This window comes from Euprymna scolopes, chromosome 46 (assembly GCF_053919585.1).
Source record: "Euprymna scolopes isolate OS-2025 chromosome 46, ASM5391958v1, whole genome shotgun sequence".
Classification (NCBI taxonomy): Eukaryota; Metazoa; Mollusca; class Cephalopoda; order Sepiida; family Sepiolidae; genus Euprymna; species Euprymna scolopes.
In genome coordinates this window covers 156,595,486-156,667,574 of record NC_136527.1, presented here as the reverse complement: position 1 = coordinate 156,667,574, position 72,089 = coordinate 156,595,486, and positions in this window count along the sequence as shown.

The following is a 72,089-nucleotide window of genomic DNA, read 5'->3' as shown; positions in this document are numbered from 1 at the left end:
AAAGCCGTTGCTCGTAACAAAAGCCGTTTAATTATCAAATGTCTTTTCTTTTAACTGTATTGAACATATAATTGGGCCTCACATAAGTGAGGGGAGCCGATACGCAAACAAGCTGTAGAGAGGAAGGCCCCGAAATGGTGCGTATTCTCTCCTAATGACCCAATATTATCTATAAGACGAAATACCCACAAACATGATTAAAAGATATGTTATGAAATACCCCCCAAAAGCACCATCCTATAAAACATAGACGAGGAAAGTCCTAGAAAGACGCTGTATATCTCTCTTAACATTAACTTTATCCGAAAAGAAAACAGTAAATTTTTGTATGTATTTTTCAATTGCATTTTTATAAATATTTCTCGGTTGAATAACTTCGATGGTCTGCAAATAAAATTATTTTATCACTGTATAAATCTGTTTATTTATAAAAGATTGAACTTTTAAGGATGAATAATAAATTTTTTCACGCTGTTCGATTTCTAAGTGTTCATCTAAATCAATAATAGAAATTTCTCGTTTGTATAAGAATATTGATAAGATTTTCACTGTAAAATCAGTAAATATACATTTTTATGTTGATATCAGTTTACGATTGTAGCAGTCTATGATTAGACATACTTGTACTATTTGTCATAGGAAGTTGATCATTGACAGCAGTGACTTCTTAGTCGTGATCCTATTACATAACGAATCTCTTAGAACACGTTTTTTTATGATAATCTTAAAACTGATTGAACTTTGAACTGATGTTAAATTGCATGTTTTATTCTTATTAAAAGAAAATTTCAAACATCAGTCACATATTAGTTTGAGATTTCAGACAACCAAATACTTCTGTCTAATCTATGTATAGGTACAATCACCAAAAAAAAATTAATCTAAAAATTAAAAAAGACATGTATATGGCATATTAACAAAAAATGACAAATAAAAAAAAAAATTAAAAAAAATTTCATTCAAATTTCCATAGAAAAATAAGTGTAAAAATAATTAATGTTTTGAAACTTTCGACGATAATGAATTATGTCAAAATACCAAATAAAATAAAATGCACTTTTTTTTAACTAAAATGTTTTGAAACTTCCGACGATAATGAATTATAATGTCAAGATATTAAATAAAATAAAATGTACCTTTTTAATAAAAAAATACATAAATATTTAAAAGCTATTGAAGTTTACACGCATCTTAAAGCACACTTTAACACACATGTTAATTTTCACAAAATATATGGATGACACGAATTGTAATAATTTCGTTTAATTAATTTAAATTTTCTGTATCATAAAATGGTATGCTTATTTGAATAGAATGATTTAGTTCGCCTCTGCTAACTAGCATCCTTTCCAAATATATATTTGGATAGGAGGAAACGCTATTGGTCCACAATGATCATCGGTTATGCAAGGTAAGTATTGCTGGTCCCACAACTGCTTTCTATCATAAAAGGCCTGCTTATTTAAATAGAATACTTTTCACAAAAATATGGATGACACAAATTGTAATAATTTCGTTTAATTGCAATTTGATATATCATAAAAGGACTGCTTATTTAAATAGAATAATTTTCACAAAAAATATGGATGACACGAATTGTAATAATTTCGTTTAATTGCAATTTGATGTATCATAAAAGGTTATGCTTATTTAAATAGAATAATTTTCACAAAAAATATGGATGACACGAATTGTAATAATTTCGTTTAATTGCAGTTTGATGTATCATAAAAGATTATGCTTATTTAAACACAATAGTTTTAACAGTACACAATGAAAAACCTTTCTCTGTAAAAAGTTTAGATTAAACTTGATAGTCGTTTTCATATAATAATGCACTAAATTTATTGATATTTTTAATAATACAAAAATACCAACCATGAAGGCGAAAAGGAGTTTCGAGTTAAAATTTAAAAAAAAACAAAATAAAACAAGCAAATAGCTTTTCTTTGCTTTTCTGAGAAAAGAACAAGAATCGTGTTATATGCAGTATTTAAAACAAAAAGAAAAAAAGAAAGAGAAAATTGTATAAAATAATTTTTATTTACTTTCCTTCGTACGAGGGCAGTAAAACACTAGCGTTCTAAATGTGGGGAAAACTATTAGGTTGACAAGAAAGCTTCTGCGGTTTTAAACTTTTAAACTGAGATGAGCATATCTCGGCTAAAGTAAAACAAATATTGATTGAAATAAAACCCATTAGAATCAACACTTTTGCCAACGTTAAACAAGTGTATGGTAGGCCACACTTTTTCTAGGTCGAATTCAATGCCATTTTGGCGCGTGTGTATAACCACAAAACACATTTTCTTTTAGAGACTGATTCCTCTGCTCAACTGGTTTTACGTCCCCTCATCACCTGGGCTGTTTCTAGTCGCATTCCTTGACTGTGGTTTGAGGCCATTTCAGCCACTCTGCATATGTTTACACTCTGTTTCTTGGACATCGTCAGATTCCCAACAAACACCTTTCAAGACTGTAAGAGAAACAATCACAAACTCACCGATTCTTACATACTACGGCCCCCACAAGAAAGTGACACTGGAGAATGATGCATGTGAGTATGGGTTAGGAGCAGCGCTAACACAAATTGACACACCAGTTGCGTTTGCATGTAGGTCAATAGAAGAGAAGAGGTAGTTTTGACTGACCACAAGCCCCTCGTCTCAATCAGCAAAAAGCCACGATCAACAGCACTAAAACGGCTACAGAACCTCCTGCTACGGGTACAGCAATACAATTACGTACTCCAATATAAGCCAGAGAAAGATATCTCATTAGCAGATATGCTTTCATCAGCACCAACAAGTAAGCCAGTGTTGGATGAAATAACATCAGTGAATAATCTGACAATGTAACAAAAACACATGAGATTCGCAAAAAACAGTTGAGGACTTCAACATGAGAGCACTAGCAGTCGTATTATTTATCCAATTGTTTTCTTTATGTACTTTAGTGTCCTCATAGAGTGGCCTCCAGAAGTTTTCAACATCTGCTGGAGTTGATGGGAAGCTCACCTTTATTTCTTCTCTAACGAGGCCTCTATAAACAATTCTTGGGTTTGTTGCAAAAGTCTATTTGTACTTTTTGCTTTAAAGTTGTTTTTTTGTGCAGCTAAGGCTTTTATTTCAGCCTAATTTCCTGACATCTGCGCTGGGTTTTGGAAGGAATAGTAAGTTTTAAACTTATTCACCTGGGGTTTACCAGGACAGGAATGCGGATATCTGAGTAGTTTCCTTTCAGATTTTATCTATTTTTTGTTGGAGTTGTCGTTTCCAGGCTCGGTTATATGATTTAGTCTTCATGTTTCCTCTTATAATATCATGGTGTTGGGGTAAGAGTTTTACCTGAATAAACCATGCTGCCCCTATGTTGCATGATTTATTTCAATCATTGGTGCGTTAATCGGAGTGATTCTTGGACTTTTGAAACATCTTGTAGGCTTTATTCATTTGAATTCTATCAGTCTTGGCCGATCTTCAACAGTCAGACTTCGTGCCACTCCTATCCTGGATGCCAGCTCTCCCCCTTTGTCCAACTGGTCCGCGTCCAGTGTCACATGTTACTGTGGGACATACTGTTGATATGTCTGCCCATGTTTAAATTGTGTTGGGTCTGTTGGGAGTGATTCCTGGGAGACATCTAAGACTTGTACTTGTTGGCATTGTCTCAGGGAGTTGTGTCAGGTGAGAATTTGTTGTAGTGTCTTCCTGTTCGGTTTGCCAGATCTTGGGTATAGGGACGGGATTACTGATTGGACAAATATTGTTTTAGCCATTTCCTGGACTTCTTCTTTTAGCTGGGATATTTGCTCCACAGAAAAAAATGTTCCTCAGAAAATTAGATTTCTTACATGTTATCTTTTCCTTCTCAATCTCTTTCTTGTCTGGACAGTGGTGTTTAATAAATCTTTTTCCATTGCTTACAACTTTCTGTTAGTTTTTATCTCAGCCTGATTTTCTGACATCTGCGCTGGGTTTTGGAGGGAATAGTAAGTTTTAAACTTATTCACCTATTTCACACGACAGGAATGCAGATATCTGGGCAGTTTCCTTTCGGATTTTATCTATTTCTTGTTGCAGTTTTCGTTTCCAGGCTTGGTTATATGATTTAGTCTCCATGTTTCCATTTTTACTATTTTGGTGTTGGTGTAAGAGTTTTAACTGAATAAACCTGCTCCGTATGTTGTATGATTTATTTCACTCAATGGTGCATAAATGGGAGAGATTCTTGTGAAGGCATAATGAACTTTTGAAACAAGCATCTTGTAGGCTTTATTCATTTTAATTTTTATCAGTCTTGGACGATCTTCAACAGTCAGACTTCGTGCCACTTCTATCCTGGATGCCAGCTCTCCCTCTAGGTCCAACTGGTCCGCGTCCAGTGTCACATGTTACTGTGGGACATACTGTTGGTATGTCTGCCCATGTTTAAATTCTGTTGGGTCTGTTGGGAGTGATTCCTGGGAGACATCTAAGACTTGGACTTGTTGGCATTGTCTCAGTGAGTTGTGTCAGGTGAGAATTTGTTGTAGTGCCTTCCTGTTGGGTTTGCCAGATCTTGGGTATAGGGACAGGATTACTGATTGGACAAATATTGTTTTAGCCATTTCCTGGACTTCTTCATTTAGCTGGGATATTTGCCCCACAGAAAAAATGTTCCTCAGAAAACTGGGTTTGGGCAAATTATGCAGTGTTCTATTTGGTAAAATCAATCGCTGCTTCACTAAAAACTTTCTTCTTGATTGACTCTCTAAGATCTTCTGGGAGATATTTTTGTACTTGGGATACAATTGAAAGTAAGTTCTTAGTGAAGTTTTCTCTTTTAGTAAGGTTGACGATTTAAATTGGGCGTCAAATACTTTAGCTTTTTCCTCCCCATATCTCATACGTTTAGTATAGGTGACAATAAAAAATTGTTTTCTTTTCCCCAATAGACCCCTTTACTTGGTTGTATTGTCTTTTCCTCGTAGTCTTTGTTTGGTCTAGCCGGATTACAGGACAAGAATTTGACTGATGTGATAGAGTGTCCAGCTTAGTGTTGTTATTTGTGGCAACATACCTAGGAGAAGATGCGCCGTTATTTTCCTATGACTCTGTGATTAGCTGATGGGATCTTTTTTCCTGGGCGATATCCTGCCAGTTTGTTGATTTAGTTTTATTTTTCATTTTCATTTAAATTCGAATATTTGATCACGTTTTACTTTAAAGTGCAAATGAAAAGTATTCTCATATCAGAGTCCCTGCTAAACTACTGTACAGTGAGACTGAAGACACCCAGCGTGAGTTCTCATATGTGTAACTAATAATAATTTTTGCGAACAATATCCACACACCTCACAAGAATGTGGAGTTTCCCCATTGTGAGTTCTCATATGTCTCACTAATGATGATTTTTGAGAACTAGAATATCCGCACACTTCACAAGAATGTGGCTTTTCCCTTTTTTTTTCTTCCTTTGAAGATTGTAATGCTGGGTATGGGGCAGCCAAACCAGCTGCCAACATTGCCCCGCTTTTTTATTGAAACTAACCTAGAGCTCTTTTTAGTATCCTCGCTGTTCCCTTAAGTGCAATTGTCTGAATCTCTTTTGCACTTGGTTCACCAGGAATATTAGTTAGGTAGGACTTCAGGTTCTTCTTCATAAGTCCTGTGGAACCTATGATAACTGGTATGATCGATATCCCCTTTAGCTTCCAGTTTCTTTTCATATCATACATGAGACCTTGGTATTTGGTCTTTTTCTCTCTTTCAGCTCTGTTAAAACCGCCATCATTAGGAACACTCACTTCAATCAAGGTTGCAACTCTCTCTGACTTATTCCATATAACTATGTCAGGTTTCACAGCAGCATTTTCAAGGTAGGTGGCTGTAGGGATTACATGGTCGTAATGTATGGTATATAAATCATTTCCAACTGTTTTTTTCAGTTTGATGTTCCCAGGACTTGCTGCTACACTGGATGTTTAATTTTTTACAGATGATCCAGTGGAGGTACTTGCATACTCCATGTCTCGCTGTATAGTAGCCGTCCCCTAGAAGAACTTTTCAACTTGATATCAGATGACCAACACTTTCCAATTCTGTGTGGCAGAATCTGCATTTATTGTCATTACTGATCTCTGCCATCTTCTTGAATGCATAGGTCATCAATCCCTGGTCTTGGGCAGCCATTATGACCCTTTCCTGATCGTGGTGGGGGGATCCTCTTTTGAGCCAGTCCAAAGAACCTTCTTTATCTATGTCTTCCCGAGAAAGTTAGTGTGAGTTCTAATATGTGTCACTAATGATGATTTGTGAGAATAAGAATATCAACACACTTCACAAGAATGTGGCTTTTCCCCAGTGTGAGTTCTCATATGTGTCACTAAATGTGATTTTTGAGAACTAGAATATCCACACACTTCACAAGACTATGGCTTTTCCCCGGTGTGAGTTTTCATATGTATCACTAATGATGACTTTCGTGAACAAGAATATCCACACACGTCACAAGAATATGGCTTTTCCCCAGTGTGAGTTCTCCTATGTGTCACTAATACTGATTTTTGAGAACAAGAATATCCACACACGTCACAAGAATGTGGCTTTTCACCAGTGTGAGTTTTTATATGTATCAGTAATAATGATTTTCGCAAACAAGAATATCCACACACGTCACAAGAATATGGCATTTCCCCATTGTGAGTGCTTATATGCTTCAATAAATATGATTTTTGAGAACAAGAGTATCCACACACGTCACAAGAATGTGGCTTTTCCCCGGTGTGAGTTCTCATATGTGTAACTAAGTATGATTTTTGAGAACAAGAATATCTGCACACTTGACAAGAATGTGGCTTTTCCCCAGTGTGAGTTCTCATATGAGACACTAAATGTGATTTTTGAGAACAAGAATATCCACACACTTCACAGGAATATGGCTTTTCTCCAGTGTGAGTTTTCATATGTATCACTAATAATGATTTTCGCGAACAAGAATATTCACACACGTCACAAGAATATGGCTTTTCCCCAGTGTGAGTTCTCATATGCGTCACTAATACTGATTTTTGAGAACAAGAATATCCACATACTTCACAAGAATGTGGCTTTTCCCCAGTGTGAGTGCTCATATGTCTCACTAAATCTGATTTTTGAGAACAAGAATATCCACACACTTCACAAGAATGTGGCTTTTCTCCAGTGTGAGTTCTCATATGTCTCACTAATGATGATTTGTGAGAACTAGAATATCCACACACTTCACAAGAATATAACTTTCCCCCAGTGTGAGTTCTCATATGTCTCACTAATGATAATTTGTCAGAATAAGAATGTCCACACACTTGACAAGAATGTGGCTTTTCACCAGTGTGAGTGCTCATATGTCTCACTAATGGTAATTTGTCAGAATAAGAATATCCACACACGTCACAAGAATGTGGCTTTTCCCCAGTGTGAGTTCTCATATGTCTTACTAATGCTGATTTTTGAGAACTAGAATATCCACACACTTCACAAGAATGTGGCTTTTCTCCAGTGTGAGTTCTCATATGTTTCACCAATGATGATTTGTCAGAACCAGAATATCCACACACGTCACAAGAATGTGGCTTTTCCCCAGTGTGAGTTCTCATATGTATCACTAAATTTGATTTTTGAGAACAAGAATATCCACACACCTCACAAGAATGTGGTTTTTCCCCAGTGTGAGTTTTCATATGTATCAGTAATAATGATTTTTGCAAACAAGAATATCCACACACTTCACAAGAATGTGGCTTTTCTCCAGTGTGAGTTCTCATATGTTCTACCAATGATGATTTGTGCGAACAGGAATATCAACACACTTCACAAGAATGGGGCTTTTTCCAGTGTTAGTGCTCATATGTTTCACTAATACTGATGTTTTAGAACAAGAATATCCACACACTTCACAAGAATGTGGCTTTTCCCCAATGTGAACTCTTAGATGTATCACTAACTTTTATTTTTCAATAAAAGAATATCCACACACTTCACAATGTGGCTTTTCTCCAGTGTGAGTTGTCATATGTATCACTAATTTTGATTTTTTATAACAACAATAGCCAAAAACTTGACAATAATGTGGCTTTTCTGTAATGTTTACATTTATATTAAAATTAAATTGCTCCTGGCGCAAGTTATCACAACCAAGTTATAAGCAATATGAGATTTTATCCTGACTTTTCAGTTTTAATCTTGAGTTGTTGGGGCAAGTTTTATTTTATGCTAAAGAAATTTTAATTTCTATCATTTAATTGGGTGGATAAGTGATATTTCGTAGTGTAAATATCCAGTTTTATGGAAGTTAGATTTATGCTTAAGAAATTTTAATTGTATAACTTTTCATTCGTTTGATAAGAGATATTTCGTTGTGTAAAAGTTAAAATATTCTATTTTGTAAATCAGCATAATTTTTCTGAAATGTTAAATTCGATATCTTATTATTTATAAAAACATTAAACAGAAATTTCACAAATTTAAATATGTGTTCTCATCGCTATTTGCTAAACAATCCAGAAAAAAAAAACTCTTCACACATATATGTCTAATAAAGTTGTCTGCTACCGTTTTTTTTTGTCATCCATGTGAGGAAATAATTGTGTATAGAATACTGTTTAAGAAGGATGGTCCCTTAATATTCATCAAAAACATTCAAACAGGAACGTCTGCAAATAAAAAATAAATGAAATTTTACATTTTAATATCATTGTTTATTTTAATCATGCCAACAAAACCAGAAACACAACTTTATAACATTTAAAAATCGCAGAAATAAACACTTAATTCACATATACATTGTTTAGATTTAAAATAATATTCATAGTATTTTGTAATAGATAAAGAAATTATGCAATTGATAAAGTAAAATAAACAATAATGTAGTAAGAATTTGCTACTGATAATTATAAAAATAGTAAGAATTTATAGGAACAATAAACATACAACTACTATAGTTGCTACTGGTAATTATAAAAATATATTGCTAACGATAGAAATATAAGTTTATAATACAATAAAAATGAATTTAAATACTAAGTAAATTAAAATTAATAATACAAATGAATATATAATCTAGTTACTTAGCAATGGATAATAACACGGTCTTTTAAAATAGCTTTCGTTTTAAGTCATATGTGTGGAAATATAGCCACTTATTGATAATATGTTTGATATTAAACTGGATATTTTCCTAACATTACATATTTTTAAAATAGCTTTCGTTTTAAGTCATGTGTGTGGAAAAATATAGCCGCTTATTTCTAATGTAGGAACAATAAACATACAACTACCATAGTTGATACTGATTATAATAAAAATATATTGCTGACAATAGGAATATAATACCTTTATAATGCAGGAAAGTGAATTTAAATACTCAGTAAATTAAAGTTAATAATACAAATGAATATATAATCTACTTAGCAATGGATACTAATATGGTCTTTTAAAATAGCCTTCATTTTAAGTCATATGTGTGGAAATATAGCCGCTTAGTCATAATATGTTTGATATTAAACTGAATATTTTCCTAACATGACATATTTGTTAATGCTAATAATAGCGAATTTAATAATCACATTTAAAAATAACATTTAAAAATCACAGAAATAAACACTTAATTCACATTCATATTGTTTAGATGTAAAATACTATTCATAGTATTTTTTAATAGATAAAGGGATTATGCAATTAATAAAGTAAAATAAACAATAATATAGTAAGAATTTGTAGAAACAATAAACATACAATTACCATGGTTGCTACTGATAATAATAAAAATATATTGATAACAATAGAAATATAATAAGTTTATATTACAGGAACGTGAATTAAAATACTCAGTAAATTAAAGTTAATAATACAAATCAATATATAATCTAGTTACTTAGCAATGGATACTAATATGGATATTTTCCTAACCTTACATATTTATTAATATTAATAATAGCGAATTTAATGCAAAAGAATTAGGTTCTTATTTTTTACTTTTATTTTTAGATATCAACAGTTTTTCATTCAACAATTTTTTTCCTCCAACACTTTTGAATGCATTATTATCATTCCCATATTTTATTATACAAATAATATCAGCAATTGTAATAATCGATTATCAGAATTTCATTTTTTTAATTAACGTCTGGTAATACATATTTGTATACCATATACATTATATTCTTATTATTGTATAGATTCTTAGTAGTTATTTTAAATTTTATAAAAATAATTTCTTAATTTTTTTAAATTCAAGAAATTGTTACTAGCATTCAACGAATTATTTCATCCAACTTTTTTAGCATATTTTATTTATTCGTATTTTTAAAAAAAATTTTTTAATGATTTTTATCCTAATTATTTTCACCTTCTAATAGTATAAATTATTAAAATGTATTAATGTTGAAAGCTTAGTATGAATTTAAATATGGCCTGTGAAATTCAACTATTCAACTCATGGAAGATGAACTAATATTCTCTCTTTCTTCTGCATATTAATGCTGACTCACACATTCCAATTCTGTATGGCAGAACCTGCATTCGTTGTCATTACTGATACTTGCCATTTTCTTGAATGCATTGCTCATCAATCCCTGGTCTTGAGCAGCCATTATAACCCTTTCCTGATCGTGGTGTAGGGCTCCCCTTTTGAGCTAAAAAATGCTTAATATAAATTTAAATATTACCTATAAAATTAGCCCATTCAACTCATGGTCTACGAACAACTTCTTTGTTCTGCATATTAATGTTGTATCTATAACCAGTAGATTTATTACTGTCTTTTAAACCTTTTTAATTCGTTTTAAAATTACTTTTCCTTAACTTTTTTACTTGATTTGGAATATTTATATCCTTTAAATCTTTTTGATTCGCTTTAAAATTACGTTTACTTTTTGAACCAAGAAAAAAAATGAACATTTTTTCTTTGATGAATGAAAAGTCTGATGACATTTATGGTTTATGGAATGAAACACGTGTAAGACACAGTAATTTAAACAATATGTATGTGAATTTAATATTTAATAAAGTTACATATACCCTGAAAATGTAAATCATTTTTATTGAGTTTAATAAACCGTTGCAATTTTAAGATATGTTTATTGAATATATACATTTTATACAACGTGAAAATCGTCATGTAATATTTACCATTGTTATGAGAGAAATATATCGACGTTCATCAGCAAACGTTTGCTTTTTGCTTTACTAACGCACATGCATACACTTGATATAGGAATATGTAAATTTATCAAAAGTCTCGACAATTTCTTAAAAGAGACTTATTTAATGCGTAAAACGTAAGTAATTCGGTTGGAAAAAACTACAGTAAAATCTATACATTTATTTTTTTATTAGTTATTTCTTGTTTTCCGAATATATTTCTCAAATTTAAAGCATATTAAAATTTATAGATTGTTAAGGATATCCGTTTATCGCTAATTCATTTGAACATAGAAATTGTTGTTACTACATGTGTTTAACTCATCAGCGAGTTAATATTTAATCTTTTACTATTGATTAAAACAAAATTTTTATTTAATAATTTGTTAATACACAATTAACATTGTAAGGATGTTACACAGCCTGCTTAAACCTTGCTAGAAAATTACATAAGAGTATCCTATACGTAAACAAAGCTAAGATTACCATATGTATTGTGTATTTTGCCAAATATTGCTTCGTGCAACTACCAAGACCATATTTGTCTTAGACTTCTAAAAAAGTTTCAAGTATATGCTCTGCACCAACGTACTTACTCCTGAGAGAACTATATTGTATCCTCTCAACCTACATACTCCTGATCAAAATCCAACCATTATTCTTTGTTGATGCTTGTAAGGCTTCTATTGTTTGAGACGAAAATAGTGAAAATTGGGATTGGAATGTTTTATCTTTAAATATTTGATTCATTCTTAATTCATCTGAACGTTAAAATTATTTGGAATCATAGACGTTTAACTTATAAGCGAGTTTATTTTTATATTTAAATATTAGTAAGACAAAATATTAAAATTATTATTAAAATATAACAAACATTTAACCTAATTAAATTATTTTGATTTTTAACTGAACATTTTATAACATTACAACTACCACATATAGATTAATATAGATTGATATATTCTTTGCTTGGGACAGTTATATTTTCTATTTCTTCTCGTGTATTTCTCAATGTATCAATCCTATTATTCCAAACCAATGAAAAAAATATCCGTACATTTCTAATTCAGCTTCACATATTTTTAAAACTTAAGCACATGTAAGATCAGCACATTTAATAATACATTTCTAAAAATGGTTTTACATTTAGAAAGTTAATTGTTTTATACTTAGAAAGTTTATTCTGTTTCCTATTTTTAAGGAGTTTTAAGAATTAAATATTATTACATATAATTATTGTTGAGGTTTTCTCTTTTACTGTTGAAAGGTTTAAGGGTTGTTACACCTAATGTTTGATCTGCTGCAATCAATTTTGAATGTCGGTTATATACTGTTGAGATGATATTAAGTAATAAAATTAGCAGTGGATAGGTAAGTGCCATATTTAAAGATATGCTAATTCAACGAATCATATTGTCATTAAATATCATCTTTACTGTTTGTATAGCAAACTTTACCAGGACATTAAATTGAGGTTATGTTTCACAACGCATGTTTTAATGAACTGATGAAATATTTTAACTTAGGCTTCAATTAACTGTGCTCATATCATTAGCATACTTAATGTTTTATATTTAAATATTAGTAAGACAAAATATTTAAATTATTTTTAACATATAACAAACATTTAACCTAATTATATTATTTTGATTTTTAACTAAGCATTTTATAACAATACAACTACCACATATAGATTGCTATTTTCTTTGCTTTGGACAATTATATTTTCTATTTCTTCTCGTGTATTTCTAAATATGTCAATCCTATTATTTCCAACTAATTAATAAAAAATATCTGTTCATCTCTAATTCAGCTTAACATATTTCTTAAAACTTGATCACATGTAAGATCAGCACATTTAATAATAAATCTATAAAAATGGTATTATATTTAGAAAGTTAATTATTTTTCTATTTTTAAGGAATATAGTTTTTAGAGATTTTATAATGAATTGTTATAGGCAATAAAAACAGACGGAATAGAGCTCCACAAGTCTACAGCTTTGAATAGAAAGGTATTGGAATATGATGATGTATTATAACGAGGTACCTGAACAGTGAATTAATGAGGAGTAACATGAGATCAACAAGTCAAACAAGTTAATGTCTGTTTCTGTATCTTGCCGATATTTAATGTGCATTAATTGCTGGCCGGGCTTTGTGTAGACAGAGCGGCAGACACAGCTGACTGTAGTTAATTAACCAGCTTGTTAACGACTTTAAAGTGTTTCTCCCTTTGCCGTTGAAAGTTTTGAGGATTGTTACACCTAATGTTTTATCTGCTGCAGTCAATCTTGCATGTCGGTTATATAATGCTCACATGATATTACAAAATACAATTAACAGAGGATAGCTAAGTGCCATATTAAAAGATATGCTAATTCAATGAACTCTGAGTATCCATATTGCACTATGTTAATTCAATGAATTGAGGTTATGTAAATATGAACTGCCTGTCTTTAAACTTGAATCACGAATTTTAAGCCTTTTTAAAAGTTATGTTTTACGGAATTAATAAAAAAAAATTATGTGCAAATTGCAAAAAAGTTATAAACAGATACATCATTACATATAAGGGACCAAACGTTGGTTGCAATAAAATTAGCTATTGTGCAGGTTGCCGAGGCTTTGTTTTTATTTTTCAGCTATCACTATCCATTTTGCATGTAGTTTATGATGTTCAGGCAAGATGGTATGACGTCATAACATTGGTTATGAGTTTCTAAGAGCTCTTTTACAGAATAATAAAAAAATGTGCAAATTGAAAAGAAGTTATAAATTATAAATGTTACATATAAAATACCAGACGTCGTTGATAAAATTAGCTAATGTGCAGATTGACAAAGCTTACTTCTCATTTTCAGCTGCCAATATCCATTTGGCATGTGGTTTATGATGTTCAGACCACATGGGATGACGTCATAAAATTGTAATGGTGTTAGAGTTGTTTAGAAAATAGACCAATAGTGTCTTTGATAATTTGTATTGTGTAAGGAATGTGCAACAACCCATCTGCCAAATCGATTGGCCTTAAAATGTTTATGTGTTGTATCAATACTAATTCATCTTCACATAATATTCAGACAATACATATTGTGCGGTTGTACTTCATTGTTACGTGAATATTGGATTAGATAAGCGTACCTAACATTTCTAAGCTGGCACTATCCTTTTTGTGTATGGTTTATAAAGTGCAGAATTAAGAGGTATAAAATTATTTAATTAGAACTAGAGCACAAGTTGTTCACGGGAGAGACTTTAGAGAATTTTATGATCTCCACAGAATGTTCTTACAAAGTGCTGAAACATTGGGATTTAAAATTGCGACCCCATTTTTAAGAGTGTGTAACAGTTGCTATATTTTAAAAATTGTTTCTCCACAATAATTAATATATTTTTTCAAGTTTAAAGAAAAGTTTTAAATTATTATATTTTTAGAAGTTGTTTTCACACAATAATTAATATATTTTTTCAAGTTTAAAGAAAAGTTTTAAATTATTATATTTTTAGAAGTTGTTTTCACACAATGATTAATATATTTTTCAAGTTTAAAGAAAAGTTTTAAATTATTATATTTTTAGAAGTTGTTTTTACACAATAATTGATATATTTTTTCAAGTTTAAGAAAAGTTTTTAATTATCATATTTTTAGGAGTCAGTGAAAATGTTATGTTTGACTTATGTTTGTTTTCTAAAAGAATCATTATTTATCAAGGCCCAGATGCCACTTGAGGATAAGGGTTACTAAGTATACAGTGGTCAATGTGACACTGTTGTAGTAAGTGTTAGTGGAAATTTGGTAAATATGATTACTTAAGGGAACGCATCAAGAATTTGTTTACGTTGGACTTGATAATGACCATATTATAGTCAGCCAGAAAGCAGGTAAATGGAAGCAGGTTTCACAGCTGGGCAGTTCTGAGAAAGAAACTTTGTTCATGGAATCTGTGTTTTGGTTTAGGCACAGATAAAAAGTTGGGGAAATTATTGATAGTGTTTTTACTGAAAGTTTAGCAAGGGGACTATAGATTAGAGCTCAGACGAGCAATTTCCATGAAAATAACGATTAAACAGAGACAAGCTCATAACGTTTCTTCAATGAGAAAATGGTTGCGGGGAAGAGAAAATGGCATCCCCCTCTAGGCTACAAAGTCTATTTTGAACTCCGTCATTTCTAGCAGCTTTTGCCCAGTTGTGGCAACAGTACTCTATCCTTGGACTACCTGGCTCTTATATACGTAGAGAATTACATCAGGAGTGAGATAACTACTGAATCGATAGAAGGATCCCACAATTTTTCCAGCGACCTTGGCAACATATTTGATGTGTGTGTTCCATTACAGATCAGGAGTAAAGGTCAAGCCTATGAGCTTGTCAAAACAGTGGGCCTCCCCAAGATGAGAGCCATTCATTTCAATTGATGCCAGATGAGGATCAGAGCGTTGATTATATAAACATTTTAGATGCATTAAAAGTAATCAGCCACCACTTTTCCCATTGTACCACATGCTCAAGATCAGAGGAGAGAGAGAGTACTTGGTCATTTATTTTCTTTAATTTATTTTTAATTTTCACGTTTTAATTTTTTCAAAGTTATTTCAAGTTATTACAAATAAATTAATTTCGAACAAACAAAATATTGAATAAAATGACAATTGTATTAAGTTTTTGAATAAAAATTATTTAACACGAACTAACAAAATATTGAATAACATGAAAATTATTTAACAGGAACATTTTTATTAAGCATCTTGCTCTCGAAACAAAATATTGAATAAAATGGTACTTGTGCAGTTTTGCATAGACATTAAAAAATGAAAAATATTGAATAAAATTTATTTAACACGAACAAAATATTGAATAAAATGATAATTATTTAAGAACATTTGTTTAAGCATCTTGCTCTCGAATGCATTTAATGATGCGAGGAAATGCGTGCTCCTTCTCACGTCGTCTCCACAACTCTTCCATGAGATGAGTGGAACAAATTCTCATTTGTCGCTAACTCTCCTAAGTTTTCTTTTTATGTGGGACTAAAATCCCTCCACAGTTTGTGTGTGGACTGATGAGTCTACTGGATTTATGAAATTTTGTTCGTGGAGCACCTTATCGTGACTGCTGGGCATACTTCCGTAGGCCGCCCATCCGTCACTGATGATCCTGGTCCCTGGCAGAATCCAAGATCTTATAATTGGAAGTAGTGTGTCCCGATCCCTTCGTTCTACCACTGTAAGGTTGCATCGGCTACTTCCTCTTTCTACGGCTCCAAAAACCCACACTCCATTTTTTGCTCTCCCTCTATTATATTTCCTTCTGAAGAATAGAGACTCGTCGATCTCAACTTCTTTTGGTACATTTGTCTATTTGCATTCCACCCAGTTGGGTTGTCTATGATATCTTTTTCACAGACTTCTCGGATGAAAGACATCCAGTTAACTATTGTGTGTTCCGATACACCGAATTCATCTTTTATTCTGCGCTGGATCATTTCCATGCTCCACCAGAATATTAATGTCAGCAACTTACTTAAGCGGCTTCTTTCGAAGAAGGAGCCTTTCCTGACAGTGGCTGTGGATTTGCAAGAATCTGAGGTACAATTCCACACATATCCATCAGAAGTTTTGTACCGTTTATGCAGAACCCTACGATTGTTGCAACTTTGGCATACGCTGGTATTCTGTATCAGGCCTAAAGAAGCTGCAGCGTCTGATCAGTTCCAATGACTTCGGTAAACTTTGCAAATGTCCAACTCGTTTCATGTATTTCGGCAATTGTTAACACACGGTTAACAATTTCTGTTCTCATATTGAACAGATAAATAAAAAATAAATAAATAATATAAAGATAAATTAATTAATTTGTAATAACTAGAAAGAACTTAAAAAATTAAAACGTGCAAATTAAATAAATTAATTGTGTATTTGTAATAACTTGAAATAACTTTAACGTGCGTATTAAAAAAAACGTGCAAATTTATCGAAACTTTAATGAAAAAGCGACCGCGTGCTTTTAAGACGGTGTATTTTATTCAATTTCGTTTGCATAAAATCATATTAATATGAACGCGTACCTGCTTAGACAGTGTCATAGTAAATTGTGAACCGCCAAGAGTTATCAAACATTTTCGGGACAAAGTACAACACTGCCTAAATTTATGTAGGAAAGTAATCGCCCAATCTAAAGTCTTTAAATATTTTTTTTTTGATTGAGATTGTCGGACTGACTTCCTCATCTTGGTTGTTATTGTCACAACGTTTCGGCCGTTTTGCCCTCCGGCCTCCATCCGTCCTAGTGACATATGGCCGAGTGGTCCTAGATGTTGTATCAAAGTTTACAGCTACCCAAAGGTGCTGAGTTCAATCCTGAATGAAGGCAGTAAAAAAGTAACATTCAAAACAGAGAATCAGCAACTATGTCCCAGAGCCTAGCTGGAGTCCGAACACGGTACCCCTGTAATAATAATAAAGGGTTGGGTTCGAGACTCCTAACAAACGGTTCCCCAGTTCGATACAAAACACCTGATGAAGGGCGGAGGGCAAAACGGACGAAACGTTGTGATAATAACAACCAAGATGAGGAAGTCAGTCCGACAATCTCAATCAATGAAAACACCTCATCTCAAAAATACAGACAATTACTATATTTTTTGTTTTGTTTTGTTTTTTATTTTTTAGTTTCTTATTTTTTGGTTTCTTATTTGCGGATTGTTTTTTTTTATTTAAAAAAAAAAAAAAAAAAAGTATATTTTAATTTCTAATTTAATATTTTTTCTACATTAAGTGTTTCCTAATTGATGATGGTCAATAAATGGGGGTTCATTTCATGTAAACTTTATAAAAGAAACTGATCAACATTCAAATAGCAAACAAAATTATCTAGCGACAAAATAAGACAGACAAGAAACAGATAAAAAAAATTAAAATGTTAAAACAATTAAATATTGAGAAAAAAAAATCAGTTTTTGTGTTCAGTTGTTTAACAACTTGATAAACTTCGAAATAAATTATTGTCATTATCGAAAACATTATTATTTGCTCAGAAGTCAAATAAGTTTTACTAAAATAAGCATTATTATAATTATTATTATTAATAATATTATTATTATTAATATTATTATTATGATTAATATTATTATTATTATTAATATTATTATTATGATTAATATTATTATTATGATTAATAATATTATTATTATTATTATTATTATTATGATTAATATTATTATTATGATTATTATTATTATTATTATGATTATTATTATTATTATTATTATTATTATTATTATTATTATCGTTATTATTATTTTACTAAATAAGCATATTTATCAAAATCCAAATATCAGATTGAATAATATATTTAAGGTGATTTTCTTTTTTAATTTGGAATTCATATTTTTTATTCATGTCTATTATAAAGAATGGTGGAATCAATAAACTTATTTAAATTTTTAAGATTAATTTAAAAGTTAGTGATTGAATAGTTTTATAAGCGTAAAAAAGATGAAAAAACTAACCTTTCATTCCAGGAGTTCAAGACGAAAAAAAAAAATAAAAAATAAAAAAAAAATCGGGATGAATCCGTTTTTTTCTTTTGTGTTCAAAACAGAAAATTTGTTTTGTTTGTAAAGATTTCTTTAGTAAATTTACCGAACTTTTGTTTTGTGTGTCGAATTCATTAAGAAATAAAATATATAAAAATATAAAAGAATCAACCATGAAAAACACGATTTAAACGTGAAATTATTGAAAGAGAAAATCAACTGCGAAAGAACAATGAATTTAGGTCATCTTAACACGGTGTAATCATTATTTCGTTCCTCGTGTAAAAATGTCCGTTCATTATTGAAACGCGTCGAATTTTTTTCCTATAAAGTTTATATTATCTTTGTTCATTCTGATAGAAAAAAATCAATAGATATATTACAAAAAAAAAAATCAATAGATATAAAAAAAATTAAAAACACGATTAAAACGTGAAATTATTTAAATAGAAAATTAACTGTTGAAAAACAATAAATTTTTAAACACAAAATATATATTGCGTAAAATCCGAAAAACGACATATTTGAAGAAAAGTTAAATGCGATATTCGTTTTCAGCATACTCAAAAACTTCAGAGTCGTCATTTTATGAGAAAATGTTAAGGGGGAAACCAAGTTAAAATGTACTCTTTAAATTTATAAAAATAATTCTACTTTATTCATATTGTCTAAGCTTTAAAAAAATAAATATATTCTGTTTTTTTTAGTGTTTATTTTTTTTCAAAATAGTTATAAATTAAAAAAGTTCTGAATATATTGTTTAAAATAAATAACATGGGTTTATTCTTACAAAAGCGTTGTTTTCATATTTTTTTATTTTTGAAAAAATCGACTTTGTTGGAAAACATCTACTAAAAAAGAAAAACGAAAATAGCAATGCATGCAACAACACAAAGAAAAAAAACAAAAAAAAAACAAAACAAATAAATGAAATTGAATTGAAATTTAAAAATTCCAACGTTTATTTTGGAAAATCTGGTTGCTGTTTTGCTTTCCAAAAGCAAATGTAAAAATTACCACATTAACAAGGTTACAGAAATGATATAACGAACAAAGTTCAAATTCAATTGAAGTAAATACAAAACAACAAAAAAAAAAGGAAGAAATATAATTTGCAATGGAGACTCGAAATTAGATTTCCCAAAGGGGGGAGGGTCATTCTCGTTTCCTTTAAAATAAATAAGAAAGGCTTACTTAAAAAAAAGGGATTCTGAAAGGGGGGGGGATAATATGCAAAGAAAAGTTCGCAAAGTTTTTTTTCATGTTTTTTTCTCTTCTCTGTCCTTTTATCGACCTTTCTTCAAAACAAACAAAACCTTCAAAAGGTTCAAGTGTTTGCCCCTCTCTCTCTCTCTCTCTCTCTCTCTCTCTCTCTCTCTCTCTCTCTCTCTCTCTCTCTCTCTCTCTCGCCTGAAGATTAGAGTCCGAATTAAAATTCCTTTTCTCTGAATAGGTTGTAAGCTTTTTCTTCTTCTTTTTATAGTCGTATGGTCACCAATACGATGGGTCGATGGAATCTAAAAAAAAAAGAGTCTTGTTCTCAAAAAAACCTACCTTGAACTGATTCGAAAGACGCGCAAAAAAAAGAAAGAAAAAAGATTGCTGGCACTGTTTCTTGAACAGTGTTATATAATAACACGAGCGTATGGAAGCAAGGAGAACAAACAAAGTAATTCAGTTCAAACCTTTATTTAGGGTCAAGGTAAATTGATATACACAGTCTACTAGGTGTCAGGAAGGCCGGAATAGGGATCCAAATGTTATGGTAGGTTGGAGTCCTCTGGTGGTAGGCCTCAGGGAACGGTGATAGGTGACTAAGCACCTTTGAATCAACTGCTGTCGCTGAGAGGGGAGCTGCCGCTGCTGCTGGAAGGAACTGAGGGGAACGGCTGTGGCTGCTGCTGCAAAGAGTTGATGGGGCCAGCTGTGGCTGCTGCTGCTGCTGGGAGGAGCTGAGGGGAACGGCTGTGGCTGCTACTGCTGCTGGGAAGAGCTGAGAAGAACTGGCGTGGCTGCTGCTGCTGATACTGGAAAGAACCGAAGAGAACTGGCGTGGCTGCTGCTGCTGCTGGGAAGAGCTGAGGAGAACTGCCGTGGCTACTGCTGCTGTTACTGGAAATAGTTGAATACCGTCAGCGAGGCGATCTGCTCTGGTTGGCAGTCTGCCGGTAACTGACTTTTTTTCTCTGACGGTCGGCTTATTTATACAGCGAGCGCGGACATAGTAGGGGACATAGCGGCTCCGAAGCAAAAATGGCTGTCGTATTTTTTATTTGTGTTAGTTTTCCGTAATTAACCACACATCAGGGATTCGCTTATTTGGAGGTATATTCAGTTGTATATATCCCATCAAATCTGTAAACATTGCGGATCAGCTTATGTAGGAAATACGTCGCGACCGTACTCCGTGACCTAACTATTTATGTTTGAAGTGCATGTGAGAGGGGTTGTCAGGTGTATTATTAATATTTCTACTCTTAATTTAGTTGATGCCATTAATGTGTTTTCCCCCTGATGATTTGCGGGTTATGCTGTTGATGTGGGTGTGGGAGTGGATGTGTTTTGACACCCCAATGTGTGCTTAATACGGCTTTGAACATTTTGCCGACAAACAACATTTGTCTCCGCGCCGCCATTGTTGTTCCCTAGTTCCTCCTCGTCCCGTGCTTCGTTTATGTAACTGTGTGGGGGCCTTGCGATATAACAACAGCCAATCACTAAAAAGTTTTTTCCACTTTTCAGAGATCAGCAAACTACTTTGCGAGTAAAAAGGAGAGAGAGGGGGAGAGTGAGTGACACAGACACACACACACACACACACACACGGTCGCCCTCAGTGTAAACTCGTGGATTATCTTTCCTTGTTTGTTGTAATTCTTGATGTACAAGTTATGTCCCTTATGAAAATAAAGATGTCTTCCTTGATCCCTTGATCTAACACGTCTCGTTTCGTCTCCTTAATATAACACATTCGTGCTAACAATATTACAAAAAAGGTACAACATGTTGGCAGCAGAAAAATTCGGTTATGGAATATTACTGTAAAAAAAAAGAGGAGAATCCTGACAGAATCCGACAAGAGTCGTCTAACTGGTAGGGGAAAAAAGGACGTAGCCGTGTGTCCAAAAAGACGCAATATTGGATTTTAACGTGTGAACTGTAAGTTGCCTAAAAAATGTGTTTGTCTTTCAATCCTATATTGTTTTGACGATACCAAGAATAATGTCGAATCGTACAAGTGAACCAGATATGTGCTGGGAAACGACTAATTTAGTTGAATCTTTCACATTTTTCAAGCAACAGTGTGAGTTATATTTTTTCGCAGAAGGCATTATAGAAAACAGACAAGTTGATCACATTCGCTTGTTTTCGGGGAAAGAAGGTCTTAGACGTTATAATTCTTGGTCATTTGAAAACGAGGCCGACAGACGCAATCCTGCTATGATTTAGAATAAACTCCTAGAGAAGTTAGAACCGCAAGTTTTTTTTCAGATCACACGTTTTTGTTTACAGAATTACTCGCAAAAGGAAACAGAAAACATTGATGTTTTTCCTGCAAGCTACAAGCTGCAAGCACACAAATATAAATTTAGAGACGATTATGAGGTGGAAGAACAAGTGATTGAACAAATAATAGTCGGAACGGAACATCTGGAGCTGCAAAAGCAACTACTGAGCAAGAAAGAGGCCATGCTCTTACACGTTTTTGTTTACAGAATTACTCGCAAAACGAAACAGAAAACCAAGCCTGAAAATAACTTAGGCGAAGTACAACTCTGTCCTAACAAGACATTAAAATTGTTGAAAAGAACCAAGAGAAGAAAATTCGTCTCAAAGTTTTCTAAGACACTTGAAAACTGAATTCAATTATCGAGAAAAGGATAATTGAAGTTTAAGAAGAACATTCGCCGCTGGAAAGTTTCTAAGAAACTTGAAAACTCTAAAATATTCTGCCTCCATGGAATTTTAACCTTTGCAAAAAGAACTACGGAAACTAGTTTCCAGGAAAAGGACTGATAAAAAAGTACTTTTAAATAACACGAACTCTGAAAGTAAAAAACCCCAAACAAAACGAACTTTCTAAATGTTCCATTCGGAAAAGGACACCCAGAAACTTCCAGTAAGTGCACCCCCTTCTTTCTCTATCTCTCTTTCCTTCTCTTTCCCTTCACTCTCTCCCCTTTCGGTTACTACTACAAGAACACTTGTAAGCCAGATGGACATTTTTGGCAACCCATAGAGGTCACGAACTTTTCCTTTTACCATTATATTTAATAAATTCTATTTCTCATATTTTTCCTTTTTTGTTTGTTTTCTTCCTTGATGTTTCAGTGTTTAGTCGTAACGTCTAATTGATTAAGAAGAATTACCTCCCACGAGAAGAAGTGGATGATAAATTTCTTCAAATGGGCAAACTGCAAGGAAAAACTGACAAGATAAACGCGATAAAAGAAACATGTGGCAAATGTGAGCTTCTCAATCAGCATAGAAATTGCCCCGGTCGAGGCAGCACTGTTCATCATGCTAAGATGTGCCAGACCAAAAGAGTAAAAAAAAAACGGGCAGACAGCCACAAACAAATAGATATACCAAACACAAGAAAATTGTTCCAGCAGAGTCTACGTCTAAAATTGTCAGAGCTGTATTAATGTTCAGAACCAAATGGTTGATGAATTTAAGAATATGTCATTTTATTATTCAATGCAGGACAACAGGAAAAGGAGCTCTCGGTCAGAAGTATTTGCCACCCTAAACGTCATACTACCAAACAGAAAAGGTGTTCACGAACTGAATATTAATGTAGACACAGGAGAGGAGGGAAATACACTCCCATTATGTACATTCCAGCTAATGTTTCTGAAACATGTGGACCACAATGGATATCCACGCCCAGGAACAACTCAGAAGGAAACAGCGATACTTACTGCGTACATTGGTTCTAGCATCTCGCAGCAGGGATCTGTAGAAATTCAATGTTTTCACAAATCCCCAAACATGGAGATTACTGACGACCTTCAATTCACCCTTCGGCCGATATTGTTTCAAAAGATTGCCCTTTGGCCTAGTCATGTCTCAAGATGTTTTTCAACAAAAGATGGACATGATAATCGAGAAGTGTCCTGTATCATTAGCTCAAACTGATGACGTGATCATCAATGGGAAAACCAAAGAGGAACATGATCACAATTTACGAAAGTTGATGGAGACTGCACAGACTGCTGTTCTGTCGAGATGGCCAAGTTTGCAACAGATGCCACAGTTACTTTTACAAACCACACCCCAATCAGCTCTACAAGAGATCGTATGGAAGGGTACCCAGACCAATTTGACTGAATTGACAACTTCTCAGGGGATACCACATCGTGCCTTGTCCGAACATCCATCCCATGATTCATACACTTAGGGAATGATTCATCACATGAGGACAGGGGGTAAAAGCAGAACTGGATGAACTCGTAAACCAACAAATAATCCGAAAGGTTGATGAGCCAACGGATTGGGTGGACAGCATCGGCTATGTGTGCAATAGCAATGGCCAACTTCGCCTATGTCTAAACCCTAAAGATCTAAGCAGGGACATCCTGCGTTGTCGCCACAAATCCCCAACGATGGAGGAACTCTAGCACAAACTCTCTGGTGCTAAATTTCAACAGAAGATGGACATGATCATCGAGAAGTGTCCTGGAGCATTAGCTCTAATTGATCACGTGATTACCTATGTGAAGACCAAAGAAGAGCATATTAATAAATACCACCAAGACCTACAGCCAGGATATCTAAATGGAGTTTGGTATGGAAAAGTGCGCACTACTAGTTATAAGAAAGGGAAAACTAGAGACGACAGAAGGCATGAAACTATCCAACTAAACGGAGATGAGGGAACTAGGAGAACAAGACGCCTATAAATACCTAGGAGTACTGGAAGCAGACACCATCAAAGCAACAGAAATGAAAGTGAGAATTGGAAAGGAATACGTCAGGAGAACAAGACCACTTCTCGAAACCAAATTATATAGCAGAAACCGTTCATAGGGTGGACTTAAGACGAACTGAGTCAGCTCGAACAGAAGACCAGGAAACTCATAACCATGCAAAACGCACTACATCCGAAAGACAATGTTGACCGACTCTACGTAAAAGAGAAAGATGGCGGGAGGGGACTGGTTAGTATAGAAGACTGTGTGCATGACAGCAAGAAGGAACTAGAAAAATACTTAAATCCAAACACTGAAAGAATAATCATAGAAGAAAAAATCAATAAAACAGAAAACAGAAAGACAAAGGGTAAGACAAGAAAAGAAAAGTGGGAAGAGAAACAACTACACGGAGGAGTTATAAGGATGATAAAAGATGAAAAGAAAGAAAACACTTGAACATGGAGTGGAAAAGGACACTTAAGCCGATGAACTGAATCCTTAACAACTGCAGTACAAACCAACTCGATAAGACAAACCACATCAAAGACAAAAATCGACAAAAAAAAACAAGAAAACAGCAAATGCAGACTAAGTAGACAAAGATACGAGACGATAAACTATATAAATGAATGCAGCAAACTGGTCCCAAAAACAATACAAGAACAGACATGACAAAGTGGGAAGGGTAGTACACTGGGAATTATGCAAACAACTGCATCTCGAACGCACAGACAAGTGGTAAAAACACAAGCTGGCAATAGTACTTGAAAACGAGAATTACAAAGTCCTATGGGACATGGACATAGAAACTGATAAACCCATCCAAGCAAGAAGACCGGATGTCGTAATAATTAACAAGAAAGAAAAATCCTGTCAAACCCTAGACTTTGCTGTTCCAGCTGACCACAAGGTTATTATCAAAGAAAAGGAGATACGGAGCAAATACACAGAGCTAGGAAGAGAGCTGAAAAAGATATGGAAGATGAAGAAAATCAAAATATTACTTATAATAGCAGGAACACTAAGAACAATTCCGAAAAACCTTGAAAAAAGAATGGGAGAAATTGAAATCAAAGGGATGACTGGAAAAATACAACGAACAACAATAATAAAAAACAGTTGAAATATTGAATGTGTAAAACTAACAGACAAGAGTAACAAGCGCAGAAGTAAAACTGTATTCGTTCGCAGACAGCCAATTCTGGGGTTCTCCGAGGCTGTGACATCGATCTGGGTTCTACCACGACACCTACGTCTTTTCTTTATAAGTACTTCCTCCACCTAGTACTTCAAAACATTGTACAGCAAATTAATATGGCCGTCTGAACTAAGCCCGAGTCTTTTTTTCTAAGATGTGAGGCAGCATGGGTTGTCTTCCGCTGGGAACAAAGTAAAAACGTGTATTGTTAGAAGTAATATGATCTTCATGATTTTGGGGGAGTGTATGAAAATCAAGTGGTGTATTCCATGTTATGCCATTGAGCTAGAGAAGAATTGGTCAAACTAGATGGGTGTGCACCATTTATTCGTTGAGATTTTTCTATTTTCTCGTTTTTCTCTCCTTCTAATGTGCGCCCTTCAAACTGAAACCATTTATTAAGTGGCAAATTTATTCACACGTAATAAAGTCAATCATTTATTAAATGGCAGATTTATTCACACGTAATAAAATCAATCATTTATTAAGTGGCAGATTTATTCACACGTAATAAAGTCAATCATTTATTAAGTGGCAGATTTATTCACATGTAATAAAGTCAATCATTTATTAAGTGGCAGATTTATTCACATGTAATAAAGTCAATCATTTATTAAGTGGCAGATTTATTCACATGTAATAAAGTCAATCATTTATTAAGTGGCAGATTTATTCACACGCAATAAAGTCAATCATTTATTAAGTGGCAGATTTATTCACATGTAATAACCCTTATCCCTGAGTGGCTTCCGGGCCTTGATAAGTGGTGATCACTGTGTAAAAAAAAAAGTCAATCATTTATTAAGTGGCAGATTTATTCACATGTAATAAAATCAATCATTTATTAAGTGGCAGATTTATTCACATGTAATAAAGTCAATCATTTATTAAGTGGCAGATTTATTCACACGCAATAACCCTTATCCCTGAGTGGCTTCCGGGCCTTGATAAGTGGTGATCACTGTGTAAAAAAAAAGTCAATCATTTATTAAGTAGCAGATTAATTCACACGTAATAAAGTCAATCATTTATTAAGTGGCAGATTTATTCACATGTAATAAAATCAATCATTTATTAAGTGGCAGATTTATTCACACGCAATAAAGTCAATCATTTATTAAGTGGCAGATTTATTCACATGTAATAAAATCAATCATTTATTAAGTAGCAGATTTATTCACACGCAATAACCCTTATCCGTGAGTGGCTTCCGGGCCTTGATAAGTGGTGATCACTGTGTAAAAAAAAGAAAAAATGTCAATCATTTTTTAAGTAGCAGATATATTCTCACGTAATAAAGTAAATCATTTATAAAGTGGCAGATTTATTCACACGTAATAAAGTCAATCATTTATTAAGTGGCAGATTTATTCACATGTAATAAAGTCAATAATTTATTAAGTGGCAGATTTATTCACATGTAATAAAGTCAATCATTTATTAAGTTGCAGATTTATTCACATGTAATAAAGTCAATCATTTATTAAGTGGCAGATTTATTCACATGTAATAAAGTCACTAATTTATTAAGTGGCAGATTTATTCACACGTGATAAAGTCAATCATTTATTAAGTGGCAGATGTATTCACATGTAATAAAATCCATCATTTATTAAGTGGCAGATTTATTCACATGCAATAAAGTCAATCATTTATTAAGTGGCAGATTTATTCACATGTAATAAAATCAATCATTTATTAAGTGGCAGATTTATTCACATCTAATAGAGTCAATCATTTATTAAGTGGCAGATTTATTCACATGTAACAAAATCAATCATTTATTAAGTGGCAGAATTATTCACACGTGATAAAGTCAATCATTTATTAAGTGGCAGATGTATTCACATGTAATAAAATCAATCATTTATTAAGTGGCAGAATTATTCACATGTAATAAAATCCATCATTTATTAAGTGGCAGATTTATTCACATGTAATAAAATCAATCATTTATTAAGTGGCAGAATTATTCACATGTAATAAAATCAATCATTTATTAAGTGGCAGATTTATTCACATGTAATAAAATTAATCATTTATTAAGTGGCAGATTTATTCACATGTAATAAAGTCAATCATTTATTAAGTGGCAGATTTATTCACATGTAATAAAATCAATCATTTATTAAGTGGCAGATTTATTCACACGTGATAAAGTCAATCATTTATTAAGTGGCAGATTTATTCACATGTAATAAAATCAATCATTTATTAAGTGGAAGAATTATTCACATGTAATAAAATCAATCATTTATTAAGTGGCAGATTTATTCACATGTAATAAAATCAATCATTTATTAAGTGGCAGATTTATTCACACGTAATAAAGTCAATCATTTATTAAGTGGCAGATTTATTCACAGGTAATAAAGTCAATCATTTATTAAGTGGCAGATTTATTCACACGTAATACAGTCAATCATTTTTAAAGTGGCAGATTTATTCACACGCAATAAAGTCAATAATTTATTAAGTGGCAGATTTATTCACATGTAATAACCCTTATCCCTGAGTGGCTTCCTGGCCTTGATAAGTGGTGATCACTGTGTAAAAAAAAAAGTCAATCATTTATAAAGTGGCAGATTTATTCACATGAAATAAAATCAATCATTTATTAAGTGGCAGATTTATTCACACGCAATAAAGTCAATCATTTATTAAGTGGCAGATTTATTCACATGTAATAAAGTCAATCATTTATTAAGTGGCAGATTTATTCACACGCAATAACCCTTATCCCTGAGTGGCTTCCGGACCTTGATAAGTGGTGATCACTGTGTAAAAAAAAAAGTCAATCATTTATTAAGTAGCAGATTTATTCACACGTAATAAAGTCAATCATTTATTAAGTGGCAGATTTATTCACATGTAATAAAGTCAATAATTTATTAAGTGGCAGATTTATTCACATGTAATAAAGTCAATCATTTATTAAGTGGCAGATTTATTCACATGTAATAAAATCAATCATTTATTAAGTAGCAGATTTATTCACATGTAATAAAGTCAATAATTTATTAAGTGGCAGATTTATGCACACGTGATAAAGTCAATCATTTATTAAGTGGCAGATTTATTCACATGTAATAAAATCAATCATTTATTAAGTGGCAGAATTATTCACATGTAATAAAATCAATCATTTATTAAGTGGCAGATTTATTCACATGTTATAAAATCAATCATTTATTAAGTGGCAGATTTATTCACACGTAATAAAGTCAATCATTTATTAAGTGGCAGATTTATTCACAGGTAATAAAGTCAATCATTTATTAAGTTGCAGATTTATACACATGTAATAAAGTCAATCATTTATTAAGTTGCAGATTTATTCACACGTAATAAAGTCAATCATTTATTAAATAGCAGATTTATTCACATGTAATAAAGTCAATCATTTATTAAGTGGCAGATTTATTCACACGTAATAAAGTCAATCATTTATTAAGTGGCAGATTTATTCACACGTAATAAAGTCAATAATTTATTAAGTTGCAGACTTATTCACACGTAATAAAGTCAATCATTTATTAAGTGGCAGATTTATTCACACGTAATAAAGTCAATCATTTATTAAGTGGCAGATTTATTCACACGTAATAAAGTCAATCATTTATTAAGTGGCAGATTTATTCACACGTAATAAAGTCAATCATTTATTAAGTGGCAGATTTATTCACACGTAATAAAGTCAATCATTTATTAAGTGGCAGATTTATTCACACGCAATAAAGTCAATCATTTATTAAGTGGCAGATTTTTTCACACGTAATAAAGTCAATCATTTATTAAGTGGCAGATTTATTCACAGGTAATAAAGTCAATCATTTATTAAGTGGCAGATTTATTCACATGTAATAAAATCAATCATTTATTAAGTGGCAGATTTATTCACAGGTAATAAAATCAATCATTTATTAAGTGGCAGATTTATTCACATGTAATAAAGTCAATCATTTATTAAGTGGCAGATTTATTCACACGTAATAAAGTCAATCATTTATTAAGTGGCAGATTTATTCACATGTTATAAATTCAATCATTTATTAAGTGGCAGATTTATTCACACGTTATAAAGTCAATCATTTATTAAGTGGCAGATTTATTCACATGTAATAAAGTCAATCATTTATTAAGTGGCAGATTTATTCACACGCAATAAAGTCAATCATTTATTAAGTGGCAGATTTATTCACATGTAATAAAGTCAATCATTTATTAAGTGGCAGATTTATTCACACGTAATAAAGTCAATCATTTATTAAGTGGCAGATTTATTCACACGTAATAAAGTCAATCATTTATTAACTGGCAGATTTATTCACATGTGATAAATTCAATCATTTATTAAGTGGCAGATTTATTCACACGTAATAAAGTTAATCATTTATTAAGTGGCAGATGTATTCACACGCAATAAAGTCAATCATTTATTAAGTGGCAGATTTATTCACATGCAATAAAGTCAATCAAGTTGCAGAGTTATTCACATGTAATAAAACCAATCATTTATTAAGAGGCAGATTTATTCACACGCAATAAAGTCAATCATTTATTAAGTGGCAGATTTATTCACACGTAATAAAGTCAATCATTTATTAAGTGGCAAATTTATTCACACCTAATAAAGTCAATCATTTATTAAGTGGCAGATTTATTCACACGTAATAAAGTCAATCATTTATTAAGTGGCAGATTTATTCACACGTAATAAAGTCAATCATTTAGAACAGGAAAAAGTACTGTTTACTTGGAAGATTCCTTTTACGATGTTAACAATTGAGATAGTTATTGTTTAATTGGTGTTGATAATGACAACACGGACAGGAAGAGTAGTTAGAGATCCTGTGAGATTCAGGGACTACGCGAAATAAAGTAGGGAAGGGCAGAATAATCTCTGTTAGGCAGGAGGGTAGTCTGCCCAATGAATGCCTTGGTCACTTTTTTATATATATTTTATTTTTATTCCGTTCAGACGTTTTTTTTGTTGTTGTTTGTTTTCTCCTTTCTTTGAGAAAAGGGAAGATGTTGCATGAACAACAACAGGTGTTACACCGTTTGGAGTAACGTCCCTTGGAGGTGACCGGTGTAAGAAGAGTACAAAATAAAGATGGTTGCCGAGTAAACAAACAACGTCTGGTGTTATGTTATATTTTATCATGAATTCTTTTTACGACGTTAACAATTGAGATTGTTATTGTTTAATCGGTGTTTATAATGACATCGTATCAGATATAACGTCTATGTCGCTCGAAATCTTGCTTTGCTTTATGGCAATGGCTTAGATTCCATTTTAAACATGTTATTCATGAAACAGAATACGATAAAAAATATGCAATAAAAAATATGCAAATGAAAAAATTCAAAAAAATTAAACATGTAATTCGTAAAACAGAATACGCTAAGAAGAAATAAAAATATACAAATGAAAAAATTCAAAAATTTTAAAACATGCAATAAATAAAACAGAATACGATCAGAAAAATAAAAATATGCAAATGTAAAAATTCAAAATTTTTCGACACTTCAATCTTTAGAAGCTGTGCATTAAAAATCGTAGTTGGCTACAAATGAATTTAACAACATTTTGTTTGTGTAACAATTATGCTGTTAGAAAAGTGATATGTTTTATTGCAATAGTTTAGATTTCTATTTGAGGACAATTTCTTGAAATAAATTTTAAATAAAATGATCAGCAATTTTGACATCATTATTTATGGATTGTGTAACTATTTAGGTTTTCTTAAGTAATTTGCATTTGCTGATGTTTCTTAGTATTTTTTCACGTTTTTTCTTTAAAAGCTAAATGCTATACAAGTAAGGAGATTAATGAGCCACATTCATTTGCAAGTTCCTATTGCTAGGCCTAACAATTGGGTTAAGGGATCATTTAGGAAACTTTTCTTGCGGTACTCAAATCTAGTCCAGGGGATGGACGCGTAGGCAGTGCATAATTCAAAACACAGTTGTTTAAAAAAAACTTGCAAAAAATATTATGTACTGAATTCATTACATAATAAAATAAAAACTAAGATGTTTTTTTTTTTTGTTTAGTAAATTGTTTTAGGAAAGTACAGAATAATTAACAGTACCTCTTTCCCGTGTTTAAAATATATTACTAAAGAATTATGCAGAAAATCATTCTAACAATGTGGAAGGGGGTCTTGAAAAAAATATCTCTTATAAGAATTGAAGAAAGGAAACATTTTAATTACAATAAATATATGTGTAAGAAAATTAAATTCAAATTTCCAGTGAAATAAATCACATTCAAACAAAACGTTTGGGGAACTAGATTTTCGTATGTGTTAATTATACAGGGAACTGATTTTCACAATTCACCGTTGACTGCTGAACATATTTTTAACTGAGAGTTGCAATTCTCGTCAGTTATGAAATTTTATCAAGTAATTACGTATATGTGTGCTGTTCAAAAAGTAGTTTATAATTTTAGAAATAAAAACAAAGATGATCGGTAATTCACTCTAAAAATAAAATTGGCACTGTTATGAAAATAGACGAAATAAAAATTATTTGTTAAAAATGCCCTCCCACGCCACACAAGAAATGTTATACAAAAAGTCAAAATAAAAACAAATATATTTTGTAAATCTTTACAATCTAACTCAGTGTAGATCACCCCCTTTATATTTTTTTTCTATTACGTTTTAACAATTATTGAAAAATAAAAAGGAATTACAAATATTAAATAGCTAGGATTTTAAAATTGAGGATCACTTTCCTATATAAATTTAACGCAAAATGAACACCTCTCTAAGCAGTCACCGAGACACTGAATAGATTAATTTCCAATTAGTATGGTTGAATGGGTGACTTATATCAGTTTTTGATTAATGGTTATTTAAAAACGTATCGGCTCTACTCCCCCTCGAAAAAGAAAGAAAACAAAATGTGACACGAACATTCTCTCCTCCTTTCCTGTGCCATAAAATTTAGAAACTACAAACGATTACTAGTCGTGTTGATCACTAACTGGCCACAAAGTGGATGCTTATTTTACATAAAATTGATATTGTTAAATGATCAAACACTCTAACATTTTAATTATTTATTTTTATCAATTCTTTCTTTGCAGATATTTTTATAGTCTTTTGAAATATAATAACAAAAAAGAAAGTAGATTTTTAATTCTTAGATGATAAACTATGCTGTGAAGATTGTAAAAATTACCGATTTTTTTTCACCATTAAGTTTCTGTTAATTGATGATAAACTATGCTGCGTAGATTGTAAAAATTACCGATTTTTTTCAACATTAAGTTTCTGTTAATTGATGATAAACTATGCTGCGTAGATTGTAAAAATTACCGATTTTTTTCAACATTAAGTTTCTGCTAATTAATGATAAACTATGCTGCGTAGATTGTAATAATTACCGATTTTTTTTCACCATTAAGTTTCTGTTAATTGATGATAAACTATGCTGTGTAGATTGTAAAAATTACCGTTTTTTTCACCATTAAGTTTCTGTTAATTGATAAGCTATACTGTGTAGATTGTAAAAAATTACCGATTTTTTTTTCAACATTAAGTTTCTGTTAATTGATGATAAACTATGTAAACTTTATAAAACCATTAGCCCCTATTCTAAAATCTTAATAATTGGATAAAATATCAAACGTCAAACATTATCCTCTAGGTAGTATAGACAGAAAAAGAATTGTATAAAATGTTCAAACAATTAAATATCGAAAAAGCAGTTTTTGACCAACTTTGAATTAAATTGTTTTTATTGTAAATTATGTAGTTTATGGTAAACATTATTTTCTCAGAAAACACAAAATTTTTAATTAAAGCAAATTTTGACAGAAATTCAAATATCAGATGAAACATTTTATTTAAAATAAATACATTTTGAATTAAAGACTAATATCGGACTGAATATTTAACAGGATTTTTTTAAATCAGAAATTCATAAATTTTATTCATATTTATTTTAAAGCATGATATAATCAATATATCTTTTTTTATTAGATTGCAATAAGTAAATAAAATGTAATAAGAAATTTGTAAATTTTATTCACATTTATTATAAAGCATGGTGGAATCAATATATCGTTTTTATTAGATTGCAATAAAAATATTTTTAATATTTAAGATTATTTTACAACATATAGAATGGGATTGTTTAAATGTCTAAAGAATAAAACAAAGACTTACATGACAAGAATTCAATTAAAAAAAGTGAAATTTGTTTTGTTTTGTAAATTTGTTTTGGTTTTAGTAAATCGATAAAACTTTTGTTTTGTGTGTCCAATTCATTAAGAAATAAAATATATGAAAATATAAAACAATGGAAAGTTGTCAAGTCTAGTTTTTTTTTGTATTTCCATTTGTGTTCTAGATGTTATCAGAATTTCTTCTAGGATACAATTGGTCTCTGAGTCACTAGGTTTCTGTAGAATAGCAATAGATTACTTCTGAAGAGATTATTATGCTATTTTGTCTTCGGTTTGTTCTCTCTCCTTGGATCCTTTAGTGCTTGTATCTATTTTGTCCTCTAGTTCTTTTGCAACATTTTTCATCTCTTCTATGTTTACATTGGAAACTGAGCAGATGATATTCTTTAGTCGCCATGCTGATGTAATATTTTTTGCTTTAGACTTGCATTGAGGGAATATTTTTTCTTTTACATCTTCTATTGTGTGTCACTAAATGTGATTTTACAGAACAAGAATATCCACACAATTCGCAAGCATGTGGCTTTGCCCCAGTGTCAGTTCTTATATGTGTCAATAACGTTGATTTTGCAGAATAAAAATATCCACACACATGACAGACTGTAGAGTTTTCCTTTTTTAAATTTTACTTTTGTTAGTTTGACGAGATCAAGTGGCTCTTTCCTGGGACTAACATTTGAAGTGAATTCTCATATGTCTAACTAATGTTGACGTTTCAGAACAAGAAAATCCACACATATCACAAGAATATGGCTTTTCACCAGTGTGAGTTCGCATATGTTTCACTAAATTTGATTTTGCAGAACAAGAGTATCCACAAACCTCACAAGAATGTGGTTTTTCGCCAGTGTGCATTCTCATATGTGTAAGTAATGTTGATTTATCAGAACAAGAATATACACACACTTCACAAGAATATGGCTTTTCGCCAGTGTGAGTTCGCATATGTGTCACTAAATTTGATTTTCTAGAACAAGAATATCCACAAACTTCACAAGAATGTGGTTTTTCGCCAGTGTGTGTTCTCATATGTCGAACTAACGTTGATTTAGTAGAAAAAGAATATCCACACACTTCACAAGAATATGGCTTTTCGCCAGTGTGAGTTCGCATATGAATCACTAAGTTTGATTGTTCAGAACAAGAATATCCACATACTTCACAAGAATATGGCTTCTCAAAAGTGTGCGTTCGCATATGTATTGCTAAACTTTGTCTGGTAGAACAAGAATATCTACAAATTTCACAAGAATATGGCTTTTCCCCAGTGTGAGTTCTCATATGTGTCACTAATGATGATTTTACAGAACAAGAATATCCACAAACTTCACAAGAATATGGCTTTTCCCCAGAGTGAGTTCTCATATGCTTCACTAAATTTGATTTTGTAGAGCAAGAATATCCACACACTTCACAAGAATGTGGCTTTTCCCCAGTGTGTGTTCTCATATGTATCACTAAATTTAATTTTTTAGAACAAGAATATCCACAAACTTCACAAGTATGTGTCTTTTCATCACTGTGCACCTGCATGTTTCACTAAAATTGATTACAGAAAGTGAACCTGCTTCATAAGAATATAACATACATTGCTGCTTCTACTTCCCCTCATACAAGTGAGCAATTGTTGAGAGAATGTTAAAAAAATATATATAAATGTGATGAAGCAGGAACATCTGTAAATAAAAAAAGAAATTAAATATTTTTAGTTTGTAAATCACATATTAGTTTTGTTTTTATTATGATAAGATGAAACACATTTTAAATATTTATATAAATAAAGTAAAACAAAGTTTATAATATACATTTATATATATATAATCAAAAGTTTTAATTAAAACTAACTCCTTCTAAACAGCAGCTGCCACTCACCCGAGCATTGTTCTTTTGAACATAACTGCCTATTTGTGATTTATTGATGTACAGTTATTGAATTAGCCCAAACATAGCAACTTTCACCATTCCCCACCAAAACCCAATAACCAACTACTGCTGAAGTGAAACTCGAAGCCTTGATCAACACAACACCCAAACAAAGCCTTAATCAATGTAATACCTAAACAATCAATCACCGCAACTGCTGTAAATTATTCTGTTGCATTTGCAATTCGACATACGCCTAATAAAACAACATTACCCACCTAATCTATTCAACTCACATACAATGGCCCAACTTCAAATAACCACAATCATATAGTATTTCCTCTTATTTTATAAAATCTTGCATCGGAAACCACATATTTTTCTCAAACAATAATTTCGAAGCAAAATACATTTAACCAACGCTCATCAAAAACCTAAGGACAAATAATATTACGTATAATATCCGAATAAAAATACATATAAACAATACTCATAAGAAACCTATGGACAAATAATATTATGTAATGTCTTTAAATAGAAAACAATAATTCCAAAGCAAAATACATCTAACCAACGCTCATCAGAAACCTAGGAGAAATAATATAAAGTACTGTCTTTAAATAAAAAAATAAAATTCCAAAGCAAAATACATCTACACAACACACAATAATATTAAGTGTTGTCTTTAAATAAAAAGCAAAAACAAATACATTTACTCTTGACTTACATTACGTAATACCCATCTAAAAATACTCATCCCTGTAAAAATACTCACCCATCTAAAAATATCAACCCATCTAAAAATAGCTGCGCACACAACATCTGCAAACACGTATAAACCTCATAAGCTTTGCATGCTTAAGAAATAACATCACAACTCAGCCATCACCTGGTAATAAACTGCTTCCTTTGATTATAAACCCCATAGCATGACTTGAGTAAATTCTATTCTAACTTGCAAGAAAATATTTTTAAATTGGCATTTCCACGTGCTTAGAAAAGACAAGAACATTTCAAAAACACCCGACTCCTAGCTATTCCTAACCCGTTTGACCCCTTGCTGCCCCCTTCCTTGTGTAGTCATCAGCATAGAAAGTTTCTTCATCGCATAAAATCATACATATTACTCTACATTTTTCCTCACATAACAATAGGAAGCCACGCTAGTAGCTACCTCACTCCACCCCAGGACAGTTGGATTCTTTGTGGCTTTCTACTGGTAAACTGAGTCAGTTCAAACTCCGTTGTACATTATATTTTCTCCAACTCTGAGCCTCAACACCAATTTCTTCATCTCGTGTATGGATATATAGTTTTGACGCCTATAGACGCATATGGTGATATTTGGTGCTTGAGAGTTGACCGTCATATAATTGGAAATCCAGTATGTACTCACCCAAATTGTCTGCGTAATCAACAGTAAATGTCTATCTACTTTAAATTGGATCTGACAATTTTCTATGGGGGAAATGATTTATACGGAAATTCTCTATCAAAGTAGAATGATAGTTCCTCCTTTTTGGGGCTTGTTGATTCGAGCATGTGGATAGAAAGATATGCTGATATCTATGTATGTATATTATTTTGTTGTATATGTAAATATATAATTATATACATATAACCCCACTTGGTTTGAAATATACGAAGCCTAAGTCCAGATATTATGCCTTACGTTATTTATTTTCATAGACAGTTGCATATAATTTCCTCTTTACAATTTATTTATTTTTGTGACATCACGTAACCTTTTCTTTATTAAATTAGAAAAGGAACTTGAATGAATAAAACTTAAACTAGAATCAAATCACATGAAGATGAAAGATTAAAAGAGGAGTCAACAACCATATCCAACATGAAAACAAATAGAAAATTCTTCTATGCATATGCCAAGAAGAAACATAACATGGGGTGTTGTTATGTTTTGTGGACCACTTATGTTATGTTATGGTGAGTGGACCACTTAGGATAACTACAGGGGAACTAGAAAGTGACCCAAGCAAAATGGCGGAGATGCTCAAGCAACAATATGAAAATTTCTTCAGTCCACCTATGGAAGAAATGAAAGTCAACAACCCTATACTGTATTAGAAACAACAGATCAACTCTCAAGTGTAGAGGTTACAAAGACTGATATAATCTCGACCATTGACAAAATCTCGTCTAAGTCGGCAGCAAGGCTCGATGGCTTTAATGTGTAACTTCTGAAAAATTGCGGACACCAAATAACCGTCCCACTGTAACTGCTCTGGAATAAATCTCTTAAAGAAGAATGATTATGCCAACACACAAAGAAGTGTACATATCAGAGGATAACATCATGTTGCTAGAATACCTGGATCAAACTCCAGTTACATACCAAGAAATTGCGAGGTGGACAGAAAAGGACAGGAAAAAGCTGGACTATGTAAAATATTGGTGGCCAGAGAAGTGTCCTACAATAGAAGATTGGCACCCTTACTTCAATAGACGATTGGCACCCTTACTTCAATAGAAGATTGGCACCCTTACTTCAATAGAAGACATGAAATGGGAACTGTGGCTTGACCTTTACTCCTGATCTTAAATGGAATACGTACATCAAATCTGTTGCCAAGGCCGCTGGAAAAATGGTCGGATCCTTCTATCGATCCAGTATATATTTCACTGCTGATGCAATTCTCTATCTATATAAGAGCCAGATACGTCCAAGGATGGAGTACTGTTGCCACATATGGGCAGGAGCTGCTAGAAAAGACTTGTCCTTCCTTGATAGAGTTCAAAATAGACTTCGGGGCTTGGTGGGAGATGTCCTTTTCTCTTCGCTGCAACCTCTGTCTCACAGAAGAGATGTTGCGAGTTTGTCTCTGCTTTATCGTTATTTTCATGGAAAGTGTTCGACTGAGCTTCAATTTATGGTCCCCCCTCGCCAAACTTTCACAAGAAACACTAGACTAGCTGAAAACATTATCAATAATTTTCCCCACTCTTTATCTGTACCTAAACCTAAACATAGATTCCATGATCAAAGCTTCTTCCTTAGAACTGCACGCCTGTGGAATTGTCTTCCGTTTTCCTGCTTTCCAGCTTTCTATAATATGGTTGTCTTCAAGTCCAACGTGAACAAGTTTCTGATGAGCCGTTCCACTTAGGTTAACAAATTTACCGAACTTCCATTACTATCGATTACTATATTGTCCTTTTGACTACACTACACTCTTTAACCCCAATCCTTGAGTGGCCTATCGGCCTTGATAAGTGGTGACGTCTATGTAAAAAAAAAAAAAGAATTGGAGACGATGGAGGAATACTTACTTTGGGGAAACCGACTAGTAGTACAGGTACAGAAGAGCGAAAAGAACTCTTAAAGGCATTCCATGAGGGACATCCAGGAATTGTAAAAATGAAAGGTGTGAGCAGAATTGTAAAAAAAAATGAAAGAACTACTGAATATTACCGGTGAATCCTTAAGTAATTTGGAAATTTCTTTGTATTTGCTGGGTTTTTTGCTTTTCATTTATAACATTTTTTTTTCTGTAAGGGGATTAACCAGCCAGTTTCGTTTGTCAGTTTCGGTTGGCATAATTTCTAACAGTACTCAAATCTGGGATTGAGAGGGGAGCAAAGGCTAAGCCAGATCATAATGATTTAAAACGAAAAAAAATGAAAGGTGTGAGCAGAAGCTATTTGAAATTGTAAAAATGAAAGAACTACAAATTCATCTAGAATAATTTTGGTGATTTTTTTATACTCAATAAAAAGTGTTTATGATTGCTTTTTCAGTATTTATCCTGAATATTACCGGTGAATCCTTAAGTAATTTGGAAATTTCTTTGTATTTGCTGGGTTTTTTGCTTTTCATTTATAACATTTTTTTTTCTGTAAGGGGATTAACCAGCCAGTTTCGTTTGTCAGTTTCGGTTGGCATAATTTCTAACAGTACTCAAATCTGGGATTGAGAGGGGAGCAAAGGCTAAGCCAGATCATAATGATTTAAAACGCAGGTGTTTTCCTAAGAGAAATAAACATGCAGAATGATATTATGACGTGAATTAACTATATAAATTATCAAGCTATGAAGACATTTCTTTTGTTTATTAAATTGTTAAAGTTAGGTAGAGAATAGTTTACAACGCCTCCTTAAGTTTAATTGTAATTCCTCTAAAAATAAAATTAAAACCATTATGAAAATAGTCGAAATAAAAATTGTTACCTTTATTCAACAACCTTAAAAATATCAACAAAGAAGGAATTTAAAATAGTAAATAACTTAGAATTTAAAATGGGGGCTCATCTTCCTATATAAATTTCATGTAAAATGAATACTCCTTTCATGGCCAGTTAGCAGTCAAGGAGACAATGAATAGTTTACAGTTTTCAATAATTGTGGTCGAGGTGAAAGAGGTGACTCATATCAATTATTACTTAACAGTTAACAACGTATGGCCTCTATTCCTCCTCCAAAAAAGTAGAACATATTAATTTTTGCTCAACAGTTAACAACCTATGGTTTCTACCTCCCCCTCCAAAAAAAGAAGAAAATAATAACCAATACGAGCCCGCCTCTCGTACCCTCTTCCACCATAAAAATTGGAAACTACGAACGATTACATGTCTTGTTGACCACTAACTGGTCATGTAGTGGATGCTCATTGTCTGTTAAATTTGTATTGTTAAATGATCACCACCTCTGAAATCTTAATTATTTATTATTTTTAATCATTTCCTTCTTTGCGGATATGTTTTTAGTTATTTGAAACATAATAATTTTTTTTTAATTTTTAGAGGATGAACTATGCTGAGAAAAATTTAAAATATTTAGCAATATGTTTTTCAACGTTAAGTTTCTATTATTGGCGATGACAACCAAATGAATCTCAATTAAATTTTACTTTTAAAAAGTGACTTCAAAAAGTGTTACCATCTTTTACTTTAAATCCCGCTCGAAACTGGAGCACTACACACTTGAAACCACCGGTCTAACACGTAAATGCTCGTCTCTTCGCCATAACACCAAAATTAAGAAAAAGAAAAAGAAATTCACGAACCGGACTTTCGACCCTGATGAGGCTATGTATTAGCGAAATATAGGACTTACAAAAAAAAAGCGATAAACAATGATTTTATCATTGTGTTCGACACTACAAAGTTTTCAAAAATTTTCTCAATTAAATTTTACTTTTAAAAAGTGTCTTAAAAAAGTGTGATCATCTTTTACTTTAAATGGATGCTCATTTTATGTAAACTTTATAAAAGAAAGCGACCCCCATTCTAACATCTAAAATTTTGGATTAAACATAAAAAACCAATAGTGAACGGCAAAACAATGTGAAAAAAAAGCATGATTATGTGACGTCAAACTTGTGTTTACTATACGAACTATGGAAAAGCAGAAGCGACTTAATGACTTTTTAAAACCTTTGTTTATCTTCTTCAAACTGCAATTAATAATTACTTTTTATTATAATGTCGTTAGGTTTTAAGATTTACACAGTTTTATGATTAATAATATTATAAACATTTGTATATTAAATATGAAATACGGTTTTATTGAATAACCATTTGGTTAACTACCGGCTTCCATATTTTGTTTGGTAAAAAGAAACAAACAAAATATGAGGGGGGGGCTACAAAATGCTTAATTTTTGTACAATAATATTTTCTAATCAGTTTTAATCTGGCGATAACATAGCTGACAAGAGCTCTGTTCATATTAAAACTTAATTAAATAAATTAAACACAATGAAAAATCTTTGTTGTAATGGAACATTTTGAAATAATGGAATTTTAATCTTTAAAAAATAATTAAGGTTATGAAGTTTCTTTTTCTTGACAGTTCATCTGATTATAGTATATATTAATTCGAAAAAACGCCATTAAAAAATATAATAATATTAAGATTATATCATTTTTTTAATTGCAACTTCAAGGTAATTTTTTGTTCAATATGTGTATTTAATTTTTAAAAAAATAAATATGTTTTACTTATTTGAACTCTTATGTTTTATAATAAATAGAAATTTCGATAAGTTTAAATATATTTGTTCAAATTTCAAAAAAAAAAAAAATATGGGGGGGGGGGCGCGCACTAAAAAATATTTTTCCTCGTATATTTGACGGAAACTGCATTTCATTCAAAAATGGATAAGTATCGAAAATTTTTTTTAAATTATGACTAGTTTATGTTGCCCTTCTTCTTTTAAATGATACAAAAGGTATATTGATAATATTAACTTATAATAAAGTTACATCGTTTTACATATGGTGGGGGTTATTTCTGTGGTGACTTTTGGAGGTTGCTAAAAATCAAACATACATCTCTAGCAACTGAATAGGGCGTGAACAGGAAAAAGATTTTTGAAAATGTGGCACTTATGATCCGTGCTGAAATAATAACGTTATTATTAAAAAAAAAAAAAATTCTTAACATAGGGAGGGGAGGGTGTTTTGTAACTATTCTATACTTTAACGTTACAATTGAATAAAAAAAAACATATCATAAAACTTTAATTAAACTTGGAAATACGATTTAAAAATAGCGCGGAGCAGTAAGTGCACTAGCACCGAAAATGTTATAGCAATTAAATGTCGAATAGTTGGGTTTTTTTTGTGCTCAGTTTTTAAACAATTGGGCGAACTTTGAATTAAATTATTACTATTCATATTAAACTTTATTATTTTCTCAGACGTCACAAAAGTGTAAGTGCTAGTGCACTTATTGATCCGCGTTTTTTTAAAAAAAGTATTTTCAAGTTTAATTAAAGTCTTATGATAACCGTTTTAATAAAATTGTAAGGTTAAAGTACACAATAGGTACAAAACATCCTCCCCTCCACATGCTAAGAATAGCTTTCTAAATAATAACGTTATTATTTCAACACAGATCAATAAGTGCAGTAGTACCAAATTTTTACTTAAATAAGCATATTTTTGACAAAAACTAAACATCAGATTCAAAAATATATTCATATGTCAGATTGAATGATATATTTTTAGAAGATTTTTTTCTAATCGGAGATGCATTTTTTTTAACCACGTATGTTATAAAGCATGAGGGAATCAATATTTCTTTTGGATTGCAAGAAAAAATAAACTTTATTTTATATTAAAGATTAGGGTTTGTATTACTGTACACATAGATTCGAAAAAGATGTCAAAAAACAAATATATAACAAATAAATGTTATCAAAGGCAAGATAAATTACTTTTCTACCAAACTGGATATATTTTTTGTGTTTTTATTCAATCTAACATGTTTATTCAGCTCGAAAAACATGCAGTGTTTACCGATGTATTGGACAATTCAAAATGGCGACCGACTCTCTCTTAAACACGGTAAGTTCGAGAAAAGGTGTTATAAATAATAAACTAGACAAAATACTGTTAGAAATTCGCTCAATATATATTACCGTGACATAGGTTGACATATATTCGGTGTTTTTTTAATAGTATTTTGTCTAGTTTATTATTTATAACACCTTTTCTCGAACTTACCGTGTTTAAGAGAGAGTCGGCCGCCATTTTGAATTTTCCAATACATGTTTTTTGAGCTGAATAAACATGTTACATTGAATAAAAATACAAAAAATATATCCAGTTTGGTAGAAAAGTAACTTATCTTGCCTTTGATAACATTTATTTGTTATATATTTGTTTTTTGACAACTTTTTCGAATCTATGTGTACAGTAATACAAACCCAAAGATTATTTTAAAAAGTTATCGAATGGAATTTATTTAAGTGTAAACAAAAAAGAAGAGTGCTGAATCATGGCGGAATCAATATTTTTAATTAGACTGCAAATAAATAAATAAATAAATGAATAAATAAAAAATAAATAAATAAACAAATAAATAAATAAACAAATAAATAAATAAATAAATAAACAAATAAACAAATAAATAAACAAATAAACAAATAAATAAATAAACAAATAAATAAATAAATAAATAAACAAATAAATAAATAAACAAACAAATAAATAAATAAATAAACAAATAAATAAATAAATACGCTTAGTTTAATGTTTAAGATAAATTTAAAAGTTATTGAATGGAATTTTTAAAAGGTGTTAAAAAACGCTTACCTTTCATTATCGGAAATCAGTAAAAAAAAATCGGGATGAATTCGTTTCTCTTTTTCTTTTGTGTTCAAACCAGAAGATTTGCTTTGTTCGTTAGGATGTCTTTAGTAAATTGATACAACTGTGTCCAATTCATTAAGAAATAAAATATATGAAAATATTAAAGAAATAAAAAATTAAAAGATGAAAAACGCGATTTAAACGTGAAATTATTTAAAGAGTATATCAACTGCTACAGAAAAATGAACTTAGGTTATCGCAAAACGGTGTAATCATTATTTCGTTCCTCGTGTAAAAGTGTCCGATCATTAGTTAAATGTGCCTAAATTGTTTTCCTATTAAGTTTAAATTATATTTGTCAATATTTAAAGTTTGGTATGATTTTTTTCAAATTTATATTTTGTAAAAAAATGAAGACATGAAAACCATTCGTGTAAAAATGTCCGTTCATTTGTTAAATGTGCCGAATTTTTTTCCTATCAAAATGAGAAAAATAATCCCACAGTAATCCGAATAATTCAAATAATCCTCATAAAAAAAACTGACAAATTGGATATTTCGCATAAACAACTCAAATAAGAAAAAGTACCCATGAATACGTGTGCGAATTTACTTTCCTATCATGTTGTTTAATGCTTAATAAATGATAAATAAATAAATATAAATACAAATTAAACAAAGACAAGTTTTTATGAGATTAAACATTTCACATAAATTCTGTGTTTTTATTTACATTTACATTCTTTTTGGTCATCTGTGGTGGCGGTGATTGGGCATAAAGAATCCGTGTGCCAACAAAACCACAGTGTACTAGGAATAAAAATTCAATCCTGAATGATTTCTCCTCCTCTGGACAAGGACAGAAAATATAACTTGTAGTATCTGTTTCGATACTAAACTTCACATTTTTTTTTCCTTTTTCAGTGGAGGAGAAATCCTTCATGACTGAAAAAAAAAATTGAATTTGTATTCCTATCCAGAGTGACTTTCGGGGGGGGGGGCTGGATTTTCTCCACATTCTCCACATAAAAAACCGACCTTGTGTCTCACTCTTGGGGATGCAAATAAATAGGAACAACAAATATACGGCAAATATAATCGTTTTTGAAAATATTGAAAAGCAACAGTAAAAAATAACCAAAGACCCCTTCCGCAAATGCAAATTCTCGGGAGAAGATCTATTCTTAGTCCTATTGAACCTACCCAACGCAAATATAATCTTTTTTGTTTTTGAAAATATTGAAAAGCAACAGTATAAGATAACCAAGCGCCCCTTCCGCAAATGCAAATTGTCAGTAGAAGATCCGCTGCTTCTACAATTTATCGCCGAAATTGGAGACGCCATTTTATTTCACGCACCTGCTGTCCAAATGCAAGGAGAAACCATTATTTTAAACTATGGCCGAAGCCGAAGCCGAAGCCGAAGCCGAAGCATGAAATAAATAACAATAAGATTAAAGTGGAGAACGATTACTTCCGGTAAGGAAAAGAATAAATTTGTAGCAGACGCAAATAGTCTTCTTTCTTCTTGCACATATTCCGGCCTGATTGAGTGATATGGCCATACACTGGCCAATCAGAGGAGTAGCGCATGAATATTTTTAACCCTCAAGGACCTGACAGCTTCCGGTTCTGAGAAGAAAAAACTCTCTCTTACTCCACCAGCTTTCGAAGGGACTAGACCTTTCGCTTCTCTGCTCCTACTAGGTATCAGACGACAGCCACCGGCTGTAACTACCTAGTAAGCAGTGAAGTCCCGAACCTCCCTTCCTTCCTTCTTTTCCTCCTTTGAGTTTAATGCCTTTCTAAATAGACCTTTTCCTTGTTAAGTTTAAGAAGTGGTTTGTTGTTTGTTCGGAAAATTGTGTTAAATTATTTTATTAGGGAGTGCCTTAAAAGCACCAAATAATAATCCCTAAAAATTAAACTAAAATTAACATTTCTTACTTGCAGAAACGTGGTAAAGCCGACATTACTGAAGAAAATAAATCTTGACAACATTACTCAAGAAGACATCTTTTTTTTTTACAGATAATAATATCAGCAAAAAAAAAAAAAAAAAACAGCAAAAAAATACTATTTTATAAACATCCACTGTTGCTTTCATTACAAAATTGTTTTATTAAAATTATATTATTTTTTTACGCAAACTTTTCAATAAATGTTTTTACAATTATATTTTGAGAAAATTTTATGCAATAAATGTTTGGTTTTGTTTCGGTTTTCAAATGGCGTCGACCAGTTTAAACCATTATGAATACCTCATCTCATTTTCTGTTTTTTTTAATAAAAAAAAAGTTCCATGAAAAACTTTCCCGTTCTCATTAATTAAATCGAAATATTTCCAATTAAACAACTACGGATATATGCTCTCTTTCACGTTCTTTATTTACTGTATGTCATAGTTCTTTCCGGAAGTTTATTTTTTTTTTGTTATTTATTTCATGTTCCGGCCATAGTCTAAAATAATGGTGTCTCCCTTGCATTTGGACAGCAGGTGTCTCCAATTTCGGCGATAAAGTGTAGAAGCACCAAAATAAGTTTTTTTTTTTTTTTTTGCTTTCCAATAAAAAATTGACGTATATTAAAAAAAAAAAAAGAAGAAGAAGAATTTCCGGGTTTGTATTACTGTACGCATAGAATCGAAAAGGTAGTCAAAAAACAAATATATAACAAATAAATGTCATCAAAGGCAAGATAAATAATTATATGTTGCTACATTTTATACAATCGTACAGGAAAAAAAGAAAAACAAAAAATTCTAAAAAAAACTATAAATGTTTCATGTTTTTCACATTCATTTTATTTTAACTTATAAATCACTCATTTAAAAGAAATAACATTAAAACATTAAAATTATTTTTTTTTTATACAATAAATGTTTTGCTTTTCCAGAAGTGCCATTTTTTTTAATATAATGATTCTTTGGATTATTCGAACGGCAGTTTCTCATCTTGGACGTTAACAGTAATTCGACCAATCCAAATAATAATAAAATGTTCAATCTTAACAAAAAAAAATTGATCTGATTTTTAAAGCTCCGTATATTTCATTTTATTTTTATTAATTGAACACGAAATATTTAAATAGAAAAATATATATTTACAATAGAAATGTCCAAAAAGCTTAGGAATTGACAAATATAACCTCAGCTTGATAGGAAACAATTCAGCACACTTTTTACACAAGAGACGAAATAATGATTACACCGTGTTACGATGACCTTAACTTCTTTGTTCTTTAGTAGTTGATTTTCTATTTAAATAATTTCACGTTTAAATCGTGGTTTTCATCTTTTAATTTGGATTCTTTTATATTTTCATATATTTTATTTCTTAATGAATTGAACACACAAAATAAAAGTTGTATCAATTTACTAAAGAAATCATAAAACAAAACAACATTTGCTGTTTGGAACACAAAACAAAAGAAAAAAACGACATTTTTCTCGTATTTACTTCCCTGGATAAAAGGTAAGGTATTTTTTTTTTTAAACACTGGTTAATTTAAATAAAATTTGGGTTTGTATTACTGTACACATAGATTCGAAAAAGTTGTCAAAAAACAAATATATAACAAATAAATGTTATCAAAGGCAAGATAAGTTACTTTTCTACCTAACTGAATATATTTTTTGTGTTTTTATTCAATGTAACATATTTATTCAGTTCGAAAAACATACAGTGTTTACCGATGTATTGGAAAATTCAAGATGGCGTCTTACACCCTCTTTAACACCGTAAGTTTGGGAAAAGGTGTTATAAATAAAAAAAACTATACAAAATACTATTAAACACCCGCCGAATATATGTCAACCTATGTCACGGTAACATATATTGAGCGAGTTTTTAACAGTATTATAACCGGTTTTTTATTTATTACACCTTTTTTCCAAACTTACCGTGTTAAAGAGAGAATCGGCCGCCATCTTGAATTTTCCAATACATCGGTAAACACTGTATGCTTTTCGAGCTGAATAAACATGTTAAATTGAATAAAAACACGAAAATTATACCCAGTTTGGTAGAAAAGTAACTTATCTTGCCTTTGATAACATTTATTTGTTATATATTTGTTTTTTGTTTTTGACAACTATGAATATGTTTGCTGAAAGTAAGAATTAGTCAGCAGGGACTTTCTAAGAATGGCTTTCTAAATAATAACATTAGTATTAATGAGGGGATGTTTTTTTATTTGAAACAGGAAACAAAATAAAAGTAAAAAGTGCCCTCTCCGTGAATCTAAAATTGAAATTAAGAAATTGAATAACGATATTTTGACAGTATCATTTGTTTATTAATTTGTTAGATGAAAGCACAAAATAGTCAACAACATGTACACTCTAATCCACAAAACGTAACAAACGTATCTTTTGTTTAAAACAGTGCTGGGTTAGATTTTCAAGATTAAAAAAAAATTGACATATTTTTATAAGGTTTACATTTGTGTGTGTTTTCGAGGTCAGCATTTTTATTGAACATTTTATTTTCATTTTTTATAACAGTGTCATTAATCTTTTAGTGATGTATCAACAATCTTTTTCATTACAAAAAATCTAAATTACTTTAGAACCACATGCAAATATCGTTTTAATATAACCACATAACGATAAAGAATTGTCTGAATTCGTGAAATGAAAAATGCATCTTTACAATCCACTACAAAATATATGCAGAAAAAAAACTCTAGCATCTAAAAAATATAAAGGAAATAATTAAAAAATAATGTAAATTTTCACAGTTTTATCACTTTATATGCTTATCTTACATGTGAATACGTTTAAAATAAAAGTGTATATAATATATGAATATGTTAATCATATTGTCATATAATTATATGCACATGGGCTTAGGTAGATTATAGAATATGAGGATCGTTTTGATGTACATAGGTTAATGCAAGATTAGATATGATTATGTTAATCATATTGTTATATAATATTATGGTACATTTTCACATGGACTAATTCAAGATTCGATATGAGTATGTTAATCATATTGTCATATAATTTTTTGATACATTTTCACATTGGCTAATACAATATTAGATATGAATATGTTAATCATATTGTCATATAATGTTGTGGTACATTTTCACACGGCTTAGGTGGATTATGGAAGATTATGATACATTTTCACATGGGCTAATTCGATATTAGATATGAATATGTTATTCATATTGTCATATAATATTATGGTACATTTTCAAATGGGTTAATTCAAGATTAGATATGATTATGTTAATCATATTGTTATATAATTTTGTGGTACACTTTCACATGGACTAATTCAAGATTCGATATGAGTATGTTAATCATATTGTCATATAATGGTGTGGCACATTTTCACATGGGCTAATTCAATATTAGATATGACTATGTTATTCATATTGTCATATAATGTTGTGGTACATTCTCACATGGACTAATTCAAGATTACAGATGAATATGTTATTCATATTGTCATATAATTTTGTGGTAAATTTTCACTTGGGATAATTCAATATTAGATATGAATATGTTAATCAAATTGTCATATAATTTTGTGGTACATTTTCACACGGGCTAATTCAAGATTACAGATGAATATGTTATTCATATTGTCATATAATGGTGTGGTACATTTTCACATAGTCTAATTCAAGATTATATATGAATATGTACTATTTCTTGTGTCCTTCTATGTAATTTTTTTTTACATTTCCAGGCATATTGTACCAATAATTTTCTCTAGTTAAAATAGAATAAACCATGGCTATAGTAAGAGAAGAATCGCAAAAATAATGTATGCTAATTTATTTAGAAGACAGTAGAACTTTTTTTAAGTATGATACTTATTATGAGTCTGGTCTGGAACCCTGGCGCATAACTTACTTTTTCTAATCTGATTGTTCAGAAGAACTTGTAAATTTACTAGGTAACTCATCTAGGAGTGAATGACTGAAGTGTTTTTTTTCTTTTATAACACATTGTGGGCAATTTCAATATATGAGAATTACTTTAGTAAGCCTTTATCTTTATCCCTGTTCAACAAGCCCCAACTCCCCTATCTATATTTCTTTCACAAGAGCTGTTTTGTTTGCATGGTACTTATATTCACTTGACTGGCTTAGACTACTTTAAAACTTTAGCTAATGCATTTAAATATACTTTTTTTCAATCTTTATCCCCTAAGATACAAAACTAAATTAAATACAAATTTCCATAAGTATTGAAGACCCCTCAGTGTTGACGACAGGCTGAAAAGAAATTGAAACCTAACTGAATACAATGCGAAATCGCAACTTTCGTGGTAAACAAACATCTTTTCATTCCCACTGCTTAGGAAGCAATTATTAATATAAAATACAAAGTTATTGCTTATTCACCAAACCTGTTTTCCTGCTCTAATTTACTTATACTGCTTCACTCTTTTTGGAAATCATAATTTATCATGTTATGACTAAGTGTAATGTTTAAATGTAAGGCCTATACTGGCCAGGTTTTTATTGTTACTGTTTTATTGTTATTTCTAAATATTTACTTATTGTTACTGAGTTTTTTTACTAAAATAACTGGCAGAAATGTGATTTCTAAATGTTTACTTAAAAGGGATAATACTTGCCTCCAAGAATCCTGCCTGTGTCTGTTTTGCATGAAAACGTTGCAAACCCTTATACCTCGAAAACCTCTCCTAATCCCTTTATAAGTATATTGTATGTTAATGCTGTATTCTTGTAAATATATCATCTCTCCTGTTCCAAGTGGGCATAAAAACAATTGCTCTTCTCCCCAAGCTGATATAAAGTCACATACTTTGCACTACCTTGGGACGGGTTTCTAGCTTTCGGTCCTAACCAATAGGAGGCTGACCTTTTTAAACATCGTTAAATACTAAACATCTATAGAATTCTATTGCTAAGGCATGCATTATCTTAACCTATATTTATACTCTATAGAATATATATAGAATAGATACCTATTAGCCACATTTTGTGCCCAGACTATAAGTGATCTATATTAACTAGCAAACTACATTTCTTTCACTTCGATGGGAAACATGCTGGTGATTATCATTACATGAAAACTAATACCTAACCGCATTTCAAAACACACCCGTACACTTATACTATAATTTTCCAATTAGTCACAAATCCAAAAAACATATTTGATCTTTTTGTTCCTAGTCGAAATTAATTTCAAATCTACAACCCATGCTCACACATATCTACTTTCAAAACGTAACCATATTTTCCAATCTAAACCCTATTCTGACGAGTGTAACTTCAAAGCAGATATTAATTCTTTGATACTAACTCTATTAATCCAACAGCATAGAAATACCTGGCATTGAAACCAGGCGCAGGGAAAATCCTCTCGGTGCTGATAAACCCGTAGATCTGATCAGGTCATCCATCTAGGAGAAGGAAAACTCTGATTTGTAAACCTGTGCCACTGACCTCATACGTCTTGGCACAAAACGGGGGAGGGAAGCCTCCACAGTTCTAGACGGCAACTTCTCTAGAGTTGGTGACTTGATCAAATCACCGGTTTGCAAGCCTAAACAGCTTAAAGAGTAGATAGGCTCTGCCTATCGCCTAACTACCATACGCCTTTCCCTATTAGCCAGGCGCAGAGGTGCAACTGCAGGGACACATTAGAGACGATCAGTGCTTAGCCTTGTTTCCTGACTAGGACAATGAATTCCGTCCCACACAATTACTTCATTTCCTTCCCCTACACCTGGGCATCTTGGGAATGCTTGTTTACCATACATCCTGTCAGACTGGTTTGAGAGTACTGGTTTGGCAGTTGCTGGTTGCTTTTTCCGACTGATAGTACAGGAGTCCTAACTCTTTGGTAGTGCTTAGAGTGGCTGCTCTATCATCAGTTGTATAATATTGGGATGTTTGTAGTGCCATGTCGTGTTATGTAATGGATGGCTGGGACCATCCGATACATAACTGTGAAAATAAAAACTTCCTTAAAAAAGAAAAAGATTTGAAAGGTGGGCATCGAATATCGAGTGTCCACCAGTCGAAGCGGCAAAAATAATTATGTCGTAAACAGAGAAATCGGACGACGATTTTTTTTGTTTACAAAAGTGAAGGTTTGTGGGGAGACGCATTTTGTGCTGAAACGTGACATTCCTTGCACTGCAATGGAGGATCGGAATGTCATGTAAAGCTGGCACGGGGTGGCGACGCATGTGTATAAACAAATTCAATAGTCGGTCATCTGAAGAGAAATGGGTTACCAAGTCTCTGGGTCAGATGCAGCCAATGCATTGTCGACAAAACTTAAAACGTGACCGGGAAATGCGTGATCCATTATCGATAAAAGAGTTGATCGACCAGTGGAATGGAAAAATACCGAACAAAAATCATGTGAATATAATGACGTGATTTTTGGAGTCCAGCAGAAGGAGCGTGTCTGAGGACCACAGAAGAACGTGTGTTGTCGAGTGCGTAACGTCTCTTTCCCCCCGCTCTCCATCACTGAATCGCAGAGAAGCAAGCCACACCGTTGAAACTGTGAACTGTTGAAAATCATTTATGTACCGAAGGAGAAAAATATTTCTATAACAAAATATATTTTTATACAAAAAGCCATCGTGTCTTACGTCTTGATTGGTGTGCTGAGTTACGTCTGATTGTTGTGTGCATGTTAATTTTGTTTCAGCCGGCAACAGTATTATGACAAGCAGTTGACAGCTGATGAGCGAGTAAGAAAAAAATGCACGGTCAAGGGGAAATAACTCTGCTGTTTTAGCAGTTGCCGTGACAACCAAACTCCTAAACAAACTAGACGATCAGTAAAAGTCGGCTGCTAGTTTTGTTGCAGCGGGGAACTTACTAACTATGACCGTTCCCAACCTGGGGTCCTTGCGCAACGTAACAGTCACACATGGAAAGGGACCCTGCACTCGTCTCTTGTGGGACTTCCCGAGGCCACATTCTTGTGGATGAGGAGCCGGCTGATGGTCTACTCGTGTTGCATGATGTTGGCTATGCACATCCGTTTTGTCTAGCACCTCACCCTAGATCTGACACGATCTCTATGAAATAAAATGAAATCCCAAAAAACGTTCAAACCAGACACACAATGAAACAATTCACCTCCTCCCTTGAGGCTTGCATTTACAAATATCCGAGGACTTAGAACTAACTAGGATGATGTAGAATGATTTATCCTAGCAAACTCTCCGGATATATTAGCACTAAGTGAAACTAACTTGCAATCCTCTATCCCATCTTACATCTTTAACATGTCTGGTTATCTTCCACTGTGTCGGACTTGGAGTCGATATTCGTAACATTCTCCGCATGTCTAGGGAATCTAAACTAGAATCAGGTGACCAGCCCTTCATGTGCTTTAAACTAACTTTACAACATAACGTTATTAGGTATTTCTTTATCGCTCTATGTCAACCCAGGACTGTACTATAATCACTCATGTCTCTGACAGCATAGATGTAGCACTCTCCCTTGACACTCGCGCCCAAACACATGTATTTGGTGACTGTAACGCCCACCACAGAAATTGGCTTGGCTCCTCTAACTACACTGACACAGCTGGTAGCGTCATTCATAAATTTGCTATATCCCATTACCTGACACAGACAGTAACATTCCCGATCCACCTCCCAGATCGCCAGGATCAGCAAGCCTCACGTTTGGATCTGTTTCTGAAAACTGTTCCTGATAATTGTGTAACATATGCTCATTGCTTGCTCGGGAATGCTGATCACGCTATGATAATGATAGACATTACTTTAAACTCTCAACCCAAAGCTGAAGAGCCATTGCTTAAAATGACAAAGTACTAATATAAGGCTGACTGGGATGCCATTAGAGAGGTATTGGTTCCTGGTAAGATTGGGGGTAATATGGTGTTGTTCGCGTTCAAGTATTCTGAGGATTTTATGCTTTAACCTTGAAAGTTTTAGATCTAGTGGAATATTATTAGAAGGTGGGTATAAAGGGTGATCAAGCTGAAAAACAGGAAAAGAGGTGTTGTGATTACCTGAGAGGTTGAGGGGGGTGTCCTTGTTATCGTGCGGGGCAAAAGCGTGCAGCCATTTAAGGTGGTAAGCAGTTCTGCAGAACTGCGTTTCTATGTTGAGTTTAGCTTTATCCGTCAGTTTCATTGTGGTGATAAACTTAGGGCCAAGTGAAAGAAGATCTGTTTCAGTTGTGGAAAGAGAGTTAGTGAGGTCAGTTACGAGAAGATGATCTTTAAGGGACTTGTCGGTGGAAGAATCCTGTGAATTATGTATGTGTCTGTTGTAGACCGGTTTATTAGTTTTCTGTTTAAGCCAAGTAAATTTGCGTATGAGACGTTTCTGTTCATTGTTGAAGCTGGAATGGTATGCGTGGTCGATCAGAGATTGGATGTTGTTTAGCGAATGACCGTTAGGGGTAGATGAAGTGAGTGAATTCCGGAGGTTCTTATCTTACCAGGAACCAATACCTCACCCTTAAATCCCTTAAAGACAAAGATTTAGTTTACTTACCCTCTGATAAGGGCAGAGAATTTTACGTTATATCACAGGAATCTTATAACAACCTTGCTATAGAGCATCTTTCCAATACCGACCTTTACACCCCAGCACATAATATCACTGCTGCTCGTATTGAGAACAACATTAACAAGACATGGTCTCAAATTTGTTTTAAAAGAAATCTCCCAAAGCAACACAGACTAAATTTTATTACTAAATACAGCAAATTACCTACCTTTTATCACCTTATTAAAACCTACAAAAATAGCACACACACACAGATCAGACCCATTGTTTCAAGCGTTAACGGTCCCCTTTATAAAATCTCTTGGTTAATATCCCGCCTACTTAAACCTCTACTCTCTACCTTCCCAGCCCATGTTAGTAGTTCCAACCAAGTAATTAACAGACTCAACTATCTACCACACCATCTACTCAAACTATACAGATACCCATTTAGCCTAGACGTCGTTTCTTTATACACCTCCATTCCTGCACATCCAGCCATTAATCTCATGGCAGACATTATAGCATCTAAAAACCCACAATGCTTCGGAATTACTCCAGGAGATCTCTTAGAACTCCTCCGTATTATAGCAGACAACACTTACTTTACTTTCCTACAAAACACGTTCAAACAAGTATCTGGACTACCCATGGGCTCCAGTCTATCCGATATTCTTGCCATTGCTTATATGGACAAACTCGAAAGACACACCCTTAGTACCTGCTATTCTTATCTCCTTTTTACTAGATATATCGATGACATTTTAATTATCACATACTCCCGCGAAGAAGCTATTAACATTTTCCACAAATTCAATAACGCCGACCCAAACTTAAAATTTACTATAGAACACCCAGACTCTTCGGAACCTCTTTCTCTACTTGATTTTAAAATACAAATAAAAAAAAATGGTGCCATATGCACTGAATTCTACAGAAAACCCGCCAGCAAACGCCTCTTCGTACATTTCAAATCTGCGCTACCTCTCAAGGACAAACTAAACTACGCACATGCCGAAATCTCACGCATACAAGACAAATGCACTAACATCTCCGACAAACATACACACACTAACAATTTCCTACAGACCCTCTCACTAAACGGCTACCCTAATACGATCCTATCCTCACTTAAAAAGAAAAAACGCAACACCCGACCCTTCTCTAACAATTGTTTTCTAAAACTACCCTTCCTCAGTGACAAAATCTCATCTTCAATCCGAAAAGCCATCCGCAGCGAGGGGCTCAACATTCAACTCATCCACACTAGATCTACTTTAAGACAACAGCTCAACCGAAAACATCCATCGCATACACCTTCCCCTTGTTCACTCTCTAATTGCCCAATATCACACACAGGTTTATGCTTTAAGAACCACGTTGTTTACGACCTACAATGCGCTAAATGCAGTGCATCTTACATCTGAAGCACTACCAGATTGCTTCATCACCGCATTAAAGAGCACTTAAACACTACTGCTTCGTCGTTCTATAAACATATTCGCACTTGCATTAATTCAGAACCAGATTTTCACATCAACATTCTTGCTTCTTCAAGAAACGTAGGTCAACTTCGTATCCTCGAATCTTTAATTATTTCAAAAAATACTCCCACACTAAAAAATAGACTGGAATTGAGCTCCGCTTTTATAATATAAGTTTAAAACATAAGAATAACAATAATTTAAAAAAAAAAACAACCTTGCTTGAATAGTCATCTCCCTTGATTCACAAACGCAACAAGTATTTCAAACATCAACTGATTTATTTTAACGTTCTCCTAACGTCATTTTTTGTTCTATATTTCGCGGTATCACGTGGCAAACTCTACGGCTACTTTTCCAATTTTGAACACTCTTCCGCTGTCTTCTCTTGAAAATGGACTAATAAGTCTGAAATATATTGAGATTTATATCACCATTGAATACAACAGAAAAAAAATACTGTTGTTTAGAGTTAAAATTTGTGTGAAAAAGAAAAAACGAACAACAAAAAAAAGAACTTTATTTCTTTTGTTTGCATTTAATTTTACTCTATATAAAAAAAAATCTCGCATTGTTCTTGGCTTTTAATTTTACCTTATAATTTTCTTCAACAATGCTTCAAGCAAACTACAACCTACTTATATATATATATATATATATATATATATATATATATATATATATATATATATATATATATATAAACAAGACGGGCGCAAGCAAATTACACAGTGTTTATCCTTTAAAGGGCAGATAACTGTTTGAGAATTATGTCCCTTTGCTGGCAAAATACGATATAATGCAACTCATGAAACTCAGCTGTTGTTAAATATCGATTTGTGTTCTGTAATATTTTTTTCTCATATTCACATTTGCAAGTCGGGACATTACACAACATTGCGTTACTCCTCTATCAAAGGAGGGGGTAATACATGGGAGGTCTCAAAACATGACAAGTAAAGCCAAAATGGGGATAACGCGACACATGGCTGAAATGCACAAACATACTAGAAACAGGTACTAACTACACCCCTATCATTAGTCGTTTGATGCTGATTGTATTTAAAATATCAGGTTTAAGTCTGGAATTATAAGTTAAGGTCATCGTAAAGTTAACGGAATCGAATCTGATAAAAATAAGTCGCAATTTTCATAATGTAATCATGTGATTATTGTTTTGTTTCTTGTTGATTCAAATCTAGTTTTTGTTATTTGATTGACTTCGCTATTTGTTCAATTCCCTCCTTTTTGAATTGTTTATGTGAAATATTCAGTTTCTCATTTTTTTTATATTTGGATTATTTGGATTACTGTTCTCATCTTGGATGTGAACAGTAGTTCGACTAATCCAAATAATAATGATATGTTCAATCTTTTACACGAGGAACAAAATAATGATTACACCGTTTTACGATGAACATAAGTTCTTTGTTCTGAAGCAGTTGATTTGTTCTTCTTATACTAATTTCACGTGTTTATTTTACATTTTCATATATTTAATTGCTTAATGAATTAGCGATTTTTTTTTCGTATTAAATTCCTGGAATGGAAGGTAAGTTTTTTTTTTTTTTTCACTTTACAAAAATATTATTCAACAACTTTAAAATAATCTTAAATATTAAAATAAGTTTATTTTTTATTGCAATCCAATAAAAATATTGGTTTCGTGAGTAAAATATATATGAAATGTGACCATGTGGGTCAATGTCAAGTTTCTTTCTAACTCCTCAAAAAAATTTTAAATGACGACATTTTTTAGGTTTTCAATGGTGCTGAAAACGAATATCACATTTAAATTTGTGACAGATAATAGGTGCTCATTTTACGTTACTTTTATATAGGAAAGTGATCGCCCACTTATTGAAAAATAATTTCTTCATATTATGAAAACTACTTATCTGCCCCAAATTTAAATGTGATATTCGTTTTGAGCATCACCGAAAACCTATTTAAGTCATTATTTTAAGGTTTTTGGAGGAGTTGGAAATATACTTGACATTGACCGAAATGTGCTTATTTAAGTAAAATTTTAATATTAAACTAACTTTACAATATGAAAGGTAAGTTATTTTTTTTTACGCTTTACAAAAAAAATCCCATTCAATTGTTTTTTAAATAATCTGAAACAGTTTTTTTTTGCAATCTCCCTCAAAAATATTGATTCTTAAAATTATATTAAACATAAAAAAGGTTTAATTTTATTGGAACCCAATAAAAATATTGATTTCGTCAATAAAAATGTGGGTACTCATGCAGAGAGTGAGCCGTGCTGAAATAATAACGTTATTATTTTAAAAAGCCATTCGTAACCTGGGGATTGGAGGGTGTTTTGTGCCTATTCTATACAATTGAAAAAAAGACATATAATTAAACTTGGAAGTACGATTTAAAAAATAGCGCGGATCAGTCAGTGCACTAGCACCGCCTATATGTGTGTGTGTGTGTGTGTGTGTGTGTGTGTGTGTGTGTGTGTGTGTGTGTTTGTTTATAAATAGTTTCCTGTCCTAATTTACCTATTATGTGTCTAGAAAATTCCGTTTGAATTTTGATATTTTATTCAATGTTTTAGGTTTTGGAATGATGATTCTTTTATTACGTTTACATAAAATGATTTTTTATTACGTTTACATAAAATGATTCTTTTATAAAGGTTACATAAAATGATTCTTTTATTACGTTTACATAAAATGATTCTTTTATTACGTTTACATAAAATGATTCTTTTATTACGTTTACATAAAATGATTCTTTTATTACGTTTACATAAAATGATTCTTTTATTACGTTTACATAAAATGATTATTTTATTTCGTTTACATAAAATGATTCTTTTTATTACGTTTACATAAAATGATTCTTTTTATTACGTTTACATAAAATGATTCTTTTATTTCGTTTACATAAAATGATTCTTTTATTACGTTTACATAAAATGATTGTTTTATTACGTTTACATAAAATGATTCTTTTATTACGTTTACATAAAATGATTTTTTTATTACGTTCACATAAAATGAGTCTTTTATTTCGTTTACATAAAATGATTCTTTTATTTCGTTTACATAAAATCATTCTTTTATTACGTTCACATAAAATGATTCTTTTATTACGTTTACATAAAATGATTCTTTTATTACGTTTACATAAAATGATTTTTTTATTACGTTTACATAAATTATTATTTTATTACGTTTACATAAAATGATTATTTTATTACGTTTACATGAAATGATTATTTTATTACGTTTACATTAAATGATTACATAAAATTAGAACTTAACAGAAACTTAATAAAAACAAAATAATTGGTAAATGTTTACAATCGAATCCAAAGTAGTTTACTGCTAAAAAAATAAAAAAAATAAAACTGTATTTTTTCTTTGGCATTACGTCTTAAAGCCATTAAAAATATTCCGAAAAATAGAATGAAAAACACAAAATTAAAATATGTAAAACATTTTTTTATAAATTATGCTTAAAATTAGCACCCACCCCTTTCCTAATCTTCCTAATAATACATGATGCAATCTGATATTTAGATTTTTATGAAAAATGTGTTTATTTACTTTCGTGATTTATGAGAAAAAAATAATGTTGCCCATAAACAAAATAAGTATATCCAAAGTTTGTCGAATTGTTAGACAACTGGGCACAAAATGTTTTTTTTTAATTTTACAAATACGTTTCTGTCCACATTTAGCTAATATGTCGCTAGAGAATTGGTTGCATGTTGATATTTTATTCAATTTTTTATGTTTTAGAATACGCATAATTTTTTTTAATTGAGTTTGCATAAAAAATATAAAGTCATTTATCACCAATTAACAGAAATTGTAAATGTTTCAGTATTTCATTGGGTTTTTTTTTTAGCTTTTTTTTACTTTTAGAAGTAGTTTTCTGTCCACAATTATCTATTATTATGAGTTTACTTTTTTACATGGTTTTACTGTTTGGTTTTACTAGTTTTTTTTACACCAAACATTTTTTATAACATTTTCACTCCAAACATTTTTTATAACATTTTCACTCCAAACATTTTTTATAAAATTTTCACTCCAAACATTTTTTATAACATTTTCACTCCAAACATTTTTTATAACATTTTCACTCCAAACATTTTTTATAACATTTTCACTCCAAACATTTTTATAACATTTTCACTCCAAACATTTTTTATAACATTTTCACTCCAAACATTTTTTATAACATTTTCACTCCAAACATTTTTTATAACATTTTCACTCCAAACATTTTTTATAACATTTTCACTCCAAACATTTTTTATAACATTTTCACTCCAAACATTTTTTATAACATTTTCACTCCAAACATTTTTTATAACATTTTCACTCCAAACATTTTTTATAACATTTTCACTCCAAACATTTTTTATAACATTTTCACTCCAAACATTTTTTATAACATTTTCACTCCAAACATTTTTATAACATTTTCACTCCAAACATTTTTTATAACATTTTCACTCCAAACATTTTTTATAAAATTTTCACTCCAAACATTTTTTATAACATTTTCACTCCAAACATTTTTTATAACATTTTCACTCCAAACATTTTTTATAACATTTTCACTCCAAACATTTTTATAACATTTTCACTCCAAACATTTTTTATAACATTTTCACTCCAAACATTTTTTATAACATTTTCACTCCAAACATTTTTTATAACATTTTCACTCCAAACATTTTTTATAAAATTTTCACTCCAAACATTTTTTATAACATTTTCACTCCAAACATTTTTTATAACATTTCACTCCAAACATTTTTTATAACATTTTCACTCCAAACATTTTTTATAACATTTTCACTCCAAACATTTTTTATAAAATTTTCACTCCAAACATTTTTTATAACATTTTCACTCCAAACATTTTTTATAACATTTTCACTCCAAACATTTTTTATAACATTTTCACTCCAAACATTTTTTATAACATTTTCACTCCAAACATTTTTTATAACATTTTTTATAACATTTTCACTCCAAACATTTTTTATAACATTTTCACTCCAAACATTTTTTATAACATTTTCACTCCAAACATTTTTTTATTACGTTCACATAAAATGAGTCTTTTATTTCGTTTACATAAAATGATTCTTTTATTTCGTTTACATAAAATCATTCTTTTATTACGTTCACATAAAATGATTCTTTTATTACGTTTACATAAAATGATTCTTTTATTACGTTTACATAAAATGATTTTTTTATTACGTTTACATAAATTATTATTTTATTACGTTTACATAAAATGATTATTTTATTACGTTTACATGAAATGATTATTTTATTACGTTTACATTAAATGATTACATAAAATTAGAACTTAACAGAAACTTAATAAAAACAAAATAATTGGTAAATGTTTACAATCGAATCCAAAGTAGTTTACTGCTAAAAAAATAAAAAAAATAAAACTGTATTTTTTCTTTGGCATTACGTCTTAAAGCCATTAAAAATATTCCGAAAAATAGAATGAAAAACACAAAATTAAAATATGTAAAACATTTTTTTATAAATTATGCTTAAAATTAGCACCCACCCCTTTCCTAATCTTCCTAATAATACATGATGCAATCTGATATTTAGATTTTTATGAAAAATGTGTTTATTTACTTTCGTGATTTATGAGAAAAAAATAATGTTGCCCATAAACAAAATAAGTATATCCAAAGTTTGTCGAATTGTTAGACAACTGGGCACAAAATGTTTTTTTTTAATTTTACAAATACGTTTCTGTCCACATTTAGCTAATATGTCGCTAGAGAATTGGTTGCATGTTGATATTTTATTCAATTTTTTATGTTTTAGAATACGCATAATTTTTTTTAATTGAGTTTGCATAAAAAATATAAAGTCATTTATCACCAATTAACAGAAATTGTAAATGTTTCAGTATTTCATTGGGTTTTTTTTTTAGCTTTTTTTTACTTTTAGAAGTAGTTTTCTGTCCACAATTATCTATTATTATGAGTTTACTTTTTTACATGGTTTTACTGTTTGGTTTTACTAGTTTTTTTTACACCAAACATTTTTTATAACATTTTCACTCCAAACATTTTTTATAACATTTTCACTCCAAACATTTTTTATAAAATTTTCACTCCAAACATTTTTTATAACATTTTCACTCCAAACATTTTTTATAACATTTTCACTCCAAACATTTTTTATAACATTTTCACTCCAAACATTTTTATAACATTTTCACTCCAAACATTTTTTATAACATTTTCACTCCAAACATTTTTTATAACATTTTCACTCCAAACATTTTTTATAACATTTTCACTCCAAACATTTTTTATAACATTTTCACTCCAAACATTTTTTATAACATTTTCACTCCAAACATTTTTTATAACATTTTCACTCCAAACATTTTTTATAACATTTTCACTCCAAACATTTTTTATAACATTTTCACTCCAAACATTTTTTATAACATTTTCACTCCAAACATTTTTTATAACATTTTCACTCCAAACATTTTTATAACATTTTCACTCCAAACATTTTTTATAACATTTTCACTCCAAACATTTTTTATAAAATTTTCACTCCAAACATTTTTTATAACATTTTCACTCCAAACATTTTTTATAACATTTTCACTCCAAACATTTTTTATAACATTTTCACTCCAAACATTTTTATAACATTTTCACTCCAAACATTTTTTATAACATTTTCACTCCAAACATTTTTTATAACATTTTCACTCCAAACATTTTTTATAACATTTTCACTCCAAACATTTTTTATAAAATTTTCACTCCAAACATTTTTTATAACATTTTCACTCCAAACATTTTTTATAACATTTCACTCCAAACATTTTTTATAACATTTTCACTCCAAACATTTTTTATAACATTTTCACTCCAAACATTTTTTATAAAATTTTCACTCCAAACATTTTTTATAACATTTTCACTCCAAACATTTTTTATAACATTTTCACTGCAAACATTTTTTATAACATTTTCACTCCAAACATTTTTTATAACATTTTCACTCCAAACATTTTTTATAACATTTTCACTCCAAACATTTTTTATAACATTTTCACTCCAAACATTTTTTATAACATTTTTTATAACATTTTCACTCCAAACATTTTTTATAACATTTTCACTCCAAACATTTTTTATAACATTTTTTATAACATTTTCACTCCAAACATTTTTTATAACATTTTCACTCCAAACATTTTTTATAACATTTTCACTCCAAACATTTTTTATAACATTTTCACTCCAAACATTTTTTATAACATTTTCACTCCAAACATTTTTTATAACATTTTTTATAACATTTTCACTCCAAACATTTTTTATAACATTTTCACTCCAAACATTTTTTATAACATTTTTTATAACATTTTCACTCCAAACATTTTTTATAACATTTTCACTCCAAACATTTTTTATAACATTTTCACTCCAAACATTTTTTATAACATTTTCACTCCAAACATTTTTTATAACATTTTCACTCCAAACATTTTTTATAACATTTTTTATAACATTTTCACTCCAAACATTTTTATAACATTTTCATTCCAAACATTTTTTATAACATTTTCACTCCAAACATTTTTTATAACATTTTCACTCCAAACATTTTTTATAACATTTTCACTCCAAACATTTTTTATAACATTTTCACTCCAAACATTTTTTATAACATTTTCACTCCAAACATTTTTTATAACATCTTCACTCCAAACATTTTTTATAACATTTTCACTCCAAACATTTTTATAACATTTTCACTCCAAACATTTTTTATAACATTTTCAAACAAGCCACATTGCCACTTTGATGTATGGGGCTACTATCAGGGACTTTAATCGCAGGTTACTATGTAGGGAGTTTAGCAGCAAATGTCTGTTTACATTACACTTGAACTTCTGCATGTCAGTACAGTTAGGGAAGCAGAAGAGAATTTTAAAGTATGAGCTCTAATCTATAATCCCCCTCACCAAACTTTCACGAGAAACACTCGTCTAGCTGATAAAACTATCAATAATTCCCCCCACTCTTTATCTAAACCAAAACATAAGCATAGATTCCATGAACAAAGTTTCTTTCTTAGAATGCACGCCTGTGGAACTCTTCCATTTGTCTGCTTTCCAGCTGACTACAATATGGTCATTTTCAAGTCAAAAGTAAACATGTTCTTAATGAGTCGTTTCCCTTAAGTAATTCAATTTATCAAATTTCCATTAACAATTACCACAACAGTGTTCCATTGACCACTGTATGCTTATTAACCCTTACCCCAGTGGCCCTTGATAAATGGTGACTGATTTGTAAAAAAAACATGTCAAACGTAGGTATATATAATTTCAAACGTAAAATTTTCACTGACCCCAAAAAATATAATTTAAAACTTTTCTTAAACTTGAAAAAATATATTAACTATTGTGTAAAAACACTTAAAAAGCAACTGTTACAAACCCTTAAAAACTGGGATCGCAAATTAAAATCCAACATGTTTCAGCATTTTATAATCACATATTCTGTGGAGATCATAAAATTTCATAAAATCTCTCCCGTGAACAACTTGTGCTCACCAAACAATGAAGTACAATCGCACAATATATTTATTGTGTGATTATTATTTGAAGCTGAATTAGTATTGATACAACACATAAACATTTTAAGGCCAATCGATTTGGCAGGTGAGTTGTTACACACTCCTTACACATAATACATATTGTATGACGTCATCATACCATATGGTGTGAACATCATAAACCACATACAAAATGGATATTGGCAGCTTAAAATAAGAACTAAACTTTGCGACCTGCACATTAGTTTACTTTATCGTCAACAACGTCTGGTATTTTATCATTTTATAACTTCTTTTCAATTTGCACAATTTTTTATTATTCTGTAAAACATAACTTTTAAAAACTCATAACTAATTTTATGACGTCATAGCATCTGGCCTGAACATAATAAACCACATGCAAAATGGATAGTGGTAGCTGAAAAATAAAAACAAAGCCTCGCCAATCTGCACAATAGCTAATTTTATTGCAAGTGACGTATGGTCCGTAATATGAAACAAAATATCAGTTTATAACTTCTGTGCAATTTGCACAATTTTTTTTATTTTTCTGTAAAACATAAGTTTTAAAATTCTTAAAATTTGTGATTCAAGTTTAAAGACAGGCAGTTCTTATTTACATAACCTCAATTTAATGACTGGGAAAAATTTGCTATGCAAACAGTAAAGATGATAATTAAGTGCAATATGGAAACTCAGTGTTCATTGAATTAGCATATCTTTCAATATGGCACTTAGCTATCCTCTGTTAACTGTATTATGTAATATCATGTGAGCATTATATAACCGACATGCAAGATTGACTGCAGCAGATAAAACATTAGGGGTAACAATCCTCAAAACTTTCAACCGAAAATTGATGCACATTAAATATCTGCAAGATACAGAAACAAAGATTAACTTGATCTAGTGTTACTCTTCATTAATTCTCTGTTGAGGTACCTCTTTATAATACATCATCATATTCCAGACATTTCTATTCAAAGCCATATATGAGGGGTTTTTTATCTCTCCGTTTCAATTGTGACTTAACAATGAAAGAAAGAAGTTCATGAAAACATTTGTAATTCTCTTCCTGTTCCTTGTTTTCCTGACTATATAAACATGCAAAACTTAAATGTGATGTAAACAGACATATCACTTACTGAAACCGATACAGTCCCCCTCTCTCTCTGCCACAACAAATTGTAACCATATTGTTTATCATGTTAAATGCATAAAATATAAACGACATGCAAAATTTATAAATAAAGCAGATAAAGCATTAGGTGTAGCAACCCTCAAAACCGTCAACGGTAAAAGGAGAAACACTTTAAAGTCGTTAAAAAGAGTATTGAAATGTTGCTCTTCATCAATTCTCTGTTCAGGTACCTCGTTATAATACATCATTATATTCCAGTACTTTTCTGTTCAAAGCTGTGAACTTATGGAGCTCTATTTCATCTGTTTTTATTGCCTATATTCATTATAAAATCTCTAAAAACTATATACCTTAAAAATATAAAAGGAATGAACTTTCTAAATATAAAACAATTTTAAAGATTTATTATTACATGTGCTGATCTTACATGTGATTAAGTTTTAAAAAAATATTTATATTAAGCTGAATTAGAGATGAACAGGTATTTTTCTTCATTGGTTTGGAATAATAGGATTGACACCTTGAGAAATACACGAGAAGAAATAGAAAATGTAATTGTCCCAAGCAACGAAAATATCAATCTATATGTGGTAGTTGTATTGTTATAAAATGTTTAGTTAAAAATCAAAATGATTAGTTAAATGTTTAGTTAAAAGTCAAAATAATTAGTTTAAATGTTTGTTATATGTTAATAATAATTTATATATTTTGTCAAACTAAAATTTAAATATAGAACATTAAACTCGCTTAGGAGTTAAACGTCTATGATTCCAAATAATTTTAACGTTCGGATAAATTAAGAATGAACAAATATTTTAAGATAAAATATTCCAACGCCAATTTTTTAAACTCTTTGTTTCCTCAAACAGTAGAAGTCTTACAAGCCTAAATAGAGGAGATTCTGATGTTTGTTGTCCGATTGGTCGTGAATAGATACGTTGAAAGGATACAATTTTCTATTAGTTCATCAGAGAACATTTCATTAAATAACTCGATTGATCTTTAAGTTATATTTGAGACTCTTTTTTTACATAGGCATCACCACATTATCAAGGCCAAGAGGCCACTCAAGGATAAGGGTTAAAGAGTGTACAGTAGAAATTGGACAATATAGTAATCATTAGTAATGAAAATTTGGTAAATTTGATAACTTATATGGAATGGCTCATCAAGAACTTATTTACGTTAGACTTGAAGACAACCATATTGTAGTCAGCCGGAAAGCAGGAAAACGGAAGACAATTCCACAGGCGTGCAGTTCTAAGAAAGAAGCTTTGTTCATGGAATCTACGTTTAGGTTTAGGCACAGATAAAGAGTGGGGGGAATTATTGATAGTGTTTACAGCTAGACGAGTGTTTTTGTGAAAGTTTGGCGAGGGGGGACCATAGATTGAAGCTCAGTTGAACACTTTCCCTGAAAATAACGATACATCAGAGACAAACTCGCAACATCTCTTCTGTGTGATAGAGGTTTCAAGGAAGAGAAAAGGACATCTACAAGGCTACGAAGTCTATTTTGAACTCTATCAAGGCAGGCCAAGTCCTTTCTAGCAGCTCCTGCCCAGATGTGGCAACAGTATTCCATCCTTGGACGTACCTGGCTCTTATATAGATAGGGAATAGCATCAGCAGTGAGATATCTACCGGAAGTTTGTCTAAGACAAAGATGGTCCTGGTAGTTACACGAAGCCATATTTGCAACAATACACAATACATATCTACTGGAAGTTTGTCTTAGACAAAGATGGCCCTGGTAGTTGCACGAAGCCATATTTACAACAATACACAATACATATGGTAATCCTAGCTTTGTAATTGTATATGATACTCTCATGACTAAGGAATTTTCTAGCATGTGGGGATTGTGTATTAAAAATGATTAAATTACAATTTTTTTAAATCAATACTTAAAGATTAAATATTAACTCGCTGATGAGTTAAACTCATGTAGTGACAACAATTTCTATGGTCAAATGAATTAGCGATAAACGGATATCCTTAAACAATCTATAAATTTGAATAATATACTTTAAGTTTGAGAAATATATACGGAAAATAAAAATAACTAATAAAAATAAATAAATGTACAGTTTTTACTGTAGGTTTTCCAACCGAATTAGTTACGTGTTTGGCATTACATGAGTCCCTTTTAAGTAACTGTTGATAGATGTACATATTCCTATATACAGTATCCATATATACAGTAAATGCATGTGTTTTAGGAAGACAGAAAAAGTTTCCTAATGAACCTATATATATATTTCTCTCATTATAACAATGGAAAATATTGCATCAAGATTGTCACACATGCGCAATGTACATTTTCCTTAAAACAATATACGTTTATAATGTATTTATTTAATAAACATATCTTAAAATGCAACGGTTTATTAAACTCAATGAAAATGATTTACACTTTCAGAGCATGTGCAACTTATTTAAACATTTTATTCACATACATAGTGCATCTTACACGTGTTTCATTCCATAAACCAAACATATCATCAGACCTTTTATCAGTTCATCAAAGAAGAAAATGTTCAAGGCGAAATAAAAAGGTTTAAAAGACAGTAAAACATCTACTTGTTATACATACAACATTAATTAGTTGAATGCTAGTAACAGTTTGTTGATTTGCAATAAAAATACTTATTTTAATAAAAATTTAAATAACTATTAAGAATATCAATTCTGTAAGGTTCGGTAGGATACCTAATTCGCAGCTTTCTATTTTTTTTGTATACAAATATGCATCAGATGTTAATTACTAAAATAAAATTGCGCTAAGTGATTATTAAAACTGCTGATATTATTTGGATAATAAAATATGGGAATGATAATAATGCATTCAAGTGTTGGATGAAATAATTTGTTGAATGAAAAAAAATGTTGAATTCTAAAAATAAAAGTAAAAAATAAGAACCTAATTCTGCTGAATTAAATTATTATGAGTATTAATAAATATGTAATGTTATAAAAATATTCAGTTTAATATAAACACATTATAAAAAAGCGGTTATATTTCCACACATATGACTTAAAACGAAAGCTATTTTAAAAGACCATATTATTATCCATTGCTTAGTAACTAGATTATACATTGATTTGTATTATTAACTTTAATTTCCTATATATTTTATTATTATCAGTAGCAATTTTACTTTATTAATTGTTTATTTTACGACATTAATTGTTTATTTTACGACATTAATTGTTTATATTAATATATTAATTACATAATTCGTTTATAAAGTTTGTTTTATAACGTTATGTTTCTTGTTTTGTTGGCACTATTAAAATAAAAAATGATATAAAAATATTAAATTTCATTTATTTTTTATTTGCAGATGTTCCTGCTAGAATATTTTTAATGAATATTAAGGAACCATCTTTTTCCTTAAACATTATTCTTAAACATTATTCTATACACACTTATGTCCTTACGTGACAGACAACAAAAGCGGATGCACACAACTTTATTATGATGTGTGAAGAGGTATTTTATCTGAATTGTTTAGCAAATAGTAATAAGAACATCGCACATGTTTAAATTTGTGAAATTTTTGTTTAATGTTTTTATAAATCATAAGATATCGAATTGAACAAAAGAGAGTATTTTAACTGTTACACTACGAAATATCTCTTATCAAATAAACAAATGGTACAAATTGAAATTTTATAAGCATAACATCTAACTTGCATCAACAACTTCAGATTAAAACTGAAAAAGGTAGGATAAAATCTCATATTGTTTATCACTTTGTATTTGAAATCTTGCTCCAGGAGCAATTAAATTTAAATATGAATATACACATAAGTAAAAAGCCACATTATTGTGAAGTATGTAGATATTCTTGTTCTAAAAAAGCAAAATTAGTGAGACATATGCGAACTCACACTGGGGAAAAGCCATATTCTTGTGAAGTGTGTGGATATTCTTCTACTGAAAAAGGAACATTAGTGAGACATATGAAAACTCACACTGGGGAGAAGCCACATTCTTGTGGGGTGTGTGGATATTCTTTTATTGAAAAATCAACATTAGTGAGACATATGAGAACTCACACTGGGGAGAAGCCATATTCTTGTGAAGTGTGTGGATATTCTTTTATTGACAAATCAACATTACTGAGACATATGAGAACTCACACTGGGGAAAAGCCACATTCTTGTGAAGTGTGTGGAATATTTTTCTCTCGAAAATCATATTTAGTGTCATATATGAGAACACACACTGGGGAAAAGCCACATTCTTGTGAAGTGTGTGGATATTCTTGTTCTCAAAAATCAACATTAGTGACACATATGAGAACTCACACTGGAGAAAAGCCACATTCTTGTGAAGTGTGTGCATATACTTGTTCTCGAAAATCAACATTCGTTACACATATGAGAACTCACACTGGGGAGAATTGAATGCATATTAGACCCCAATCCCGGGTGTCTTTGATCTCTCTGTACAGGGTTTTAGCTGGGACTTTGGTATGGTTTACTTTAAATCAAAAATTTAAAGTAAACCCTGATCAAAAATTCGAATTTAAATGGAAATGAAAAATAAAATTAAATCAACAAACTGGCAGGATGTCACCCAGGATAAAAAGATCGACTCAGCATGGCTAGACACTGGGTCTTAGGAAAATGACGTTGCACCTTCTCTTAGGTATGTTGCCACAAGAAACAACACCAAGCTGGACACTCTACCAGACAGATCAGCTCCTAGTCCTGGAATCAGGCAAGACTAAACAGACAAAAAGACGATATAATCAAGTAAAGGGGTCTATTGGGGAGAAGAAAAAGTAGATTTTCATTTTTTAGGATTAAAACTATGGTGGTTTCGATTGTAAACATTTACCAATTATTTTTTTTTACATTAAAGTTTAGTTAATTGATGATTGTCAAAAAGTGGGTGCTCATTTTTATGTAAACTTTATTAAAGAAAGTGTTGCCTATTCTATATCTTTTTTCTCTCATTTTTTACTTCTTTATTTTTAACAACATTTTTTTATTTTTAAACAGAACGTTCCACGATATCTTAAGCACCTTTTTTTAGCACGGTAACAAAAATCCATAAGTATAGAACGTTTTATAAGTAATAAATTTAAATTTGAAATAGAGAAATAATAAATTGCAAGAGATTACGCGTGTTTAATATTAATTTGTATCGTTTATGACTACTCACGTAATTTAATAATAATCACGCGATTCAATTTTTAATTAAAAAATATATTACTTAAACTTTAAAAAGTCTGATAATTTATTATTTCTATTTATGTATTGTTTATCATAAAGGTACTAGTGCAGAGAGCGATCTGGACGTAAATAATAATGTTATTATTTAAAAAGCCATTCTTAACATGGGGAGGGTGTTTTGTACCTATTCTATACTTCAACCTTACAATTGAATATAAAAAAAAACATAATAAAATTAAACTTGGAAATACGATTTAAAAAATAGCGCGGATAACTCTCTGCACTAGCACCTTCATTAAACAACGTATTCATTGTGTAAAAAAAAACACACGGAACATATAAGACATTTAAATATGAATAGAACTACAAAAACCTTTTTTATTTTAATTAAAAGCAATATAAAAAGAAGTTGTTTTTTTTTTTAAGTTGTTTTCAAAAACAACTTCTGTGACATAGTAACGTACCGGTGATTAGGGAAATTAGTTTCTTTTATGTGATAAAGGATTCGAGATTATTTTTCCACCTAAACTACAGTCTTGCCGAATTACATGGCTTCCTATTTGGAAAACTACTTGTTTTTCGTCTAATTTAAAATGTTCGCCATACGACACTGTGACAAGGCAGTTCGGTACGTGAGTGCATTTTTAACAGCCTTCGTTTATGATCGTGCGTAGAGTAAACGAAGGCTGGGCTGTGAAATGGAAAATAGTCCCAGTTAATACCATACAAGCGGTAAATTTGCGACGGAAACGGTTACCATATTCTTTTAAAGCACACCGAAAACTACAAAAAAAACTTTTTTCTGTATATACAAATGTGAGACGAACCTTATAGTAAAAAAAATACTGATTTTTCTTAATTTTTTTTATTTCCTCGTGTCTTTATTGAAAGATGAAAACAAAAAAAATCGAAACCTTTTAGCCAATAAACACTAAAATGCCCCCCTCTCATGTGGACAGAAAGTGGATACTCATTCTAAGAGATTCGTTCATTTTTTATCATCTCATAATTTAGGACGCTACTACTAAGGTTTTTTTTTATTTGTGGAAACTTTCTCCACTGAAAGGTAGAGGTTAACAAGGATTTTGCAACAATGGTTTGTTGCGACCTGTGACTAGGTAAAAATTGTTGAACCTTGTCGGTCTGGTAATAAGGGTAACGATTCAATTTCCTTCAACTCCAATCTCAAACTGAAATCACAACCAAAATTCAGTTCACTCCATCCCTCTTA